At 39.3% G+C, this 72,089-nt stretch overlaps 2 protein-coding genes across 2 annotated transcripts in view; both read left to right on the forward strand.

The window, feature by feature from the left end:
• The first annotated feature begins 2,448 nt into the window (after positions 1-2,448).
• LOC121369284 (phospholipid-transporting ATPase ABCA3-like) lies at positions 2,449-55,787 on the forward strand. Its single transcript, XM_041494248.1, has 19 exons — positions 2,449-3,056; positions 12,027-12,266; positions 17,204-17,460; positions 18,592-18,829; positions 22,667-22,840; positions 23,393-23,574; positions 24,722-24,850; positions 25,043-25,172; positions 37,277-37,431; positions 38,844-38,999; positions 39,885-40,095; positions 42,295-42,544; positions 43,058-43,218; positions 44,018-45,031; positions 48,551-48,769; positions 50,183-50,739; positions 52,575-52,762; positions 53,813-53,983; positions 54,709-55,787. Exons 1-19 carry the CDS (start codon positions 2,744-2,746, stop codon positions 55,136-55,138), a joined length of 5,175 nt encoding a protein of 1,724 aa, XP_041350182.1. The 5' UTR covers positions 2,449-2,743; the 3' UTR covers positions 55,139-55,787.
• Positions 55,788-61,487: 5,700 nt separating this feature from the next.
• Positions 61,488-72,089, forward strand: part of LOC121369285 (phospholipid-transporting ATPase ABCA3-like) — a 50,968-nt gene continuing 40,366 nt past the window's right edge. Inside the window, exon 1 of the mRNA XM_041494249.1 lies at positions 61,488-61,877. Within this exon, the coding sequence (XP_041350183.1) occupies positions 61,568-61,877 (310 nt within the window). The 5' untranslated portion in view covers positions 61,488-61,567. The remainder of the gene's footprint in view (positions 61,878-72,089) is intronic.

Here is a 72,089-nt window from a genome sequence, read left to right on the forward strand (position 1 = left end):
GGTGGAGGATCTTTCTTCAAAATAAATCAATGGGTCAATAGAATGGGCCCACCGACGGGGATCGATCCTAGACCGACTGCGCATCAAGCGAGCGCTTCACCAATGGGCCCATTGGATTATTTCTCGTTCCAGTCAGTACACCACGACTGGTATATCAAAGGCCATGGTATCCAGTATGTGGGCTGGTGCATATAAAAGATCCATTGCTACTAATAGAAACATGTAGCGGGTTTCCTCTCTAAGACTATATGTCAAAATTACCAAATGTTTGACAACCAATAGCTGATGATTAATAAATCAATGTGCTCTAGTGGTGTCGTTAAACAAAACAAACTTTTATCCACACAAACAATTTACACGGACAGTTTGGAACAGACTACATGTATACTACACATGTATATGATTACACCTGACAGGTGTGACCACTATTGCCACGTGTAATAATGCAATCAATGGCAATCGATTTCATATAGTCTGTTTCAAAACGTCTGCGTGTTATGATGCACTTTGTAATTTTTCATGTATAAAGGAACCTTTAAATCATTATTATGCCTGTTATTTGTATATAGTACTAATTTATCATATTCATAATATCGTTTGGAAGTGAATATATTAGTACTTTTGAGAAGCACAGCAGTGTGATTCCATCTCCAGTTAACTATCATACACTTTCTTGTATAATACAGTTTTTGTACTTTCCCATAGAATACATTAAATATTGATGTAATGACAGTCGTACTTGCCATCAATCTGTTTCAAGATTTGTTGTATACAGAGAACAATAATTTCAGTGTTTGGTATTCATGAAATAGTCACAATAATTATTACGTGTCATGTATAAGTCACATGGTCAAAAGTTTGTGGTGCTTAATTAATTTCCAGGTATATATATATATTTGTATATATACCCTATATTATATATTATATTATATATTATATGTTTTAGTCAGTGGAATGAGGACTTGGATCGGGAAGAGTCGTAGAGATCTCCATTACAATTTAAAGCCGATACTCGATGTCCTTAACCGGCTACTCTATATAAGTGAATAACCTATCAGAAAGATCACGTCTTCAACACGTGGATCATTTTTATCATTATCAGCTCAACTTTGCACCGTTCCATGAAGCGATCCTAGCGTGTTCATGGGGACGAGCGGATCCAGAAAATCCATTTGAGTGGGGAGTGGGCAATGACATGAGGTGGAATGCCAAGGGAACTTTTGGGAAGGTTTGGAGGGGATCGTATAAAAATGAAAATTAATATATAATAAAATTATAACTATCGTAAAATTTATGCCCCCCCCCCCCCCCAAGATAGGCTCTGCAATTTACTGGTTTTACTGGTTTGTACCCTATCTTCTCCTATTCTATTATATTCTGTCATATCCTATCCTATCTTATCCTATCTTATCCTATCATATTCTGTTCTATCACATCCTAATGTATCCTATCTTATTTGATCCTATTCTATCTTGTCTTATCCTACCCTATTTTATATTATCCTATTCTACCCTCTTATCTTATTATGTCCTATCCCATCCTGTCCTGACTTATCCTATCCTATCCTATCCTGTCCTATCTAAGTATCTTGTTCCAGTTCAGCAATAAAACCGCTACTCAGAAGTAAAGCGAATGTGACGTGAACCGCGAATGCGGGTAATTAATGTGGTTCAGATACTAGCAGGTCGCCATGACAATATGTACATACTGTATTACCAAAGTCAGCCAGCAGAACAAGCAAGCCACGTGGGTCGTCCACAGGGAAATAATATCCAGCTACCGTCGCCGTGGATCGATGACTGGCTGGCGGCGGTAGTTTAGTACGACCAGCCAGCTCCGGTCAATACCTGTGAAAGACAACACAAGGGATTACAGGGGCGTGTTCGGAGGGGAGGCTTTCCGTGATCAAAACTCCTCCCTGCTCAAGAACATTTTCTTCTTTTTTAACAATATATTTTCCAGGAGAGCATGACTGAATCTCTATAAACATCGGTAGGGCGACCCACCCTTCCCCATCCATCCCCCGTTAAAATTCCTGCACACGCGCTTTGATAAGCATATGTTTTCAAATAATGGCTTATAACAGCTAATATGAAACAAAATATGACAATATATATACACCACCAACATCATAACAATTCTCTTCTCGAACTTCCCTTTCCCTACTGGAGAGGCAGTCCGGTCTTCTAGACTGCATTACACGGACAACGTGCTTGAACCGTTGGGCGTTAAAACATATCGGAATTTCATTTATGAAGATCGGGAGCGCTGTACGCTCTTAAATTCAGTCTGACGGACGCGCAATTTCGCGGCCATCTTTTGACTAAAAGTCCCTTGCCCCAATTATTTTGAGGAGTGTAGTTTTTCACGCTCAGATAGCGTTTTCCAAATACGAAACTAATGTTTACTAGTACTGTATCCATACAGGAATTGCGCAAAGTCATGACTCATTTGTGTGTGAGGGTCACGTTTATTCATCAAACACAAGTGATCACTGATAGTGGTGTACTGAACAGCAGACATTATAAAACGCGTACAGCAGTGTTTGCTGTTATATTTTGCTGAACGAGATCATTACATTTTTAAAGAATATATTTCACACAATAAAGCCGTAAATAGAAACAGCGTCACTGTCAGCCATATTTTTCCCCAATGATTTACTGACAACGAACGAGTCGACAGGTATAAGATTAAATCGTATCGAATATAAGGTAGACAGTTGTCACTCGTTATTCAACCAAACATGGCGTTCGGGAGGCAGGTGGGACTGCTTTTGTGGAAAAACTTCGTACTACAGAAACGGAAAATATGTGTGAGTGTGTTCGAGGTGGCCCTGCCGGTGTTTTTCGCTGTCGTTATGTTGTTAATCCGATTTCTCGTTAAGAAGGAAGAATTCACACAGCCGACGTTGTACCCCAGCATCGACGTCACCGATAAACATTACAACGAATTCGAAGACAACACCGGGCGCAGCATTCTGTTTTCACCTAACAACACGTTAGTGACGGGGATTATGAACGATGTCACAAATTTGGCTTTATCTAAAGGTGTAAATGGTAAGTGATAATCTGGGTAGAAAATAAAAGAGAGGTGCTTGTTTAAAGAAACCCCATCATATAGTTTGATCAGTGACAGACTGATATAGAGATACAGAGTATATATATATATATATATATATATATATATATATATATATATATATATATATATATATACATACACAGAGATAGAGATAGAGAGAGAGAGAGAGAGAGAGAGAGAGAGAGAGAGAGAGAGAGAGAGAGAGGGTGGGGGGGGGTAGAGGAGACTGGAAATAGGGAGATAGAGCAAGACACACCACACACATAAGTATACACGGGATGTCGTTAAACATCCATTAATTCGTTTAGACCGACCAACATACAGTTTAACGACACCACTAGAGCACATTGATTTATTGATCATCGGCTACTGGATGTCAAACATTTGGTAATTCCGACACATAGTCTTAGAGAGGAAACCCGCTACATTGTTCCATTAGTAAATGGGTTTTTTTATGAATGAATGAATGAATGTTTAACGAGACCCCAACACGAAAAACACATCGAGAGAGAGAGAGAGAGAGAGAGAGAGAGAGAGAGAGAGAGAGAGAGAGAGAGAGAGAGAGAGAGAGAGAGACCCGACAGGCAGAGAAAAATTGATGTAGTGAAAGAAAGAACCAATCCATTTAAAATGAGCAGCACTATAGTTGACATAATACCATCTCTGCATGCACGCACGTATACATACACACAAACAGACAGACATATTATTATCATTATGTTGTTTCCTCTCTGCTGATTAGGTGGAAAAAAACACACCCATGAAATAATGAAGAAATTATCTTGAACGTCACAATGATAACGTAGATAACAACCCATTATTTATCGCTGTGTAGTTTGATAAAATACTTTATGACTACTTCACTTGACTATTTGCTCAACAGGCTAGATCTTTAAGACTAAAGGGCGGTGGGCCACTCCACTCACCAGTCGTTAAAAGGGAAAGGAATGTTTGTTTAACCATGCGTCAGCATATTATAAAGGAAGGAAGGAATTTTTTTATTTAACGACGCACTCAACACATTTTTTTTACGGTTATATGGCGTCAGACATATGATTAAGGGCTACTCTTTTCGATTAGCAGCAAGGGATCTTTTATATGCACCATCCCATAGACAGGATAGTACATACCACGGCCTTTGTTACACCAGTTGTGGAGCACTGGCTGGAGTGAGAAATAGCCCAATGGGTCCACCGACGGGGATCGATCCTAGACCGACCGCGCATCAAGCGAACGCTTTACCACTGGGCCATGTCCCGCCTCCCCCCCCCCCCCCCCCCTCCCCATCATATTTTAAAGAGACTGTTTAGAGTTCGCTGCCATTGTAAGATGTTTCCGACTATTAGACTATTTGAATGGCTACAGTTACATCATCAATATATTTTCTTGTTTAGAATATCAATGTCTAAACATTCAACGTGTTTCTTGTCGTCCTAACGTTTGCCCAAATTAATTTCATTTTCCAATAATTTTGTATGTACGCAAAAAAAAATTAAATAAAAATTAGGAAATAAGTGAAGTTTGATCAAGTACAAACATTAGATTTCATAACAGGCACATTTAATTTTATGCAGAAAAAAGTATTTAAAATGCAATTGAAATCATTCAATGTATCTGTTAGTCGGGGAACGGGGCGTAGCCCTGTGGTAAAGCGCTCGCCTGACGCATGGTCGGTTTGGGATCCATCCCCGTCGGCGGACCCATTGGGCTCTTTCTCGTTCCAGCCAATGCACAACAACTGGTATATCAAAGGCCATGGTATGTGCTATTCTGTCAGTGGGGTGATGCATATAAAAGATCCCTTATTTCTAATGGAAAACTGTAGCGGGTTTCCTCTCTAAGACTATATGTCAAAATTACCAAATGTTTGACATCCAGTAGCCGATGATGAATAAGGAAATATGCTCTAGTGGTGTCGTTAAACAAAACAAACTTTAACTGTTAGTTGGCAACATATTTACAATGACAACACATCCAGGACACTGTCCCTTAAACCTACGGCTGTCCTGTGTCCATCAAGCACATGGTTACTTCAACACTTGGTCGAGAATGAGAACGGAAAGCCGCTGTGCCACATAGACACTTCCAGAAAAGCTAACAAACTAAGGGACTATTTGTGCACTGTCCCTTAGACAGGACAGTACATACCATCACCTTGTGGGACGCTGGATAGGATGGGGGAAACACAAGTCCAATAAAGCTGCTCGATCCTCCGATGTATTGCACCTGAAGTGAAACAATATATTCTGTTTTGCTTCTCTTTTTTTCAATAAATTTTGTCATAGTAACTCATATTTTTGTAAGTGGGATGTAATTTATTCTGAGAAAGAATTGGTTCAGTGAAAACCTTGGCCCAGTTATTTGAAACATAGTTAAATTAACCCTGGATTATTGTGATATTTTCCTTTCAATTATTTTAGCACAAATACAAACTAAACTTTAGATTAGATTATGTATGACTCCCTTTGGTTCTGCTAAATTAAGTTTCAACATTACAGCAGAGGCAAATTAATACAGTTCCAATGCCAATTTAAGAGGACATAGGTTTGAAGGTGTTTTTCATATCTCAGATCCTCATGGATAAAAGTGTGGGCGGACTCCGCCAGGTGGCGATATCTAACATGGCAGCTCAACTTATTAAAACACGCATATGAATCAGATGTTTTTACTAATCAAGTTAAAAGGACATTCCTGAGTTTGCTGCATTGTAAGATGTTTCCAACTAATAAATATTTCTACGATTAAACTTACATATTAAATATATTTTCTTGTTTAGAATATCAGTGTCTGTATATTCAATGTGTTTCTGTCGTCTTAATATTTGTACGATTAAACTTACATATTAAATATGTTTTCTTGTTTAGAATATCAGTGTCTGTATATTCAATGTGTTTCTGTCGTCTTAATATTTGTAAGAAGCCCATATTTTAGGAAATAAAATGAAATTTAACCTAGTACAAATATTAGAGCGATCAGAAACACTAATATTTTATGCAGAAAAATATATTTGATGTGTCCTTTTAAATGAAAACAAAATAAACTGACTAAAAGCTTTAATTCCACTATCCACTATAATAACAATTTTATGTTATTCAGTAGGATAAAAGATTAACTCCTGCTTAGTTACCTAAGGAGTTAGACGTAAGACATTAAACGAATGAAGCAACGATTCAAAGCAAAATTAAATCCAAACTAAGCTGAAAAATACTTTAACAAAAGAGATGTTTTCACCTTTCCAAAAGTCAATATTTTTATATCGATCAGCAATATTTTATAGCTGTAGATTTAGAGTAGGTCTATTTCAAATAATGCCATGTCATTCTGGCACAGATGATTCATTGAAATTATAGCTTTCAAGGATCCTGAACGCTTCATTTCAATCTTACGGTAGACATTTGGATATAATTTCTTTGTATAATGCATCACTGATGATAATGATATCTGATGTTATGGCCTAGTTTGAACTTGTACGTACTATTTATCACTTAGATGATAATGAAGAACTTACTAACTGTAGGCTGTGGTCATAACGAATACATTAATGAATTAATATTTAGCGACATCCCAGCAGTAAAAAAACCGCATCGGCAATTGGGTACCAAGCAAATATGATTGCAATTTGATTGAAGATTTATGAAATACACAGTGAAACTTATTAACATTAAATACCAAACAAGTTATAAATAAGTAAATAATAAAAGGAAACCCACGAGAATGTTGCCACCGGTGCACTACGATAAAGAACAGCACATGCAGTGGTGCTCACAACGAGTGCGCATGAGAGGCTGGATATACTCATCTTTCACAAACACCCGATATCATCAATATTCTGACTGTGGTTCATGAGTTGATGTCATCATTAGTCTAAATGTCCATCGAACTTTTGAGTCCCAAGTATTGTTTTGTTTTGTATAAGGACACCACTAGAGCACATTGATTAATTAATCATTGGCTGTTGGATGTCAAACATTTGGTAATTATGACTTGTGAATCCCAATGAAGAAACATTAAATTTATACATCTATTCCCAGGCTAGAATGTCCTGTGATGTTGTTATTAATAATGCTACAGACACATATGTTATTTCTACACATGTTACTCACATAGTAGATTACATTACTGTGATAAAGAGGAAACTGTAAAATAAACCCTTGTTCTAAGAATAGTTACAGACTGATATACCTCTTCATATATTCACTGGAGTGTAATAATTCCCAACGAAACCAGAAAACTCACATCATCAACGTTTGAACGAACAAGCAATCGAGTGCATCTTCTGTTAAAAATATTAATCTAAGCACATCCCTATTCGCATTCAGATGTATCTGTTTAAGGAGACCGTACAAAAGGTTTTGTAGCCTATATTGGCGTACAGATGAAGACGAAACCATGCATCATGGTCATGTTTAGTTCATCTCTACAGACAAAGCGCATGACAGCGAGTCATCGCTGCATACTCTATCATACCTTCTTTTGGAATGCATCTTGTGCAGAGATTCTGTATTGAATAGGCTAATAGCAAATTGATTGTCACATAAAACAATTTCAAAACATTATATTGTTTTGGTGTTTTGGTGAGTAGATTAATGCAGATTATATTTTAAAAAGAGACCTTCGGTTTTAAGAAGAAATACCTTTAAGAGGTAAAGGATGCAGAGTAAGAAAGCTAGTTAGATGCACCAATTGATTCAGAGTCTGAACTGAGCCGTGTAATCTTGCCGTAATTATTTGACTACTGATGTGTGAAATATTTATTAGATACGTTCCATTACCTTTGCCTTGTATTCCAATCAAGTCGAAAGCAAATACGACTAATACAGCAACTGTATATACAACTGTTTCAAACCTGTCGTCTAAAAAGTAAAATAAATTGTGAATTTCGGCAACTATTTAGGATTATTATCTGACTTAATTTCATTTAGTTTCTCACTCTGTTCTGGTGTGTAAAATCGAATTTTAAAATAACCTCCATATATTTAGACATCGAAAACATAATCATACCACAAACAGAAACTGGAAAAAAACACGTGTTTTAATAATTGTGGCAGCCATCTTGGATTTCATCACCTGGCGGATTTATCACACACTTTTGAGTGGGTCACTCCCTCTACTTTTATCCAGAAGGCTTTGAAGATTTGAAAAACACCTTCAAATTTTTGTCCCCGTAAATTGGCCACGGAACTGTTTTGATATATCTACCTCTACTATTGTGTTTTCAGTTATTATTAAAGATTGTCTGTTATTCTTTTACTTTAATCGTGGTATGAACAAAACAACAACAACAAAAATTAATCCGCAAACTGTGCGAATCTGCAGATGTTTTTTTGTTGTTCATACTCCGATGAACGTAAAAGAAATAACATACAATCCTTAAATTAATGTAACGGAAGATTAATTATTATGTATTGGCCCAGATCTTGGTTTTGACAATTTGTGTTAACCACTGGTTAAGCTAGCTTATGTTTGAACAACCTGCCCCTTGTTTCTGACTGTCACCTAGAGTACACACAGATGTAGATTTATGTTGTTGTTAATGATTTGTGCGAGCGTGATGGTGCTAGTGTGGTAGGGTTTGATGTTTGCTACACAACGGTGTCAGCATAATTACGACTTTCTCGTTAAGGAAGTGGTCGATAACGGTCTCTTTGTCATAGCATAATACGGTAGGTAGACCTAGATGTTGTTATCCAGTACCGATAACCATGGCAACAGTGTAGATTAAATAGTCTTTTGTGTGTCTGTTTGTGGCATTACACACACACACACACACACACACACACGCACACACAATACATACACAGTGGACTGTCCAAACCGGATTTCTGTGTAAACTGGCAGTTTTAAAGTCCCGTCCAGCTACCGTTAATTTATTATGAATAAAACTCTGCCTAAACTGGATGACGTCTATTCCGGTTTTCGGATGGAAATTGAAGAACAAAAGAACGCTTTATATATTAAATATCTCGGTCTACACCGGCACGCGATCTTACCTCTAGTGGCTATCTGTGGTCACCTTTTAAACAATGACGGCAGTTCCCCAGTAATTAGGACACTAAAGTGTTACGAAATAATCGTGCCTCTTTGAAGGGTTATGCTACAGTCACATATTCACCGATTCGGGATAAGGCGCCCGTATGGGCCCAAATTTGGGGAAATTTTTTCAAAATATCACGGCGGCTGCAATGGTGCCGTGGTTATCCTGCGGACGCCTTGGCGTTCTTGCCTCGCCGTAGGGCGCATTGGAAGCTTTTAGCGTGGAGTTAAAAGTTCCCGATTTGTCGTAGAAATTTATATTGGCCGTAAGCCCGTAGACATGTTGTGTACAGCATCGCACGGGCACCGCACGGGCCCAGTACGGATACTGTACGATTTTGGGACTGAATTTCGGGCCCCTCAAATTGTACGGCATCGGTACGATTTCCAAGTATCTTATGATATCCGTGCGAGTCCCTCACGAGCCCTGTACGATGGGTAAAAATCGTACGGGTATCTCACAGCTCCCGTCCACCTCCCGTCCGACTGCCGTGCGGCGTCCGTAGGATTATCCTGCGGTACCCTTGCAGCTTACCCACGGGCGCCTAGCGATTGGAGTCGAGAAAACTTCAAAGAGCACCGCGCGGGCCCCGCTGAATATGTGACTGCTACACAAGGATGTCGCAGACCCCTGCGGTACCCCCGATTTCACGAAATCATAGAAATCCGCCGTAGGTAGAAACATTCGTACGGGGCCCGGTGGATATGTGACTATAGCATAAACATTGTAAACTGACTGCGAGTGTGCTCTGTATTGCGATTGGTTAATTACATTCTTTTTTCCGGGATCAAATGAAAATAACACCCGGAAAGCTAATGACGTCGTTGGAAAGTGACGTCATTAGCAACTGGAACAGGCGAAGTTGACGATTCAAGTGGCTACAAATAGAATGTAGCCAGGTATTTTTTTTTCCTGAAATACCAAATATACAGTTAGTTCCGTAGAAAAAGGATTCAGTTTACAATGGACATAACCATATGGAGTTTTTAGATTTGAGGGTGTTATTATCTATTTGATGCCCGCAATGTTTTAATTTTTTACCTCAAAATGACATTTCCGGGATCACATAGACAATAATACCCGCAAATCTAAAAACTCCATATGGTTATCTCCTAAATGAATCACACCTGTTGTAATGGGATGAAACACCAGAAAATCACAGAGATCAGTGACAGACTATTTTTCTGCTGACACTCGGTAAACTTTATTGAAGCACTGTGATATTCATTAAAAAAAACCCTATAAATTCAGACCCCTATTTCATGTGAGTTTAATCAGTAAAATAATGTTACTGACTCTGCTTCTTGTTTTTAAATGCATTCTATTTTGAATACATATTTTTATTACGGTCAAATGTTGGTATCCATAGTGGATGTTAATTCCAGTCTGGTCCCTTTTATCACTGACGATCCGTTGTATTTGTTTATCTTGATTTTCATTGGTGTTGATTTAGAAACAAAAATATATTTCAAGTTTATACCAATCACTAAAAGCAAGCCTTGCTTAGGCTTGCTTTCACAGATGCCATACACAATCCAAACGTTTGGTGAATATGACGTTCTATTTACGTTGGTATTTTCTGATCACTATATGGCGAAAACCGTAACTCGGGACGAACTCTGTCAACACACCACTCTGTCTAGACCGGCATATTTCATCGGTCCCAAGTAAATCCGGTTTAGTCCACTGTGTGTGTGTGTGTGTGTGTGTGTGTGTGTGTGTGTGTAAAACCCCACCACCAACAATTCAGTAGTTTCGGCATTTTGCCTTTTTCAAATTAACAATAAGATGACGTCAGGTCGTCCTGGCGTCGTTGAGACAAACATATTAATTATACATTCTTATTTCTATTAATATAATTTTATCATTATGTTCAAGATCTGTACTACAGACAAAAGTAGTCCAACATTAGCAGGTTAATGCATAGAAAATTGCCATGAGAACAGACTTTAGACCACCAACTGAACATATTGAAATTTAAAATACAAAGTCACATTTATGTGTGTGTCTGTGTGTGTGCGCACGCATTTGTGTGGAGGACAATCACACACCCCCACCCCAAAAAAAAAAAAAAAAAAAAAAAAAAAAAAAAAAAATAATAATAATAAAAATAATAATAAAAATAAAAATATGGGGGAAATTTTCTCACCTACATATTCTTCACATTTCACATTGTTTGAAAGGTCAATTAAATACGTTTTGACAAGGAAGTGTCGGGTTCTACTTTTACAGAAAAAAATGTAATACACCCATCCCACGCCTTACTGATGAGAACTATTTTGAATATACATGCAACATTAAAAACGACAGCTGTTTAGAGATTATAGGTTGCACACCACAATTAATTACTCACATACACACACACACACACACACACACACACACACACACATATATATATATATATATATATACTTAATAAAGTTTATTTACCCCAGAAACAAATTTGGTAGTGCCTTACAATAATGTCATATAACAGATATATTTACATGCATATATATAACATATTACACTAGTAATAATGGAATAATATGAAAAAAAATAAAGTTTTATAGGGGTTAACAGCAAGGAAAGAAAGAAGATGATGGTGACCCCATGTTAAAACCCACTTGTGACTTAGTCTTGTGTAGAAATACGATTTTTGACTGCCGTAACGATGTTGTTCAAATTAAATCGTTAAATAATGAATGAATTAATTAATTTTAACAACACCCACGCCAAAGGAATACCTCGGCTATAACAATGGATGGGTGTCAAACAAAGATAAATACATTAATAGATAAATTAAAAATATTATTATATCTTAAAATTTAAATTTTGTGACCGTTTTTAATTTTTGTCTTAATTTATAAAAAAGTATTGTTTTAGTATATTGGAGACTGTAACTTTAATTACATATTGTTATTTTCAGTGACTTCTCAAGGTTTTGGCAACTCAAACGAACTGGAAAAGTACTACCAATCCCTTAGCAAAACCTCCTCTGTTGCCATCGGCGTGCAGTTTGACAACGTCGACTTCGGGGACAGCGTCTTACCGCTCCACGTCGACATCTCGTTCAGGCCAAGGATTATAAGTGAAACAGATTCATGGGAAACCAAACGGACGTTCCAATTCTTCCAACAAGGTCGACCAAGAGATACGTCCTCTCCGAGTAAGTCAGTTTACTGCAACATATTAAGAAGTTAATGTTTTGTTTAATGATACAACTGGAGCACATTGGTTTATTAATCATCGACTATTTGGATGTAAAGCGTTCGGTAATTCTGACATAGTCTTAGAGAGGAAACTTGCTACATTTCCCCATTAGTAGCAAGGGATCTCTTATATGCACCGTTCCAAATACAGGATAGCAAATTCCATGGCCTATGATATACCAATCCGGGGGATTGATCTAAGACCGAGCGCGCATCAGGTGAGCGCTTTACCACTGGGCGGCACACGTCCCCCACCCTCCCCTCCAACTCCTCCTTCCTACAACATATTATGTAGGGTGTTTACCACTAAAATACGCAGCCTAAATGTAAAACTGCTGCAAATGACGTTTCATTCACACATACACCATATAAATACTACAAAACGTGACCCTGATATAAATCACCAATATGGGGTCATGTTGCTCGTTTCGGACTACCCCTAGTTATTCACAAAGCGTGTAATCCTAGCAATATTTACTGGTACATTGATACTAGTTCGAATCAAATTACATTTAAAGTGACGGACCCTAGTTTTTAAACAATGCGGCATACTGTTCACTACTGGAGTCGTTTTTAATGTGTGAAATCAACGACTACTTAAGATTTTATTGTTTAGATTATCCATTTCGGTCATCTTGTTTTTTCTAACAGAAATGGAAACGAGTTTTAGTCTATTTTTAAAGATATTTCCTAGTTTCTACGTCACAGACTCTCATATCACTGTATTGTAATTTTATCCAGAAGTGTTGCAGGCGTGTATTTAAACCAAACTTAGTATCCATTCTAAAGGGTTGAAACTAGGTGTCTGTGACTTCAACAGCTAGTCGTGACACATATTTCTCCAATGGCTGGCATGTTTGTAATCAAGTTATATTTATAGTTAGACGCATTTCGAACTCGAACAAAATGTTGTGTGGTACAGTATTAATATAACTGTATCGAAAACAGTGAAACCTATTTCTATGGAACACCTAGCTCTAGTGTCCTCTAGGTAGTACTAAACCAAATGACATCCGTCTGGGTCAAAGATCGAGGTGCACCTAACTTTTGATAGAGCAGTTAATACCACAAGTCCAGCCAATGGTGATCAGTGTGATTGTTTGTTGTAAAAAAAGTAGTTTCATCTGGGCAAAACATCCATGAAATTTTATTTCATCTAGTACCACTGTGTCAAGTAGCCTTGTGCTTGAAATATGTATAGGGTACCTGTGAAAAAAGTACTAAAATTCAGGGTTGACGCCAGCAGGGCCAATTGATGAAAAATCGTACTGGCTCTTCACAAATTCAACTAGCCCTCCAATTATCATATTGCAATTTAACTGCACAGCCAAAATCAAAACTAGAATGTTCTTTGTTGAATAATGACCATGTGCTCATCGTATATAGTCCGTTGTCCTCAAAAGGAAACCGATGAATTGGCATGTAAGTTCATTATGAATAAAGTTAAAATTCTTATAAAACCATTATTAAGTTTTAAAGCCATACAAACTGAAATAACATTTTTAAAAAAGAAAGAAATCCAGTATAAATTAAAAAAATGTTTCTTTACAAATTACCATTAAATTATACAGATTAAACTTCATTTTTAATGAAGACAAATGCTAGAACAGCCAAGGTATACATCTTCACTTGCATTGGCTCTGACATAATCGATAATGCAGTACAAATAGACTGAACGTAAAACTAGTCTGGGAGTGGCAGTCCTCTTTGTAGCGAGGCAAGAGGGATGAAATACCCAGTAAAGGATTTTCTCGGGAGTGGCTGTCCTTCTATAGACGAAGCACTAGACAGATTCATGGAATTATCCACTATTTTGTCAACTAATCATCCAACTCTGCATTATGCAGAGCTACGGCCCTGATCATGTATTGTGGTTTTGTCGTTCAGATTACATTGGATGTTCCATCAATTGCCTTAAAATTGTATCAGAATAGATTTATCCTATGCAGTTTGATGGTAATTAGTAAAAAAAAATATTTTATTTACTTTGAACTTTTTTTCAACAATTTAATTTTTATTTGAGATGGTATGGGTTTAAAAGTTAATGCTTTTATATGAATTTTATCGTTATTCATTATGAAGTTGCATGCCAATTTATCGGTTCCCTTTTGGACACAAACGGACAAAAGCGTCAAAATTAATATTTTTGCCTCAGTAAAATGTAATAATGCGTGTGCGTGTGCGTGTGCGTGTGTGTGTGTGTGTGTGCACGCACGTTTGTACGTGTAATTTGGATTTGTAAATGATACGGTAGTAATAGAATAATTATCAAAAATAAAAATAAATGTGCAACCCCCCTACAAAAAACAACAACAAAAAGCCCCAAAATATTTTACCAAAATATACGATGTATTTTGTTCTCACATTGCACAGCATAAAAGCGTACTGATTGTTTATTAAAGTAAACTTGGGGCAGTTATGCCATCATGTAAGTTTTGGTGTCACAACTTTAGATTTGTTCTAATGTCATGCAAATCGCTTAAAGGGACATTCCTGAGTTTGATGCATTGTAAGATATTTTCGACTAAGATTAAACTTACATATTAAATATATATTTAGGTTTAGAATATAAGTGTCTGTATATTCAGTGTGTTTCTGGTCGTCTTAATATTTGTTAGAAGCCTAAACTGGATTTTGTCTTCAAATAATTTCGTATGTACGAAAAAACAAACATTGTTTATAAATAAAAAGAAATTTAACCTAGTACAAATATTAGAACGATCAGAAACACGTTTAATATACAGCCACTGATATTTTATGCAGAAAAATATATTTGATATGTAATTATAATCGTTAAAAAGTCTTTGTTAGTCGATAACATCTTAAAAAGTGCAGCAAACTCAGGAATGTCCCTTTAAAATTAAAACAATATCGACAACGACATTCAATTAAAGGCATACTGTTACGGATTTAAAGGACCATATTTCATTAAAATGGATAATAAATAAAAATTACATTAATTGTTGAAAACCAAATCTAGCTATATCATCACTTTAACTGAACCACGATGGGGTGAAATCCATGTCATCCCTCTCGGCAATTTTAGTTTTTGAATTATGGACCATTGCCATAACTGAATTGTTTTTACAAAATGTCATTAATAAATGGAGTATGGTGGTTATGAAGATGGTTGAATAAAGTACATTTAGGGAGAAATCGAATTATTTTTGTTCAGGTAATACTTTGTTAGACCATTAAATAGGTCAGTGGTCTGTGACAATATGCCTTTAACTGACCTTTGAAATAATTCCTGTAGTAATTGAAAATTGCATTGCCACTACAAGGTGGACTTTGATTTTGTCCCAGAATAATAAAGCTAATTAAATAGATTAATTTTTATTATAACATCGAATAAAGAAAGAAAGAAAGAAAGAAATGTTTTATTTAACGACGCACTCAACACATTTTTATTTACGGTTATATGGCGTCAGACACATATTTTTGAGAGGAAACCCGCTGTCGCCACTACATGGGCTACTCTTTCCGATTAGCAGCAAGGCATCTTTTATTTGCGCTTCCCACAGGCAGGATAGCACAAACCATTTATGGATCACTGGTCGGTGCAAGTGGTTTACACCTACCCATTTAGCCTTGCGGAGCACTCACTCAGGGTTTGGAGTCAACATCTGGATTAAAAATCCCATGCCTCGACTGGGATCCGAACCCAGTACCTATCAGCCTGTAGACCGATGGCCTAACTACTACGCCACCGAGGCCGGTATAACATCGAATAACGTCAAAAAGTTGATCCACTAGATAATGATAGCGTATCCAGTCTATTCCAATAAGCCGACGACATCAAGATTAAAACAAAAAAACAAATGCAGTGTCCGCAATACGTTTTGAGCTTTATTTTTAAAATCGCAAAAGTTGAGGCTGCGTCTGGTCAATATGGCGCTGTCAAAATATAGAACATTTTCTTTGTTGTTTGCTGCAAGATCTGTAGTTCGCGTCAGCACAGATGCAGTGTGTTTTGTCGCATTCGATTCAATTTCAGTGCGTTTCTATTTTAATTGGTACAATACTCGCCAGACCCTAAAGTCGATGATCGACAAATGGACTATCTTTGTCAAATTCTTAGTCGCCCTTCAGTGTCGGAGATTTAAAATTTTGGGCAGTATCCCAGTTGGATACTAACACTTCAAAATCTGGTATCCCACCTGATAATTTCGTATCCCACTTAAATGAAATTCATAAATAACATCGTAACAAACTTGGATGACACTGTTCTCGTTTCCAGTCTATTGCAATGCCGCAATCGAAATCGCGGAATTCATAAAATTCGCAATGAAACGGACTCGGCAAAAACATTTGCAGTCGCTACTGCTGCAATATAACATTAGACTGGGTATGAGATGGGGGAGGTATTGTTACGGCATAGCATTAGACTGGGTACGAGCTCCAAAATACTGTTACTTAACTTCACCGGTAAATAACGACTTTCATTGTTTCAGTGAAAAATAAAAATGCAGAATTAAAAAGACCAACAACATTATATGGTATCCCGGTGGGATACTGGGTTATTGAAGTCTGGTATCCAAAATTAAATTCTGGTATCCCCGGGATATCGGGATACCGTTAATCTCGAACACTGCCCTTAGCCAATAAATGTCGCCACGGGCGACCAGGCGACTGCTAAACTTGAAACCTGTCGTAAAAAAAACGTGCGTCGTTAGCAATTCCTTCCTTCGATCTCTCCGTCACTCTGTTACACACGCACATACACACATGCATAAATACACACTCACACACACACTGTGCACGCACAAACACAAACACACGCTGTATGCATGTTACTTATATCACCTAAAGATAAAATATATAGAAGATTGTAATGAAAGTAACAGTACAATCTACAGTGAAAATTATAAGCATTTGTTTTTGTTCTTCTCAGAATACCTCCAATCGGGCTTTCTCTTTATCCAATACATGGTCAACGAGGCCGTCATCAGGCAATGGAACTCGTCTGCTGGCGTCTACTTCGACAACCTGATGGTGTTTCTGCAGCGCATTCCGTATTCGCCGTACGTTCGTGACCCGATCCTCACGGTGACCCAGAACTGGTTCTCCTTGTTCATCATGCTTAGCTTCATCCTGAGCGCCATACAAACCACCAAGGGACTCGTCTACGAGAAGGAGAGGAAACTTAAAGTAAGACAACCAGTGTCTCTTAAATCAGGGCCGTAGTTAGCTTTAAATAACTGGAGGGTGTGTGTGTTACAAAGGATAACTTCCTTTTGCCCTCTCAGCTAGTAATTTTAATAGTAGTAGCAGCAGCAGTTGCGATGACTGTTGTTGTTATTGTGTATTGCAGGAAGGAAGGAAATGTTTTATTTAACGACGCACTCGACACATTTTAATTACGGTTATATGGCGTCGAACATATGGGTAAGAACCACACAGATATAGAGAGAGGAAACCTGCTGTCGCCACTTCATGGGACTATTTTATATGCACCATCCCACAGGCAGGATAACACATACCACGGCCTTTGATATACCAGTCGTGGTGCATTGGAAGGAGCGAGAAATAGCCCAATGGGCCCACAGACGGGGATCGATCCAAAACCGACCGTGCATCAAGCGGAAACTTTACCAGTGGGCTACGTCCCGCCCCTGTGTATTGCAGGAGTCTATAAAATGAATGGGCCTCAGTTCCGATGCTCTCTGGATGTCATGGTGGTTGTAGTAGTAGAAGTATATATTGATATGATTGTTGTTGTTTCTGTGTATTGCAGGAGTCTATAAAACGAATGGGCCTCAGTTCCGATGCTCTCTGGATGTCGTGGTGGTTGTAGTAGTAGAAGTATATATTGATATGATTGTTGTTGTTTCTGTGTATTGCAGGAGTCTATAAAACGAATGGGCCTCAGTTCCGATGCTCTCTGGATGTCGTGGTGGTTGTAGTAGTAGAAGTATATATTGATATGATTGTTGTTGTTTCTGTGTATTGCAGGAGTCTATAAAACGAATGGGCCTCAGTTCCGATGCTCTCTGGATGTCGTGGTGGTAGTAGTAGTAGAAGTATATATTGATATGATTGTTGTTGTTTCTGTGTATTGCAGGAGTCTATAAAACGAATGGGCCTCAGTTCCGATGCTCTCTGGATGTCGTGGTGGTTGTAGTAGTAGAAGTATATATTGATGTGATTGTTGTTGTTTCTGTGTATTGCAGGAGTCTATAAAACGAACGGGCCTCAGTTCCGATACTCTCTGGATGTCGTGGTGGTTGTAGTAGTAGAAGTATATATTGATATGATTGTTGTTGTTTCTGTGTATTTCAGGAGTCTATGAAACTGATGGGTCTCAGTTCCACCGCTCACTGGACGTCGTGGTTGATCACGTCGTTCATCTTGCTGGTGATCATCATCACGGTGTACGTTATCCTGTGCTGCGCCCCCATCGCCAAGAATGGACCAGTGCTGACAAATACGGATCCCTCTGTGTTCTTCGTGTTTCTCCTGTGTTACGGAATCTCCGTCATCGCATTCTGCTTCATGATCAGTGTCTTCATTCAGAGAGGTTTGTACTCTTTATCATATTGAGGGCATCCTGTGTTACGGAATCTGCTTCATGATCAGTGTCTTCATCCAGAGAGGTTTGTGCTCTTTATTATATTGAGGGCTTCCTGTGTTACGGAATCTGCTTCATGATCAGTGTCTTCATTCAGAGAGGTTTGTACTCTTTATCATATTGAGGGCATCCTGTGTTACGGAATCTGCTTCATGATCAGTGTCTTCATCCAGAGAGGTTTGTACTCTTTATTATATTGAGGGCTTCCTCTGTTATATATATATATGGAACAGAATAGAATAGACAATATAAAACAAGGCACAACAGAATAGAAATGAAACAAAAAAAGAGAAAGAAAAACAAAGAGAGAGAGAGAGAGAGAGAGAGAGAGAGAGAGAGAGAGTGTGTGTGTGTGTGTGTGTGTGTGTGTGTGTGTGTAACAATTACAAATAAATCAAACTAAATTAAATCAAACTAAATTACCAACCAAGCCACTATTAAAACGATGGATCTGGTTAGAGTAAACCGAACAAGTTTTTAATGTTGGTCTTGTAACAAGAGTCACACAAATATTCAATTTGTTTCCAGTCATAATTGCTGCTGCTTCCTTTTTAGGCTTCTAAATGAATAAAACAAAAAGAAACAAGCCACCCACTACTAAAATGGTTGGTTTCTTACAATAACCCCACGTGTATTACTGAAAACATACTGAACTCCATTCAAAACACATCCCGCAGTTTCCAATTGTTATTGTCACCACCTCTGTGAGGTTGCTATCAAACACAAAAACTCTAACCTGTGTATACATTTTTGGGGTTATTTATTGCCCACTACAGTACATCCAGTTATACCAAATCATTTAAATATATTATAGCCCACAACACAGAAAGTAGTGTGGACATCAAGCAAGACTGTGTTTATAAAGAAACGAGAGAGGTTAAAAATAACAACACAAAGTAGTGTGGACATCAAGCAAGACTGTGTTTATAAAGAAACGAGAGAGGTTAAATATAACAACACAAAGTAGTGTGGACATCAAACAAGACTGTGTCTATAAAGAAACGAGAGAGGTTAAAAATAACAACACAAAGTAGTGTGGACATCAAGCAAGACTGTGTCTATAAAGAAACGAGAGAGGTTAAAAATAACAACATAAAGTAGTGTGGACATCAAACAAGACTGTGGGTATAAAGAAACGAGAGAGTTTAAAAATAACAACACAAAGTAGTGTGGACATCAAACAAGACTGTGTCTATAAAGAAACGAGAGAGTTTAAAAATAACAACACAAAGTAGTGTGGACATCAAACAAGACTGTGTCTATTAAGAAACGAGAGAGGTTAAAAATAACAACAGGAAGGTGCTGACTACAGCAGACTGGTTTCACACCCTCAAAGACAAACAATTGAAGATCCGGGACAGGGGTAATTACACACCGCAATGCAACAAGGGACATTCCACCACCCCGGGTTAAGACACCCAGGACAGTAGTAATCACACACCACAACAAGGGACGTTCCACCGCCCCGGGTTAAGACACCAAGGGAAGTAGTAATCACACACTACAACATTGGACGTTCCACCCCCACCCCGAGTCAAGACACCCAGGGCAGTAGTAATCACACACCACAACAAGGGACGTTCCACCCCCACTCCGGGTCAAGACACCCAGGGCAGTAGTAATCACACACCACAACAAGGGACGTTCCACTCCCACCCCGGGTTAAGATACCCAGGGCAGTAGTAATCACACACCACAACAAGGGACGTTCCACCCACACTCCGGGTCAAGACACCCAGAGCAGTAGTAATCACACACCACAACAAGGGACGTTCCACCACCGCCCCGGGTCAAAACACCCAGAGCAGTAGTAATCACACACCACAACAAGGGACGTTCCACCACCGCCCCGGGTCAAAACACCCAGAGCAGTAGTCATCACACACCACAACAAGGGACGTTCCACCTCCACCCCGGGTTAAGACACCCAGGGCTGTAGTAATCACACACCACAACAAGGGACATTCCACCCACACTCCGGGTTAAGACACCCAGGGCAGTAGTAATCACACACAACAACAAGTGACGTTCCACCCACACTCCGGGTCAAGACACCCAGGGCAGTAGTAATCACACACCACAACAAGGGACATTCCACCCCCACCCTGGGTTAAGACACCCAGGGCAGTAGTCATCACACACCACAACAAGGGACGTTCCACCCACACTCCGGGTCAAGACACCCAGGGCAGTAGTAATCACACACCACAACAAGGGACGTTCCACCCACACTCCGGGTCAAGACACCCAGGGCAGTAGTAATCACACACCACAACAAGGGACGTTCCACCCCACTCCGGGTCAAGACACCCAGGGCAGTAGTAATCACACACCACAACAAGGGACGTTCCACCACCGCCCCGGGTCAAGACAGCCAGGGCAGTAGTAATCATACACCACAGCAAGGGACGTTCCACCCCCACTCCGGGTCAAGACACCTAGGGCAGTAGTAATTACACACCACAACAAGGGAAGGGCAGTAGTAATCACACACCACAACAAGGGACGTTCCACCCCACTCCGGTTCAAGACACCCAGGGCAGTAGTAATCACACACCACAACAAGGGATGTTCCACCCCCACTCCGGGTCAAGACAGCCAGGGCAGTAGTAATCACACACCACAACAAGGGACATTCCACCACCTCCCCGGGTCAGGCTCCAGAAAGCAGTTTACGTTATCGCATTCTGTTTCATGATCAGTGTCTTTATTCAGAGAGGTTTGTACTCTTTATCACATTGAGGGCTTCCTGTGTTACGGAATCTGTTTCATGATCAGTGTCTTCATTCAGAGAGGTTTGTACTCTTTATCACATTGAGGGCTTCCTCTGTTACGGAATCTGTTTCATGATCAGTGTCTTCATTCAAAGAGGTTTGTACTCTTTATCATATTGAGGGCTTACTGTGTTACGGAATCTGTTTCATGATCAGTGTCTTCATTCAGAGAGGTTTGTACTCTTTATCACATTGAGGGCTTCCTCTGTTACGGAATCTGTTTCATGATCAGTGTCTTCATTCAGAGAGGTTTGTACTCTTTATCACATTGAGGGCTTCCTCTGTTACGGAATCTGTTTCATGATCAGTGTCTTCATTCAAAGAGGTTTGTACTCTTTATCATATTGAGGGCTTACTGTGTTACGGAATCTGTTTCATGATCAGTGTCTTCATTCAGAGAGGTTTGTACTCTTTATCACATTGAGGGCTTCCTCTGTTACGGAATCTGTTTCATGATCAGTGTCTTCATTCAGAGAGGTTTGTACTCTTTATCACATTGAGGGCTTCCTCTGTTACGGAATCTGTTTCATGATCAGTGTCTTCATTCAGAGAGGTTTGTACTCTTTATCACATTGAGGGCTTACTGTGTTACGGAATCTGTTTCATGATCAGTGTCTTCATTCAAAGAGGTTTGTACTCTTTATCATATTGAGGGCTTCCTGTGTTATGGAATCTCCGTCATCGACTTCTGCTTCATGATCAATGTCTTCATTCAGAGAGGTTTGTACCAGCAATCTCATTATGCGATTTGTCGTGAGAAATAGGACATTTTCTAATTGGTACGATTCTGACACGACTTTGGATGTTCTCACAGTACAATTCGATCGCATGCAAAAATTCGGTGCGACTAATCACGTAATGAGAACGCCATTTTAAGTACATACCTATCTTTTTCTCATTTCTTCTTCTTCTTCTTCTTCTTCTTATTATTATTATTATTATTATTATTATTATTATTATTATTTATTATTATTATTCACCAAATATAATCATTTAGTCATTTTTATTGTAGCAAACGTAGCAGCTGCCGTGTCTGGGATTTTCTTCTTCTTGGCTTACCTCCCCTGGTTTTTCCTGAAGGCGCAGTACGAGGACATGACACAAACAGCAAAACTAGGCACCAGCGTGGTTTTCAACATGGCCATGACGTTTGGGTTAGTCTCCATCGGTCTGTATGAAGGAACAGGTACCAGTTAAAATTTGGTTTGTTTAACCACACCACTAGAACACATTGATTTATTAATAATCTGCTATTGACATGAAAGATTTGTTAATTTTTAATTCGTGGTCTTACAGGAATCCCGTTCAATTTTTCATTAGTAGTAATGAATCTTTTTTACTACCTCACAGGCAGGGGGAAAATCCGGCCCCAACACAACATCAAATGATGACCTACACAAATATCCACATAGCATGCTACTCCTGTCGAACAGCAGCAGGAAATCCTTTATGTGCACTTTCCCATAAATAGGCACTAACATACCACTTATTGCGGTTACGATATACCAGTCAGGGGTGGGGGTGGGGGTTGGTTGGTCACTGTTGCAACTGTATAAATATACAGGAGTTAATGGTTAATACACTCATGTATTCTATAGTTAGAGACGTGTTGATGTAGTGTTCGTAGACCTTGCCATAGAGCTATACACTGTCGAATTAGTGCATGTCTATGTTTTAATCTGGTCACATGGCGACGGTTCGCGGCGGTCGATTGGTAAATCTGTGTGTCTTTATGTAGGTGCCGGGGCACAGTGGAGCAACATCGCAGAACCGGCGTCTGTTGATGACAACTACTCATTGCTGGACTCCATGTTGATGTTGTTGGGGGACAGCGCCATTTACTTCCTGATCACGTGGTACGTTGACAACGTCAAACCAGGAGAATTCGGAGTTCCGCGCCCTTGGTACTTTCCATTTACGGTAAGAGTAGAAAATAACATTTATTTAATAAACCAGACTTAAAATACATTTTGGTATAGCCCAGCAACAAAATCATTAACACTTTCAAAATCGTATCTCTGCATAAGGCAGAGTGAAAAGAATGTTCTGGCAATGGCACGGCTCTCATGCTAGGTGATTCATCAATAGGAGGACTGCTACTCCCAAACTGGTTACACAAATCTAAACTACGCAAGACGGAGCTGGTCAGTCATTTTAGACAGTTGTGATGACATGCAGTAATGAATCACTGTCCAAACAGTGATAATAGGAGGTGTTCTAAAAATATAAGCATATTGTCACTGCGACACGTTAAATTGTTTAAATATGAACAGCAATGTCAGTTAATTATCAACTTACGGTGCTAAATAGAGAAGATTTCTGTAGACAGATGCCAATTAGGAGATAATCACACTCTGACTTCATGTTTGAGATTGTATATCGTGGAGTTAACACGCTAAATGACGTTTAAAACTGAACGTGTTAGCATGAGGTTTTAAACGTAACCTTTTGCCTTGTTCAGTCGACGAATGCTTACCTTAGTAATGCAATCAGAGTGTTACTATCTTCGTTCCACCGTGACTAAAACGTGTGGATAGTTGGAACTATCTTCAATACGCGGGAAACAATGAGTGAACAAGCCACACACTTCCATCATTGATTTATTTCTTTTTGTAGGACAAACATTTTATTCTACACACTACATTTATATTTATCTTCTTAAAATGCAATTTGTGTATTAACTTTGATTCTTTTTTTCTCTTTCAATTATATCTCTTCTTCAAATGTAGGGTATTTTTCATCAGTTATTGGTAAGCTCCCATTTGTATTCCTACGCGAGTAAAACGACCTAATAAAATCAGACGTGAATATTGTAAATTTAACACCTCTAATTTAACATAGGTAGCCAATCAGAATTGAGTATTTTCCAAAGTAATGTTAGAATTCAATATAATTTCTTTACTTAACATTTAACGTTAAATGCCCTTTTCATGCCCACATCAGAACTACTTTGCTAAGTTTGATAAAAATGTTTTTCGTCTAAACCTGTGTCTTACTTCATTAATCTTTGCTGGTTAAACGTTGTGTTCAAGGTATTTTAAAACAAATATTCCTTTACTTTTCTCAGTCTTCTTATTGGTGCAGTACACAAGTGACAAAGAGCCATCATGATGCCAAGAACACAAATGACCCGAAACACTTCGAGACCGAGCCCACGGGGTTGACGGCAGGAATCAGTATTAAAAATCTTACCAAAGTAAGTCACTTTATTTGCTCTTGGCCGATTCTATGATATCAAAACGCATTTTCTTTAAAACGTGGAAGTACATACAGCATAATACGCGATGAATGCTTTAAACATATTTCTACACATGAAAAGTTTATGAAACAGTAGGAACAGTAGCGAACATTTTCATAAAATTACTTACAACAATCTGTATATTGACAGGAATTTAAGATGGGCCCGAGGAAAATCAAGGCGGTAAATAACCTGAATGTGAACTTCTTCAGAGATCAAATTTCGGTCTTGCTAGGACACAATGGCGCCGGAAAAACAACGACAATGTCAATGCTTACAGGTAACTAGAACTCTGCTCCAGAGATGGGTAGTGGGAATGAATAGCGATGGAAAGGGTTCTGAACTGACATGAGTACAGACATGAATATAAATGAGTAGGGGGACTGCATACACATTGATCGAGGACTGATATAGATGGATACGTTGATTGAAGAGAGATGGATAGGAAGGGTAGGGGACTGAATAATGATGGGTATAGAAATGAAAATATACCAGTAGGAGGTGAAGGGGGACTGACTAGTGATGGGTATAGGAATGAAGATATACCAATAGGAGGTGAAGAGGGACTGACTAGTGATGGGTATAGGAATGAAGATATACCAGTATGAGATGAAGGGGGACTGACTAGTGATGGGCATAGGAATGAAGATATACCAGTATGAGATGAAGGGGGACTGACTAGTGATGGGTATAGGAATGAAGATATACCAGTATGAAGTGAAGGGGGACTGACTAGTGATGGGTATAGGAATGAAGATATACCAGTATGAAGTGAAGGGGGACTGACTAGTGATGGGTATAGGAATGAAGATATACCAGTATGAAGTGAAGGGGGACTGACTAGTGATGGGTATAGGAATGAAGATATACCAGTAGGAGGTGAAGGGGGACTGACTAGTGATGGGTATAGGAATGAAGATATACCAGTATGAAGTGAAGGGGGACTGACTAGTGATGGGTATAGGAATGAAGATATACCAGTATGAGATGAAGGGGGACTGACTAGTGATGGGTATAGGAATGAAGATATACCAGTATGAAGTGAAGGGGGACTGACTAGTGATGGGTATAGGAATGAAGATATACCAGTATGAAGTGAAGGGGGACTGACTAGTGATGGGTATAGGAATGAAGATATACCAGTATGAAGTGAAGGGGGACTGACTAGTGATGGGTATAGGAATGAAGATATACCAGTATGAAGTGAAGGGGGACTGACTAGTGATGGGTATAGGAATGAAGATATACCAAGGAATGAAGATATACCAGTAGGAGGTGAAGGGGGACTGACTAGTGATGGGTATAGGAATGAAGATATACCAGTATGAAGTGAAGGGGGACTGACTAGTGATGGGCATAGGAATGAAGATATACCAGTATGAAGTGAAGGGGGACTGACTAGTAATGGGTATAGGAATGAAGATATACCAGTAGGAGGTGAAGGGGGACTGACTAGTGATGGGTATAGGAATGAAGATATACCAGTAGGAGATGAAGGGGGACTGACTAGTAATGGGTATAGGAATGAAGATATACCAGTAGGAGGTGAAGGGGGACTGACTAGTGATGGGTATAGGAATGAAGATATACCAGTAGGAGGTGAAGGGGGACTGACTAGTGATGGGTATAGGAATGAAGATATACCAGTAGGAAGGGTGGGGGACTGACTAGTGATGGGTATAGGAATGAAGATACACCAGTAGGAGGTGAAGGGGGACTGACTAGTGATGGGTATAGGAATGAAGATATACCAGTAGGAGGTGAAGGGGGACTGACTAGTGATGGGTATAGGAATGAAGATATACCAGTAGGAGATGAAGGGGGACTGACTAGTAATGGGTATAGGAATGAAGATATACCAGTAGGAGGTGAAGGGGGACTGACTAGTGATGGGTATAGGAATGAAGATATACCAGTAGGAGGTGAAGGGGGACTGACTAGTGATGGGTATAGGAATGAAGATATACCAGTAGGAAGGGTGGGGGACTGACTAGTGATGGGTATAGGAATGAAGATACACCAGTAGGAGGTGAAGGGAGACTGACTAGTGATGGGTATAGGAATGAAGATATACCAAGGAATGAAGATATACCAGTATGAAGTGAAGGGGGACTGACTAGTGATGGGTATAGGAATGAAGATATACCAGTATGAAGTGAAGGGGGACTGACTAGTGATGGGCATAGGAATGAAGATATACCAGTATGAAGTGAAGGGGGACTGACTAGTGATGGGTATAGGAATGAAGATATACCAGTAGGAGATGAAGGGGGACTGACTAGTAATGGGTATAGGAATGAAGATATACCAGTAGGAGGTGAAGGGGGACTGACTAGTGATGGGTATAGGAATGAAGATATACCAGTAGGAGATGAAGGGGGACTGACTAGTAATGGGTATAGGAATGAAGATATACCAGTAGGAGGTGAAGGGGGACTGACTAGTGATGGGTATAGGAATGAAGATATACCAGTATGAAGTGAAGGGGGACTGACTAGTGATGGGTATAGGAATGAAGATATACCAGTAGGAGATGAAGGGGGACTGACTAGTAATGGGTATAGGAATGAAGATATACCAGTAGGAGGTGAAGGGGGACTGACTAGTGATGGGTATAGGAATGAAGATATACCAGTAGGAGGTGAAGGGGGACTGACTAGTGATGGGTATAGGAATGAAGATATACCAGTAGGAGGTGAAGGGGGACTGACTAGTGATGGGTATAGGAATGAAGATATACCAGTATGAAGTGAAGGGGGACTGACTAGTGATGGGCATAGGAATGAAGATATACCAGTAGGAGGTGAAGGGGGACTGACTAGTGATGGGTATAGGAATGAAGATATACCAATAGGAGGTGAAGAGGGACTGACTAGTGATGGGCATAGGAATGAAGATATACCAGTATGAAGTGAAGGGGGACTGACTAGTGATGGGTATAGGAATGAAGATACACCAGTAGGAGGTGAAGGGGGACTGACTAGTGATGGGTATAGGAATGAAGATATACCAATAGGAGGTGAAGAGGGACTGACTAGTGATGGGCATAGGAATGAAGATATACCAGTATGAAGTGAAGGGGGACTGACTAGTGATGGGTATAGGAATGAAGATACACCAGTAGGAGGTGAAGGGGGACTGACTAGTGATGGGTATAGGAATGAAGATATACCAGTAGGAGGTGAAGGGGGACTGACTAGTGATGGGTATAGGAATGAAGATATACCAGTAGGAGATGAAGGGGGACTGACTAGTAATGGGTATAGGAATGAAGATATACCAGTAGGAGGTGAAGGGGGACTGACTAGTGATGGGTATAGGAATGAAGATATACCAGTAGGAGGTGAAGGGGGACTGACTAGTGATGGGTATAGGAATGAAGATATACCAGTAGGAGGTGAAGGGGGACTGACTAGTGATGGGTATAGGAATGAAGATATACCAGTATGAAGTGAAGGGGGACTGACTAGTGATGGGCATAGGAATGAAGATATACCAGTAGGAGGTGAAGGGGGACTGACTAGTGATGGGTATAGGAATGAAGATATACCAGTAGGAGGTGAAGGGGGACTGACTAGTGATGGGCATAGGAATGAAGATATACCAGTATGAAGTGAAGGGGGACTGACTAGTGATGGGTATAGGAATGAAGATATACCAGTATGAGATGAAGGGGGACTGACTAGTGATGGGTATAGGAATGAAGATATACCAGTAGGAGGTGAAGGGGGACTGACTAGTGATGGGTATAGGAATGAAGATATACCAGTAGGAGGTGAAGGGGGACTGACTAGTGATGGGCATAGGAATGAAGATACACCAGTAGGAGGTGAAGGGGGACTGACTAGTGATGGGTATAGGAATGAAGATATACCAGTATGAAGTGAAGGGGGACTGACTAGTGATGGGTATAGGAATGAAGATACACCAGTAGGAGGTGAAGGGGGACTGAATAATGATGGGTATAGGAATGAAGATATACCAGTAGGAAGGGTGGGGGACTGACTAGTGATGGGTATAGGAATGAAGATACACCAGTAGGAGGTGAAGGGAGACTGACTAGTGATGGGTATAGGAATGAAGATATACCAATAGGAGGTGAAGAGGGACTGACTAGTGATGGGTATAGGAATGAAGATATACCAGTATGAAGTGAAGGGGGACTGACTAGTGATGGGTATAGGAATGAAGATATACCAGTAGGAGGTGAAGGGGGACTGACTAGTGATGGGTATAGGAATGAAGATATACCAGTAGGAGGTGAAGGGGGACTGACTAGTGATGGGTATAGGAATGAAGATATACCAGTAGGAGGTGAAGGGGGACTGACTAGTGATGGGTATAGGAATGAAGATACACCAGTAGGAGGTGAAGGGGGACTGACTAGTGATGGGTATAGGAATGAAGATATACCAGTAGGAGATGAAGGGGGACTGACTAGTAATGGGTATAGGAATGAAGATATACCAGTAGGAGGTGAAGGGGGACTGACTAGTGATGGGTATAGGAATGAAGATATACCAGTAGGAGGTGAAGGGGGACTGACTAGTGATGGGCATAGGAATGAAGATACACCAGTAGGAGGTGAAGGGGGACTGACTAGTGATGGGTATAGGAATGAAGATATACCAGTATGAAGTGAAGGGGGACTGAATAATGATGGGTATAGGAATGAAGATATACCAGTAGGAAGGGTGGGGGACTGACTAGTGATGGGTATAGGAATGAAGATACACCAGTAGGAGGTGAAGGGAGACTGACTAGTGATGGGTATAGGAATGAAGATACACCAGTAGGAGGTGAAGGGAGACTGACTAGTGATGGGTATAGGAATGAAGATATACCAAGGAATGAAGATATACCAGTAGGAGGTGAAGGGGGACTGACTAGTGATGGGTATAGGAATGAAGATATACCAGTAGGAGGTGAAGAGGGACTGACTAGTGATGGGTATAGGAATGAAGATATACCAGTAGGAGGTGAAGAGGGACTGACTAGTGATGGGTATAGGAATGAAGATATACCAGTAGGAGGTGAAGGGGGACTGGCTAGTGATGGGTATAGGAATGAAGATATACCAGTAGGAGGTGAAGGGGGACTGACTAGTCATGGGTATAGGAATGAAGATATACCAGTAGGAAGGGTGGGGGACTGACTAGTGATGGGTATAGGAATGAAGATACACCAGTAGGAGGTGAAGGGAGACTGACTAGTGATGGGTATAGGAATGAAGATATACCAAGGAATGAAGATATACCAGTAGGAGGTGAAGGGGGACTGACTAGTGATGGGTATAGGAATGAAGATATACCAGTAGGAGGTGAAGAGGGACTGACTAGTGATGGGTATAGGAATGAAGATATACCAGTAGGAGGTGAAGAGGGACTGACTAGTGATGGGTATAGGAATGAAGATATACCAGTAGGAGGTGAAGGGGGACTGACTAGTGATGGGTATAGGAATGAAGATATACCAGTATGAAGTGAAGGGGGACTGACTAGTGATGGGTATAGGAATGAAGATATACCAGTAGGAGGTGAAGGGGGACTGACTAGTGATGGGTATAGGAATGAAGATATACCAGTAGGAGGTGAAGGGGGACTGACTAGTCATGGGTATAGGAATGAAGATATACCAGTAGGAAGGGTGGGGGACTGACTAGTGATGGGTATAGGAATGAAGATACACCAGTAGGAGGTGAAGGGGGACTGACTAGTGATGGGTATAGGAATGAAGATATACCAGTAGGAGGGGTGGGGGACTGACTAGTGATGGGTATAGGAATGAACATATACCAGTAGGAGGTGAAGGGGGACTGACTAGTGATGGGTATAGGAATGAAGATACACCAGTAGGAGGTGAAGGTGGACTGACTAGTGATGGGTATAGGAATGAAGATACACCAGTAGGAGGTGAAGGGGGACTGACTAGTGATGGGTATAGGAATGAACATATACCAGTAGGAGGTGAAGGGGGACTGACTAGTGATGGGTATAGGAATGAAGATACACCAGTAGGAGGTGAAGGGGGACTGACTAGTGATGGGTATAGGAATGAAGATACACCAGTAGGAGGTGAAGGGGGACTGACTAGTGATGGGTATAGGAATGAAGATACACCAGTATGAAGTGAAGGGGGACTGACTAGTGATGGGCATAGGAATGAAGATATACCAGTAGGAGGTGAAGGGGGACTGACTAGTGATGGGTATAGGAATGAAGATATACCAGTAGGAGGTGAAGGGGGACTGACTAGTGATGGGCATAGGAATGAAGATATACCAGTATGAAGTGAAGGGGGACTGACTAGTGATGGGTATAGGAATGAAGATATACCAGTATGAGATGAAGGGGGACTGACTAGTGATGGGTATAGGAATGAAGATATACCAGTAGGAGGTGAAGGGGGACTGACTAGTGATGGGTATAGGAATGAAGATATACCAGTAGGAGGTGAAGGGGGACTGACTAGTGATGGGCATAGGAATGAAGATACACCAGTAGGAGGTGAAGGGGGACTGAATAATGATGGGTATAGGAATGAAGATATACCAGTAGGAAGGGTGGGGGACTGACTAGTGATGGGTATAGGAATGAAGATACACCAGTAGGAGGTGAAGGGAGACTGACTAGTGATGGGTATAGGAATGAAGATATACCAATAGGAGGTGAAGAGGGACTGACTAGTGATGGGTATAGGAATGAAGATATACCAGTATGAAGTGAAGGGGGACTGACTAGTGATGGGTATAGGAATGAAGATATACCAGTAGGAGGTGAAGAGGGACTGACTAGTGATGGGCATAGGAATGAAGATATACCAGTATGAAGTGAAGGGGGACTGACTAGTGATGGGTATAGGAATGAAGATATACCAGTAGGAGATGAAGGGGGACTGACTAGTAATGGGTATAGGAATGAAGATATACCAGTAGGAGATGAAGGGGGACTGACTAGTGATGGGTATAGGAATGAAGATATACCAGTAGGAGATGAAGGGGGACTGACTAGTAATGGGTATAGGAATGAAGATATACCAGTAGGAGGTGAAGGGGGACTGACTAGTGATGGGTATAGGAATGAAGATATACCAGTAGGAGGTGAAGGGGGACTGACTAGTGATGGGCATAGGAATGAAGATACACCAGTAGGAGGTGAAGGGGGACTGACTAGTGATGGGTATAGGAATGAAGATATACCAGTATGAAGTGAAGGGGGACTGAATAATGATGGGTATAGGAATGAAGATATACCAGTAGGAAGGGTGGGGGACTGACTAGTGATGGGTATAGGAATGAAGATACACCAGTAGGAGGTGAAGGGAGACTGACTAGTGATGGGTATAGGAATGAAGATATACCAAGGAATGAAGATATACCAGTAGGAGGTGAAGGGGGACTGACTAGTGATGGGTATAGGAATGAAGATATACCAGTAGGAGATGAAGGGGGACTGACTAGTAATGGGTATAGGAATGAAGATATACCAGTAGGAGGTGAAGGGGGACTGACTAGTGATGGGTATAGGAATGAAGATATACCAGTAGGAGGTGAAGGGGGACTGACTAGTGATGGGCATAGGAATGAAGATACACCAGTAGGAGGTGAAGGGGGACTGACTAGTGATGGGTATAGGAATGAAGATATACCAGTATGAAGTGAAGGGGGACTGAATAATGATGGGTATAGGAATGAAGATATACCAGTAGGAAGGGTGGGGGACTGACTAGTGATGGGTATAGGAATGAAGATACACCAGTAGGAGGTGAAGGGAGACTGACTAGTGATGGGTATAGGAATGAAGATATACCAAGGAATGAAGATATACCAGTAGGAGGTGAAGGGGGACTGACTAGTGATGGGTATAGGAATGAAGATATACCAAGGAATGAAGATATACCAGTAGGAGGTGAAGGGGGACTGACTAGTGATGGGTATAGGAATGAAGATACACCAGTAGGAGGTGAAGAGGGACTGACTAGTAATGGGTATAGGAATGAAGATATACCAGTAGGAGGTGAAGGGGGACTGACTAGTGATGGGTATAGGAATGAAGATATACCAGTATGAAGTGAAGGGGGACTGACTAGTGATGGGTATAGGAATGAAGATATACCAGTAGGAGGTGAAGGGGGACTGACTAGTGATGGGTATAGGAATGAAGATATACCAGTAGGAGGTGAAGGGGGACTGACTAGTCATGGGTATAGGAATGAAGATATACCAGTAGGAAGGGTGGGGGACTGACTAGTGATGGGTATAGGAATGAAGATACACCAGTAGGAGGTGAAGGGGGACTGACTAGTGATGGGTATAGGAATGAAGATATACCAGTAGGAAGGGTGGGGGACTGACTAGTGATGGGTATAGGAATGAACATATACCAGTAGGAGGTGAAGGGGGACTGACTAGTGATGGGTATAGGAATGAAGATACACCAGTAGGAGGTGAAGGTGGACTGACTAGTGATGGGTATAGGAATGAAGATACACCAGTAGGAGGTGAAGGGGGACTGACTAGTGATGGGTATAGGAATGAACATATACCAGTAGGAGGTGAAGGGGGACTGACTAGTGATGGGTATAGGAATGAAGATACACCAGTAGGAGGTGAAGGGGGACTGACTAGTGATGGGTATAGGAATGAAGATACACCAGTAGGAGGTGAAGGGGGACTGACTAGTGATGGGTATAGGAATGAAGATACACCAGTAGGAGGTGAAGGGGGACTGAATAATGATGGGTATAGGAATGAAGATATACCAGTAGGAAGGGTGGGGGACTGACTAGTGATGGGTATAGGAATGAAGATATACCAGTAGGAGGTGAAGGGAGACTGACTAGTGATGGGTATAGGAATGAAGATATACCAAGGAATGAAGATATACCAGTAGGGGGTGAAGGGGGACTGACTAGTGATGGGTATAGGAATGAAGATATACCAGTAGGAAGGGTGGGGGACTGACTAGTGATGGGTATAGGAATGAACATATACCAGTAGGAGGTGAAGGGGGACTGACTAGTGATGGGTATAGGAATGAAGATACACCAGTAGGAGGTGAAGGGGGACTGACTAATGATGGGTATAGGAATGAAGATATACCAGTAGGAGGTGAAGGGGAACTGACTAGTGATGGGTATAGGAATGAACATATACCAGTAGGAGGTGAAGGGGGACTGACTAGTGATGGGTATAGGAATGAAGATACACCAGTAGGAGGTGAAGGGGGACTGACTAGTGATGGGTATAGGAATGAAGATATACCAGTAGGAGGTGAAGGGGGACTGACTAGTGATGGGTATAGGAATGAAGATATACCAGTAGGAAGGGTGGGGGACTGACTAGTGATGGGCATAGGAATGAAGATACACCAGTAGGAGGTGAAGGGGGACTGAATAATGATGGGTATAGGAATGAAGATATACCAGTAGGAGGTGAATGGGGACTGACTAGTGATGGGTATAGGAATGAAGATACACCAGTAGGAGGTGAAGGGGGACTGAATAATGATGGGTATAGGAATGAAGATATACCAGTAGGAGGTGAACGGGGACTGACTAGTGATGGGTATAGGAATAAAGATATACCAGTAGGAAGGGTGGGGGACTGACTAGTGATGGGTAGGATGGGACATTAAGAAAACATTTCAAGAGTTATGGTTTGGTTATATTTGGGACAATGAGGACCAAGCATTGCAGAATCTTTACCATCAGCTAAATGCATCTGTGAAATGAGGCATATTGTATAAATACTTGGTCGAAGACTTACATATTCAACAATACTTGGTCAAATCTATACCTAATATTTATAAAGCATGTATTACGAAATTGAGGCTGTCTTCACATATTTTAGCAATAGAAACTGGTAGATATATGAAAATAAGTCGTTCCAATATTCACTGTAATAGCGGAGATGTCGAAGATGAGTATCATTTTGTTTTAATCTGTATATTGTACAGATTTAAGAGAAAATTATATAAAGAAATACTACTGGAATAGGCCATCTATTCAAAAATGTATACAGTTGCTGACAAGTAAAAACTAAAAATATATATTGTTTAACTTGGGAAAATATATATTTAAAGCATTTAAAATTCGAACTTCCTTAATCTAAAACTACTGTAATTATCAAGATATATAATATGTAGCATTTAAATATCAATTTGTATATAATACCGTACCTATATAACTATCATTTACATTCTGCTTATTGATATGGATGTACATGTATATCGTAATATATCATCTTATTATAACATATATACTACTCAAAAGAATTTAAGGGTCAGACGATATTTTCGATATTATTTTCTGAATGTCAATTATATTAGCTAGACCATAATGTCACGCATGGTATTGTTCCATTTTGACGAAAGTGGGTCTAAGCAACCCATAAATGAATTAAAATCCACTGTCACTGACACTGTCGACTAGTTCTAATGGCGAAAACATGCTTACATTTGCACATAAATTAGGGCGAAAGCGAAAGGTCTGCTAAGTGCCCATAACTTGCTTTTTCACAAAGCGCTTCATTTGCACGCTTTGCATGTGTATTCCATGTTCCCAATGCTGAATTTCCGTATAATTGGAGCTTGCGTTCGTGTATGGTGCACACTCCAAATTCGACAATGGTACGACATCAACTGACTATCGAAGATCGAGGAAGGGCTATTGCTTGGCTTCAGGATGGCAATACGCAAAGAAATGTTGCTCTGAGACTTGGTGTCAGTCAGAGTGTCGTTGGTCGACTGTGGCAACGGTACCAAGCAACGAATTCTGTTCGAAATCGTCCACGTTCGGGAAGACCCCGAAGCACTACAAATAGAGAGGACCGCTACATCACCAATATGGCTCTACGTCAACGCACAAACACTGCACGCCGATTACGTGACAATATGCGGACTGCGACTGGAACTAGAGTGTCTGATCAAACCATACGCAATCGTCTGAGAGCCAATAATCTACGCTGCCGTCGCCAGGCTGTTCGACCACCACTCCTACCACGTCACATAACGGCCAGACGTCACTGGTGCACACTTCATCTGCGGTGGCAACGTGTTAGGTGGGGTCGAGTGATGTTCACTGATGAGTCCAGGTTTAGTCTCCAGTTTAACGACGGTCGGGTTCGTGTCTACAGACGTCCTGGGGAGCGCTTCGCTGACGTTAACGTTAGACAACGTCACCGGTTCGGTGGTGGCAGCGTCATGGTGTGGGGCGGCATCTCTATCCACCACAGGACCCCCCTCTATGTGGTGGATGGCAATCTGAATGGAATCCGCTATCTGAATGAGATTATCCGGCCGTTGGTTCTCCCAGGCCTTCAGCAGATTGGCGGCGGGGCAGTTCTGCAGGATGACAATGCCAGACCCCACCGCGCCAGGGTGGTAACGGACTTTCTCAGACAACAAGGTATCGCCAGGATGGATTGGCCAGCATATTCGCCTGACTTGCCCCAATAGAGTACGCCTGGGACGAATTAGGCAGGAGAGTTCGGGATAACCATGCCCCTCCGGCCAACCTTCATGATCTGGGTCAACTTCTTATGGCAGAGTGGCAGGCCATTCCCCAAGAGTTCTTCAGACGTCTGATCAACAGCATGAGGCAACGATGTGTCGAGTGTATTCGCGCCAGGGGTGGATTCACACACTATTAAACGAATGTTCTAATGTGTAAAATCCATGTTTGACAACATTCAACTTTGACAGCATGTCATGTGACTTTCTTGTATACAGTGACGTTTATTTGTGGTTTTTTGTAAATATGGAACAATAAATTAAATTTTTGGTGTAGTTTACATCATCAATCTAATACACTCTGAAACTTATTTGGTTATAAATTTTTGACCCTTAAATTCTTTTGAGTAGTATATATTATTTATTATTCTAATTGTATGTACATGTTATTTTGTATGTTTATTACAATTGTTGTTTGTTTATACCAATAAGCCGCTGTGCTTAAGGTTAATAAAGAATTGAATTGAATATATTGTAACATTTAATCAGAAACATAAAATCAAGAAAAACACCTATGTTCTTGGAAGTGATATCCATTGTCATTCAATCATTTATTAAATGTGCATTAATTGTAGGTTTTTTGTGTGTGTTTGTTAGAAGTCATAAATGGTAATTTTACATTACCTGTGGGGAAAAGACGAGATGATTAATATTAATGCAGGGACAATTAAATATAATTCAATTCAGTTCGGTTTATTGTATCAATATACCCCATGGGACAGCATACACTATAATGAACATACAAACCTGTAATGTACAGTATCGAATACATCATTATATTGACTACACATAATAAATACCGCTTTGCTTCCTCCATTGTAATGACATACAACACTCGATCTCATATTACCATCACTCTCTCTCTCTACACCAGGGTTCATCCCACCGTCCTGCGGCACGGCAGTTGTCAACGACTACGACATCAACACCGACATCAACCACGTGCGCCGTAGTCTGGGGCTGTGTCCTCAACACAACATCCTCTTTGACACCATGACGGTGTTGGAGCACCTCGAGTTTTTTGCTTCTGTATGTCGTATTGTGTTTTTATTTATTATTTATTTATTTAAATATTCATTCGTTCGTTTATTGTTTTCTTCAGGTTTTTGTTCATCATTCCATTAATTCGTTCGTTTATTCATTCCTTCACTGATTAATTAATTTTGTCAGTCATCTATCGATTTCTTCTTCTTGTTGAATATTACCATCATATAAGTTCCAAAGTTAAATAAAATCTATTTTTTTGCAATAATACTGATAGATAATGTGTAGCTCATCGTAGACAGCTGGTTATTATCTTTTTACCAATTTTCACTTTTAACTGTTTTAATTATTTAAAAAATCCTCTGCTATCAAAATCAGTTCAACCAGTAATTTTTACGTCACATTTTATATAATATGCTATATTATATGCTATATAGCATAACGAGATTCTTTTTGCAGCCAAATGTTTACAATACAAAATAATACAACTCTTTTTATCTACACAGTTCAAATTGCTGCTTGTGCAAATATAATATATGTCTAAATGTTCAAGTATATAGATCGTGTATTCTTGCCCACTGGACAGGGCAAATCTGTCTGACCTTGGGGATAGATAAATCTGTCTGACCCTCACAAAAAAAAAAAAATTGTCCCTCGGGCTGGAATTGCCTTATTTATACCTCACAACGGTGATAGATTCTATTATTCTCGTTCAACCAGTAGAAAGGTGCCTGGACAACCGTTAAGCACACGTCCCTAGACGGTAAGGCGCTCTTTTCATTGATTAATTGGGCTCGTCGTTTAGGAAGTAGACGGCCGTTGCTACCTGTTCATTACGTCATTCCATAATCAAAGTTAGTACGTGACTTCACGTAACATGCAACTGCATTTTATTCCTTCTAGTGACGTAATATATAGCAGCTGTGAGCAGGGTCTTGACATCACGGTACAAAAATAAAATGCATTTTATAATGATTATACTAAAATTATAAGTATTATTGACCTAGAAACTAGTTCTAGCACTCGTCCTTTTGTAGATTGTTTTTCTGACACTCGTCTCAAGAAAATCAATCCTTGGAGCTCACTCCAACGATTGATTTTCTTGAAATTCGTGTCAGAAAAACCGTTTACAAAAGGACTGTGCCAGAAACTATTAATCTAACTAACGCATGGGTACATGACTGAAAGTGAAGTTTTGAACATAGCCAATCAGTGGCTGTGCAGTAGAAGCAATCAGCATACTGTGCAATTATCGAACATAAGTATTACCCCAGTAATTTTAACCCATATGGGTAACAAAGTGATAGACGATACAGTAAAAACTAATTTTATGTAATGCTGTATGGCATACTTATTGAACTATGCTGATGTATATTTATTCTGAATATCACAAAATTTAATATAATAGAGTATGGGGAAGGGTGATTGTTGAATAACATTAATCTATTGTTGTTTAGTTAAAGAACGTCCCACGTAGAAAGGTGAGAGAAGAAGCGATAATCATGGCTCGAGAGGTTGGGCTGGAACACAAGGCAGACACGCTGTCCATGCATCTGTCGGGCGGTCAGAAGAGGAAGCTGTCAGTTGGAATTGCCTTGATCGGAGGATCGGAGGTATGGCGTGGGGTACTCGTGTGAAAACAATGCAGTCATTAGTATATCCAAAGTCATACTAGTCTGTCTTGAAAAGAGTACAAGCTCTGATAGTCCTCGGATCTAGCTGCCTGTTTTCGCATGTAGTGAGACGGATAACGACATAAAAAAGACACGATGTGCATTTTGTGATAGAATTGTGACACTTTGCATGTACACTCTCCTTTGGTAACTTAAGGTTTTCTGACATAGTGCCAATTCAACGGCGCCGCATAGTGGCCTACAGCACACACACCCCTCCATTGTTGACAAAATACATTACCATACATATTTAAAGAGGTTTTAAACATTTATTCAATAGTATTTGTTCTAAATTAGGTTTCCAGTCTGGACTACGTCACAGTATATACAAGCAAAATGGCACAATTCTATCACAAAGTGCACAATCTTCGTTCTTATCTGTTTCACTACTACGCTTGTCGGTTTTAGTGTGTGAGCCCTTTCGTTTGCCTCCCAAGCCCTCCTATCTTGGACGAACGAACTGGCCCACGCAAGGTCTTGTGTCTCTAAGACGAGAGCACTACAACAACTTTCTCCGACCCAGCAGGTTAAATTGTGTCCATGTCCAAGAGTACAGACAGGGCTGTGTCTAGCGGGAAGTGAGTGAGCCAAGCGGGAGGCTCGCATTGAGGTACACGCAGTTCTGTGCCTTGTTTGCAGCGCAAAAAGTATTACTGTGCCAACAGGTACGTGTGCAAGCCATTTTGAAAGCTAACGAGTGTTCATAGATGAAAGCTTTAGGTCACGTTGGACGTAGAAATAACGTAGGATAAAATCAGATCTTGCTAACACGTAGAAACTGAAATCAAGTTAAGTTCATCCAGACTGTATTTGTCTGTAATGCAGATTGTAATCCTTGACGAACCCACCTCTGGGATGGACCCCGCCGCCAGACGTCAGACGTGGGACATCCTGCAGAGGAACAAACATGGCCGCACACTGGTGCTCACCACTCACTTCATGGATGAGGCCGATCTGCTGGGGGACAGGATCTCCATCATGGCGGAGGGCGTGGTCAAGTGTTGTGGGTCGTCCATGTTTCTCAAGAAGCTCTATGGTGAGTCTAGTTGTCGTTAGAGTCATCTGTTGGTTTAACCATAACAGTGAAACCTCTGTACACCAGACCATGTAAATGTTCCTTGAGAAATTCTTTGCGAGTTTAGTCATCAACAGGGTCATCTGTCGTTGTATACAAAACAGTGATAATCCTCTAAACTGCACACGCACGGGGCCATGTAAATGTTTCTTAAGAAGCTCTATGATCTGTTTAGGTTACCGGCCTCGGTTGCGTCGTGGTTAAGCCATAGGACATAAGGCTGGTAGGTACAGGGCTCGCAACCCTATTCCGGATCCCACCCAGAGCAAGTTTTAACGACTCATTGGGTAGGTGTAAGCCAGTAAACCCTCTTCTCTCTCACTAACTGCTATCAATTAACAACTAACCCACTCTCCGGGACAGACAGCCCAGATAACTGAGGTATATGCCCAGGACAGCGTGTTTGTACCTTAATTGGATATAAGCACGAAAATGGGTTGAAATGAAATGGGTTCATGGTCATCAGTCGTTGTATATTCAATTCAATTCAATTCTTTATTCCGTTTTTAGGCCATAGCCCATTTACAGACAACAAAAGGTGACATTTGAAGGACCCGTTGTTCAACAATTAATATAGCAAACTAAATATTATTTAACTGCAATTAGTTTGTATCTAGATTTTAGGAAGAATAACAATATTTGTATTTTCTAACAATTATTTTTGGTGTACATTATCTCATATAGGTCTACAAATTAACTTATATCCCACTATTATAGTTTTGATTCATATAATTTATTCTCATATTTATTATTTTCCTTTATTACCATACCCCACCCTCACCCACATACAAACTCTTTATCAACGTGTAGTCCGCTTATGATTGTTGAACATCTGGACCGTTGTGCAGGTGACATTATTCCAAAGTACCACTACCACTATATGAACATCATAGTTATAATCTTCTATACATTTACATTACACACCATATCTGTAACTTACACCATTTCTTTCCTTTCTTAACTGTAATGCTTTAGCTAAATAAATACCTAAATATTTTAGTGTATTTTCATTTCTTGTAGACATCAATTCATTAAAAGTATACAAGGATCTATTTGTCAAAAACTTTCTAGGTATATACATTTCTCTTAAAGTTTCATATAGTGGACAATTTATAATAAAATGGAATTCGTTTTCTACTTCTCTTTTATTAAATAATTTACAAATTCTATCCCTTTTATTTAAACCTATATTTCTACCTTCGTCCACCGCTAGACCCACTCCTCCCATTCTAATCGGTGCTATATCCTTTTTATACATGTCAAGTGCAGAAGATGTAAGATATAATTCAGGTTCTAGATTTAATTTATATTTACAATATAATTATATCATGCCTACTACTAGAATTAATTTTCGTAATCCAATGTTGTGTTTGAATATCTTTTACTCTTTGTTTGAATGTGGCTAAAAATAATGACTTATCCCCAACATCTTGAGATATCCACACATATCCAAAACCTAAAGAAAACATAATTTTCTTGATAGCAGTAGCCCACGTATATCTTCCTGCATTATCTAAAGAATATAACATGTTGTAAGCTTTATTAGGATATCTGAAAATTGGCATTTGCAACAATTTCATCCAATACTGTATACACCTAATGAGACTGTTATGGTATATCAAATATATTCCACATTCCCCTAGTGCCATGACATTTGGTACATATTTACTTACATTTAAAAATCGTTTACAAGCCATATATTGTACTCTTTCTATACTTTCGAACTGTTGAAAACGCCATAGTTCAGACCCATAAAATAAAATAGATAATACCTGTGTATCAAATATTTTAAAATATATGAAATGGAAATATTTTGTAGTTTGACATTGTTCTCAAAACCTCTATTAATGCCCTTTTACTGTTGACTGCTAAATGACTAGTTATTTGTGCTAAACTTGTTTGACTATTGAAACATATCCCAAGATAGATATATTGTGGAACCACATTTAGTATTTCCTTTCCATAATACCATTTTTCATTATCCTACTACTTTTGGTTTGTGTAAATTTACAATCAGCTTGTATATACAACAGTGAAACCTCTCTAAGAGTAAATCTGACATAAATAAAATATCAATACGCACTCTTATATTCACCCATCAAAGTAACTAATGACAATGAAAAACTACAAAAGTAATCTTATTCTCACCATCATTGCCAGGCACCGGTTACCACTTGGTGATTGTGAAAGGAAGTGCATGCGTGGTGAGCCAAGTGACCGCTGTGATCCAGGACATTGTTCCCAGCGCCGAGCTGGAGAGCGAGATCAACTCAGAGTTGTCGTACCTGCTCCCTGATGACCAATCCCACCTGTTCCCCAATCTGTTCGATCAGATCGACGCCAACAAAGACAGTCTGGGAATCATCAGCTTTGGGACGACTGCCACCACCATGGAGGAGGTCTTTCTCAAGTATGTCACATACAAGGGTGGATCCAGGGTTTTGTAGGGGACGGAGTGTCGCAAAATTCTGAAAAGTGTAAATGAGCTGAGCTTTCGAAGGAGGGAATACTATGGTTCGGGGGGGAGGGGGGGGGGGGGGGGGCTGATTCCCAGAACGTTTTGAAATAAAGATGCTGTGAGACGCGTTTTCATTGCAATTTAATGTTGTATATTGTGGATGATGAATGTGGGTTTTTTTAAAGCCATTAAAATGGCACTTCAAACGAATGCGTGGAGGCGAGGTGGTCACGAGACCCTTGTGATTTAAAACATTACAATTTTAAGCAAGAAACTAAATTTAAGATGGACGTATCATAACTTCATAGTGCTGTAATAGGGCTGAGTGTCTTTAAACATTCCTTTCCTGTTAAAGTAGGTATGGCGTTCTCTATTATAACGTGCTGGGGTGTCGTTAAACATCTATTCTATCTATCTAGTCTCTGTTATATCTACAGTATTTAGATGTATATGTTCCGTTTTCAGAGTAGGGGAAAATGCCGAACACACTGACAAAGAGGATGAACCCAACAGGCCAAGACCAGGCTCATCAAAGATGGGCTTCGTAAACCCCGCCTGGGAATCAGATGAAGTCACTATCAACAAAACCTCTAATGGTACCGCAAATGGAAACGATTCATTTCTAGGTATTTACTTTGTTAATGCCACTTCAAACCAAGCCTCTATCCATACTGACCTCCTAAACCAAGCCTCTATCCATACTGACCTCCTAAACCAAGCCTCTATCCATACTGACCTCCTAAACCAAGCCTCTATCCATACTGACCTCCTAAACCTAACCTCTATCCATACTGACCTCCTAAACCAAGCCTCTATCCATACTGGCCTCCTAAACCAAGCCTCTATCCATACTGGCCTCCTAAACCAAGCCTCTATCCATACTGACCTCCTTAGCCAAGCCTCTGTCCACACTGACCTCCTAAACCAAGCCTCTATCCATACTGGCCTCCTAAATGTGTATGTATTTAATATAAGCCCTTGATGCTAGACGTTTTAATTGTCTGGATCCCACATCATTCAATTGTCTTACTCCTTTCCTTCTCATTACTGGGTTTATGGAACAGTTATGGAATTAGAAAATGTCATCATCATCCATCCATCATCTATCCATCATCTATCGCCATCTATCCATCATATTATATCATCTTCATGCAAGCAAACAAATAAACAAACTAGCAATTACATCCATTCATTCATTCATTCTTGCATTTGTATGTATTTGCATATGTTTCTAATTAAAGGCAAATATTGTGTTTAAATAGTTCTGTTTAATAATCCTTAAGTTGAAATTAAGATATATTTAAATATAAACTCAAGACAGTGATTTAGAACATCTTTACCACCACAGATGTGTCATGGTGTTCTTTTTTGTTTTGTTCTTTTCGTTCGTTTTATTCATTGTAAATTAAGCTTGTTTTCTTGCAGCATTTAACACATTCCATAGACTGCGTGGCGTCAGTGTTCAACTACAGCGATTCAAGGCACTGTTTATCAAGAAAGCTCTTCACACGCGGAGGAACCTGATCATAGGTCTTGTCCAGGTTCTCCTGCCAGTCATCGCAACAATCTTTGCCTTGGTGGTCGACAAGATAGCGCCTACAGACTTCAGCGAGGTTTCACTCAAGCTGGACCTGGAACCTTTTGAAAGTACCATTGTACCATACACCGATGGGCTTTCTCCGTCAGCAACAACCACGTCCTTGGCTCAACATTACAGCGGTCTGTTCTCCAACAACAACGTTCCTGACAAAATAGACAGAGCAAAGTATCCGAATATGACGAAATATTTCATGGACAAGGTGGCTGCCATGGGCATTGCAACATTCAACAAACATGTTGTGATTGGTGGGGAGTTCGAACCAGTGAATACGTCAACGACTTCCGGCACTGCTCTGTTTAACGGACAACCATTCCACGGTCAGCCCATTGCCCTGTCCTACCTGATGAACTCAATAGCGTCCTTGCTCACATCAGGTGTCGACCATTCTATAACAGCGTACAACAATCCGCTTCCCAAAAACCTGACAGATTTCGCGGCAGTGTCTAACCAGAACGCAATAACGTTTGGCTTCACCATTTCTTTCAACATCATGTTCGGGATGGCGTTTCTTACTGCCAGCTTCGTGTTCTTCTTGATCAAAGAGAGACTCATTGGATCCAAGCATCTTCAGTTCGTCAGCGGCGTGGGTCCGCTCGTCTTCTGGATGTCGAACCTGGCCTGGGATTTCATCAACTATGTGATACCATGTTTCATTTTATTGCCGGTCTTTGCGGCCTTCCAAACGGACGCTTACGTGTTGGACGGACGCCTGGGACTCGTCTTCCTCAGCCTGGTCCTGTACGGCTGGGCGGTCCTCCCGTTCATGTACCTGCTGCAGTACCTGTTCAAGTCGCCTGCAACAGGGATGGTTGTGGCTATCATCTTTAACATTTTAACAGGTTTGTTGGGTTTGGGTTGTTGTTGATTTTTTTTTTTTTTTTTTTTTTTTTGGGGGGGGGGGGGGGGCTGTGGGGGGGGGGGGGTGTGGTTGGGCGGTTCTATTTTTGATTTTGGTTTCGTTTGGTTTTGGTTTTTGTCGACTTTTGTATGTGCTGGCCGATTTTACAAGATTTTTACAGAATAGTTTAAGGATGTTTTAAAGAACATTTTTTTATTATTCAAAACGACAGTTTTTTCACGACTTTGTCAAAAAGCCTTTTGACTCTGCCCTATGCAGAAGCAGCCTACCATTTGGAAGGCAATAACTGTTGTGTTGTTCAGAACATACTTGTTTCCTATACATCAACTGAGGTATGGGATGTAGCTCACAGGTTAACAGTTCAATAAATTGCAGGATCAATCGAATAGTTATTTCCATTTACCATTGCTTCACAGCTAGGATATCGAAGATCTTTAATGTGAGCTATCCTTGGTAGGAAGGCATATAAAAGTATTTCTTATATATATATATATATATATATATATATATATATATATATATATATATATATATATATATATATATATTTCTTGCCTACTAGACAGGTTTATACAGCTAGAAACATCTGTCTGACCCAGAGCTAGATAAATCTGTCTGATCCGAGGGATAGACGATTTCTACATACGCCGTGACGTCATAACGCATGTTTTACAACGATTGAGGTCATAACTCATGTTTTTCAGAATTTTATTTGCCATTTACCGTTTTATTGTTGTTTTCAGAAATATTTAAACAAATTAATATTTTCAACTTTATATTGTAAGTTGTTACATGTATATGTCGTAGCATAATGTGGACTATATTTTTTCACGTATGATTAAAGGAGTTTGTAGGTGAAATGATTATGAATCGTTCTACAATAAACAAACCGTAGCTTACAAAATTAATGTTTTGTTACTGTAATTAAATGGGCAAGAAAAAGAAACTATTCCCACACTACCTTGTTTATGTCATCATTGCCTGTTGCTTTCTTTTGCCGTTTTCTTTCGGCTGAAACATTATTGTCAAAATCAGCTTTCCTTTTTATAATAGAATTAATCTGAGAACGTCCTACACCTAAATATCGGCGATCATTCGTGCACTTAAATTGCCTTTCTCAGAGTTTGATAATAACGTCGATTCTCTGTTCTAACGTTAAAGCAGTAACTGCGTGTCACGGAAATTATTGAGTGCCCGTTTGTTTTTCAATTACGATCAGAGAATTACAATGGAACTTTACTTTGACGGAAAATAAACCCAAAGCTACAGACATGGCCATATAAACACATTTAATTTATAATTTTTGAGATGATTGAAAAAGTAAAGACATAACCAGGGACAAAAAATAAACCAAAAAACCGTCTTCACGACGATCATCTTGAAACCATTATAGCAGGTTCAACCTGTGATTTTGGGTTAAAAATAGTGACCGCTGGCCGTTATGGACAGGTGACCGTTATGTGCAGGTCAAATAAGGAAGGAAATGCATTGGGAGGTATTTATAGTGACCGTTATAGGCAGGTGACCGTTATGTACAGGTGACCGTTAGACCAGGTTCGACTGTATATATATATATATATAAATACTGTACACAGCCGATTAGGTGATCACGAAGTACGACCATGACCGTACATAAATACGTTGTTCTGTTACATCGTCACCGACGGCGCACCAAGCATTGTGTACAGACAGTTCTTCATGTTCAGATGACAGGAGATGATCACTGTACTTTTAATAGATAAATAGGTCATCTATGTAAATTAATTTTAAAAATATAAGTCTTACTGAAATGTTAATGATGCTCAGGAACTTTTTTCAGTGAGTATATATATATATATATATATATATATATATATATATATATATAAATATATATATATATATATATATATATATATATATATATATATATATACTGAACAGTATTGAAAACGCACAACCAGTTGATGATAGCAAATGTGAATGGAGCGTATGTCAGCATTAAAAATATTAATGGATAAGAAAAACGTAAATTGAATGTGCGAATCATGCTGATTGGGGCTGAAAAGCCACTTTCATTTATGAAGTAGTCTTTGAGGGAACGTCAAACAAGTGATGGCAAGGTTGACAGCTGAGGAACGTGAACGTGCCTTAGGCATGCTTCAAGTCGGTATTTCGAGTAGAGTCATCGCACAGCGGTTTGGATGCCACCATTCAAAATCACTAGACTCCACAGGAGATACCAGCAGACAGGAACCACCAGGGACTGTCCACGTCCAGGCCAACGACTTGTTACGACACCACGACAAGATCGCCATGTTGTTCGCCTCCATATTCGTGATCGGACGCTGCCAGCTGCCAGGACTGCACCAACTGTTCAAGGTCGACGAGGGGTTATCAGCGCAGACACTGTGCATCGCTGCCTTCGCTCTGCTGGGCTGCATGCTCAACAACCATATGTTGTACCTATTCTGACCGATCGACATCGAAATGAGCGCCGACGTTTGGCGGGAAGGTATCAGCATTGGAGATTGCAACGTTGGCATGGTGTGTTACTCTCTGACGAATCCCGTTTCTATTTAAGGAATGCTGATGGTTGGTTGCGGGTGTGGCGTACGCGTGGAGAACGTTACTACAATGACTGCCTTGTCCAGACGGATCGATGGGGTTGAGGGAGTGTCATGATGTGGGGCGGGATCAGTTATTATCACCGAACAGCACTCCATGTTTGTCGTGGCAGAATGAATTCCATTTACTACCGGGATAACGTTTTGCAAAATCACGCCATTCCCTTCTTTCATCAGCATCGGGATATGCACACATTTCAGCAAGACAACACCCGAGCGCACACAGCATGTGTTACAACACATTATCTAGTGAACAATAATGTCCCTTTGTTTGAATGGCCAGCACTGCCCCCTAATTTATCGCCAATAGAGCATATTTGGGATAACCGTGGTCAACACATATCACTTCGTCCACAAATGAATAACCTTAGAGAACTGGAAAACGCACTACAGCAAGAGTGGAATGCTATCCACCAGAACACTATTCGCAGACTTATAGGGTCGATGTGAAGACGTTGCATGGCTTGTGTTGCTGCAGTTGATGGTCATACGCGCTATTGACTTTTCATTGTGATCTCACGTGTCTTTCATGCGTAGATGAATTAAAACTAATCAATGATTGTGCATCCTTTTGTGTTTGTTGTCGTTATCAATCATCCATCTGTTGCTGTTCACAACAAAAACATTTATTGCTCAGGTATTGTTTTCAGAATCCAAACATTTCTTGGTGGTGCGTTTTCAATACTGTTCAGTGTGTGTGTGTGTGTGTGTGTGTGTGTGTGTGTGTGTGTGTATATATATATATATATATATATATATATATATATATATATATATTGGAGGTAGGGCCTCTTTCTCACCTATGCCTGCTTGAAATAATGATTAGTAAAAGATATATGAACAGTCATACATAATCAGTATATATATATATATTATATTTTAATTTCTCGTAGGTTTGACAACACTCTTGGTGGTGATGATTCTACAAATACCCAGTCTAGGTGCTGTGGACGTCAGCGACGCCCTCGACTGGGTGTTTCTCGTCATATTTCCACACTACTGCCTCGGAAAGTCTTTCATGGACATCTACACCAATTACGTCAATACGAAGACATGTAACAAACTGGATTACAAAGTCGTGTGTCAGAGAGTGGCCATGCCGTGCTGTAAGGGTAAGCGAATGATACACTGTATGGAACATTCCTAACAAAGACGGCCATATATTTAAAGTAAGGGTAAGCTCTATGAAAACTCTATTTTGCAACTGGTGTTACAGTATCTGGTCAGACTATTTGTGACGATACCGAAAAACACTCTGGCCAGACTATGTAATATGTTCCTTTTATGCCGTTGCAGACTGGCATGAGTGCAATAAAGTTCAGTTCTGTTCTGATAATTTTCAAACGGTCCGTAATAAATTTTTACACTCATGTTCTATATCCACAGCCGTATGAATAGACACTATGTCAAGCCTTGAAATAAGCGGCCGGTCACGGTCATTGTCCGGTACAAATTTGTAACTTGTCGGTAACAATGTCGATTGCGCCGGTCACCATGTCCGAAGCTCTCGTTGTAGTAAAAGCCGGCTGTTTGGAGACGAATACACTTAATTCATCGATTAAAAAAAATAATGATTACGAATGAAAAAATACAAATGTGTACCAGTGGGATTCGAACCGGTTCGCGGGGCACTTGACAGTCCAACACGAAGTTCATCTACAGTCCGCGTACCTGTTTAGTAGGATTTTTTATAGTCTCGATTTTGCGGGAACTTACATTGTGAAAAGTGATGTCACGCATATTAGTAATTGACCTTTCGTACTTAGCGTATACTTCCTGTGGCGTTTTCGTTTAAAGTTTCAATTCAAATTGCCTCGTGGTTAACAATTAAAGGATGTTGAACAAAATAACTTCAGTCTTTCCTGTAAAATAACGGACAGGTACCGATAATGACAAATCAACTGTCGCTGTTCCCAGTATCCGCGGCGGGCAGCCGCCGATTAAATCGTCCCCCAAAAATTCCCAAACGAATATCTCGCAGAGTAGTATCTTAAAATCTAGCATTTAACTAAAATGGTAAAAGGAGTATTTAGTTAAAACAAATGCCTCTTTGTGGCTACAGTTTGAAGAACACACCAAAGGCGAGGTTACACTTATGACGTGCTCGCTCTGCAAAACATTTAAAAAAGAAATGCAGTAAAATCACGATTTTTCGGACGCATGGATCAAATAGTCCACAAATCTGCGTGTGTCAAATGCTAAAGATCACTCAGCAACCAAAAATATAGAATATTATCACAAACAAGACACTGATGACATTGAACAAAATGGATGAGTCTGAGTCAGATCATCATGAATCTGAAAGTTCAACACAAAGTGATAGTGACAACAGTTTCATGGGTTTCTTAAGCCCTATCCTAACCGGCCGATTATTTTAGAAATCATTGACTTCCATTGCCACATCCTAACTATACGCGCGCGACGGGACAGATTTATATGATTAATACAGGTAGCCGCTAGAACAGATTGTAAACCCATTTGCATCAATGTGCAAACTATAACTTGAACTAAATTTTTTTCCCAAGGAAACTGCGGATCTGATTTCTGTATCCTGTTTTCTGAGAACTATTTTGACTGGGAGGCGCCTGGCGTGGGGAGAGAGCTCGTGTTCATGATTCTACAGGGGTTCCTCTACCTCGGGTTGGTTCTACTCATAGAGTACCACGTACCCCAGAGAGTGTGGTACGCAATCCGTTCTAACCATGATGACATCATCTGTCCACCCAACGCAGTTTACAATGTGTCTGGCCAGAATGAAAATTGCGCAATCTGGAATCGAGGTAGCCCTGTTCAAGAGGAAGATGGTGACGTCCTGGAAGAGAATAACAGGATCAATAACACCAGTCTGGACAAACTGTCCGAAACCGACTCGCTCATCTTGACACGCCTTTATAAGAGATTTGGATCTCTTGTGGCTGTTAACCATATCAGTGTGGGAATACCGCAGAAAGAATGTTTTGGTTTACTTGGCCAGAATGGCGCTGGTAAAACCACAACGTTTAAAATGCTCACGGGAGAGATGATGGTGACTGGCGGGAACGCTTACTTGAAGCAGTACGATATAAAGAATACCCTGGACAAGGTTTGTTATTTCTTACACACTACTTGCACAGCACACTGCGTGAGATTTGTTGTATGACGCTGCGGTGTTTAATATATGGGGAATTCAATATATAGACATCTGACTGGCAGCTCTACAAGTCACCACTGAAACCAAATGCAATTAACACTAGTGATAACGTATACGTTAATCGTATAAGCACACAAGCCCGTAAATACTTTAAAAAATAATGATCAAGAAAGACGTACTAAGTACTCTGAACAACTAAAGAAACAAATATCAGGGTCATGGTTTGTTTGTGATTAAAATAAGTTTTTTTCATTACAAACGTTTAATTCTGCGTATCAACCTTTATTTCTTCCGAATGTCAAGATGTGTGATGCCTTCTTGTAAAACCAACTTTAATGTTACAGCTGAAATGACATTTCCCTAATTGTATACAAGAGATATGGGGTATGTAATATAAATTACATTTCCCTAATTGTATACAAGAGATATGGGGTATGTAATATAAATTACATTTCTCTAATTGTATACAAGAGATACGGGGTATGTAATATAAATTAAAATGGTATTCTTCTATGATGTCAACAGACAGGGATCGAAATAGCGGCCTGCGAAAAGCAAAAAGCAGTTCATTCTTAGACCAGTTAATTGTTAGGTGAAATAGAAATTCACCTGCTAAAAGTACCGCATACCGCAAGTCATTTTTCAAAAGACAGGTGTATGTACGATTACGTTATCTGTTAAATAGCTTGCGAATCTGTTATATTTAGGGGCGAGACGTAGCCCAGTGGTAAGCCGCTCGCTTGATGCGCAGTTGGTTTGGGATCGATCCCCGTCAGTGGGCCCATTGGGCTATTTCTAGCTCCAGCCAGTGCACCACGACTGGTACATCAAAGGCCGTCGTATGTGTTATCATGTCTATGGGATGGTGCATATAAAAGATCCCTTTCTGCGAATCGTAAAGAGCAGCCCATGAAGTGGCGACAGCGGGTTTCCTCCCTCGATATCTGTGTGGTCCTTAAGCATATGTCCGACGCCATATAACCGTAAATAAAATGTGTTGAGTACGTCGTTAAATAAACCATTTTCTGTTATATTTCATTTCCATAATGGTCTAAAATATACCGTTAGAGGACCTCATTTTCCAGCACTATTCCCAACCCTCCCCTCATGCTGTCTTATTCCCAACCCTCCCCTTATGCTGTCTTATTCCCAACCCTTCCCTCATGCTGTCTTATTCCCAACCCTCCCCTCATGCTGTCTTATTCCCAACCCTCCCCTCATGCTGTCTTATTTCCAGCACTATTCCCAACCCTCCTCTCATGCTGTCTTATTTCCAGCACTATTCCCAACCCTCCCCTCATGCTGTCTTATTTCCGGCACCATTCCCAACCCTCCCCTCGTGCTGTCTTATTTCCAGCACTATTCCCAACCCTCCCCTCATGCTGTCTTATTACCAACCCTCCCCTCATGCTGTCTTATTCCCAACCCTCCCCTCATGCTGTCTTATTTCCAGCACTATTCCCAACCCTCCCCTCATGCTGTCTTATTTCCGGCACCATTCCCAACCCTCCCCTCATGCTGTCTTATTTCCGGCACCATTCCCAACCCTCCCCTCATGCTGTCTTATTTCCGGCACCATTCCCAACCCTCCCCTCATGCTGTCTTATTTCTTTTGGCCTGCTCTTTTAAAAAATATATAATAATAATAAGAGCAGGCCATAGCTTACGTCCAATTTCGATCCCTGATAGGTACTATAAATTATACTACATTGTTACCTTTATTATGAGCTCTTTTGTTTTTAAATACACGTGGTGTAAACTAAGATGTTATTCTCCTGTGACGCCAGGTGCACGAGAACATGGGTTACTGCCCTCAGTTTGACGCACTCATTGACCAGATGACGGGGAGGGAGACACTGTACATGTACTCCCGTCTCAAGGGCGTGCCGGAGAATCAGGTTGCAGATACGGTGAACGCCTTGATTGACATGATGCTGTTAGTGCCACACGCGGACAAACAAACATCACAGTATAGGTGGGTGCACGTTAACACTGCACAATTAGAACGGTTTGATCGTTACAAAACAAAACGACAACAACAACAAGAAACACACATCAACTAAAAATCACAAATAATATCTAGTGAATATGAATTTAAAATAAATGTAGGCCTATACTGACCTTAGTCGTAGAACAGTGTAAAATATTTTCGGTTATTAGGCCACATTACACATGACAATTACTTAAACCTTTTCCTTTATAAACAGTTTTACTTTAACACGCATCAGCATAGAAATATCTATAGTTATGTTATAGAACACCGGGTACATAATATATCATAGCTGAGAGAGAGAGAGAGAGAGAGAGAGAGAGAGAGAGAGAGAGAGAGAGAGAGAGAGAGAGAGAGAGAGAGAGAGAGAGAGAGAGAGAGAGAGAGAGAGGGTGCGGGGGAGAGGGGAGGATAAACATCAACTGACAAGACTAGATCCTTTTAAAATAAATATAGGAAGATTTTTCAATAATGGTGCATTACACAAAGACATCATACGTTTCATTCTGAAAACGCTAGGATTGGTATTTGTATAAATATTTTCTTCTAATGTTTCAATATTATGATTTTTACAATTGGTCGTCCTGATATTTGCAATAGATTTAGTTTACTTTTACTAGTGAGTGAGTTTAACGTGTTGCAACTGTTGTTTTTAATTCATTATCTTTATCTTCCCATCTCCCCCCCCCCCCCTCTCTCTCTCTCTCTCTCTCTCTCTCTCTCTCTCTCTCTCTCTCTCTCTCTCTCTCTCTCTCATATCTGTCTTTATACTTCTTTCTTTTCCTCCCTCGCTCCCTTCCTCTCTCTCTCTCTTTCTCTCTCCCTCTCCCCTCCCCCCTCTCCCCTCCTCTCATAAAAATCGTATTCGAAAGGAAAAACCTCATGAAATACTCACTCTCTCTCTCTCTCTCTCTCTCTCTCTCTCTCTCTCTCTCTCTCTCTCTCTCTCTCTCTCTCTCTCTCTCTCTTCTATTAATTGTAAGTACATATAATTTAATATCTTCACTTATTTTATTGAATTTGTTTCTGTCACAGTGGTGGTAACAAACGCAAGCTGAGTACCGCGATATCCCTGGTGGGTGACCCATCCTTCATCCTGCTAGACGAGCCGTCCACGGGGATGGATCCTAAAGCCAGACGACAACTCTGGAACGTGCTGTCGCGAGTCAGAGCGTTTGGCAAAACTCTGATCCTTACATCACACAGGTTAGGTCTTGTTCAAACGAAATAACTGAAACCACAATTTTATTTTCTTACTTTATATCAAATGAACATTAAAAATCTCTTTGCGGTTCCATACGAAAAGCCAAGGCTTGTGGGTTTCTTCTCTATTCATGTATACATTAGCGTGAAACAGAAACAAAAAGTGATAGCTTAAAATGTTAAGTTAGTATTCCTTTTTCCCCTTTACAGTTAAGAGTAAGTCTAAAAGAAAACATGCCAACATACAACGAACTGGAATTAGAAAGGACGGAAACACACAGATACATCAGTGTTCTAAACGATACCCACAAATATTATGACAAATTAGAGCTTATTATTATAATAAATTATTTATTTAGTAGGCAAAAGCAGGTGGGGTTTTTTTGTTTTAATTAAATCGTGAACTGAGATTCCCAAGGACCTTTTAGGCCAATAAAAGTAACGGTTGGAGCGTAGGCCGGGTAGAATGGTGGAAATTGTATTCTAGAAAACCAACAAGCCGGGTACGGTGGGATATGAAAGTATGAAGTTCAACATTGTCATGATACATGCAAAGTGTTTGTAAGGTAGTTTCTAAATTGTTTCTTTTCAATTAGCAACAATATTGATCAAATTAATTAAATTGTATGTATGTAAAGTTTCTGTTGGTGACCCATCCTTCATCCTGCTAGACGAGCCGTCCACGGCAGTCATAATAGAAGTATATTGAAATAAATATCTAATTACAGCATGGAGGAATGTGAGGCCCTCTGCACAAGAGTGGCCATCATGGTGAACGGACGATTCAGATGTCTGGGCAGCCCACAGCATCTGAAGAGTAAGTTTGGAGAAGGCTACACACTGATTGCACGGATGACGACCCTCCCAGATGGCACAATCGCGCCCACCGAGCCTCTGGTTGCTTTCATTCGCTCCCAGTTCCCGTCGGCCATCGTATTCGACGATCACCAAGGTTACGTTCATTTCCAGGTGCCAGACGCAGACGTGAGAATTGCGCATGTCTTCACGGTGATGGAAAGGTCCAAGACGGAGTTCAGTGTGGAGGATTACTCGGTTCACCAGACGACACTGGAACAAGTGTTTCTGACCTTCACACGAGAGCAGACGGTATCCACACATGACAACACGAGTTTGAGAAAAAGACTGTGTTGTTGTTGATCAAACACAGTGAGACCATTTTCGTATGAGATATTATTGTTGATAATCAGATATACTGGCATCCATCTTCATTTTAAGTAATTCTTATTTATGATGGCTTAGCCTTTTAGGATCATATTTTGGATTTTGGATATAACTTATAAGAAGGAAACGTACTGTAATTTCAAGGTACACTAACATGCATAATACATACCCAGTCATCCCAAAGAAACACTCAGCCAATCAAGATATTAATATCCCCTGCTAAACAAAATCATTAGCCGATATTAATTTACCCGTTACACTCCGAATTATTGGAGTTCCTCAAATTTTGGGTCCGAGCCTGGCTGTGGAGAAGTACTCAACTAACTATACTAGTACCATTGCGTTGTTAAATTTCTCGTATCTGTTAATGGGCGTTTTACTATTAATGTCCAAGAGTCTTGTGAGTATTGCGTTTGTGTGTGTTGTGTGTTTTAGGTGTCTCTCATTAATATGTTTGTCTGTGTATTTAGTGCCAAAGAATTACAATGCTAGAACTTTGACGAATAGTTCAACAAAAGTGGAATTTGACGATTTTAGGGATGGTATACCAGATACACACAGACCCACCTCTTTAATATTAGGAGACAGTTCAAGAGCGGATAAAAGAGTTTTCTAAAGAACATCAGAAAAAAGCATCTATAGCATTCCAAAGTAAACTTGGACGCATTTTATGTATGTGGTGATACATGTGTTATATATTGTTATATATTACGTAATGGTATATATCTGTATTCTTATAGGTAAATAGTGATATTGCCCTCAGTCCCATCGGTCCCATCAAAAGTGCTATTGCCCTCGGAGATTTAACCAATAAAAAAAAGAAGAGAACAAATTATATCTAATTAATGAGGAGGTATCGTAATGCAACAATTTTAATGTAAACAAACCACAAACTTGTAACAAAACGCTTTGCTGTCTTTCGACAAAAAGATAATAACTTTATTCATGCCGAGTTTAATTCCGTAAATTCCACAAAAACAAGGTCAGTACTGGTCACATTTTGTAAGGAAATTGAATATTTCGCAGATTTAGAAACGTACATGATACATCAAAATGCATTTGGATTCGGGATTTTATGTTACAAATAAAGAATGCATTTGAAAGTAATCAGTAACTGTTCAGTTTAAATGTATGTTCAGATTTATCACATTTTATTGTTATGTGATTAATATGATTTTGACACTCTTGCTGGTCATAGTGTCTCTAATTTAAGTTTTGTTTTGTTATGTTTCAAGTTACTGTCTATTTCTATGTATTTGCTTGTTGTATAACGTCATAGGCTTACATGACGTCACTAACTCTCATCAATCAGAACCCCATTTGAGGGAAATTATAAGCATTGGAGTATTTCCATTCTGATAAACAAAGCAGGAATGTACGATTCTTAAGGATGTTGTTATGTGATACATCAATTATTGACCGCTTGTCCTCGGCCGATATCAATTTCTCCGGTCCATAATATTATGTTATTAAATGGGTGTTTTCATATTGGCCTTTTTTATAGGTCCAAGGACAGTTGTATTGGCCCGAGGCAATGCCGAGGGCCAATACAGCCGGTCGAGGGCCAATACAACTGTCCAAGGACCTATAACAAAGAGAGTGTGAAAACACCCATTCAATAACATAATAATAAATAATCTTGCCCTCATTGACGGTCAATAATTGATATATCTATATATATCTATATCTATATATATATATATATATATATATATATATATATATATATATATATATATATATATATATATATATATTACAGTTGTTAAAGTATTTGCTGTCGCTGTTGAGTGTTGATATTAAATTCTGCTAGTTTTCATTGGTGTTTTATTTTTATTTTTGTGAAATGTTACAGAACCTGACCAGGTATCTTATTCCACTGAATATGGCTACTCTACTCCAAAAACTAAATATACACGTCATATGCGGTAGGCGGCAATGCAAGACCTTCAGAATTCTGAATTGGTACACACTATAGTGACCCAGAAAACAAATCCACATATGTGTAGCTTGGAGAATGTTTTTCACAGCACTTTAAAATTAGGGCTTCAAAACCTCCCTAAGATTCATCGAGATACCTGGTAGGGATAATACATTTAAGGTTTTAGTCACTTGTAGTCGTTTTATGTTAATGAAAATTGGCAAAAAAAACAAAAACGTAATAACTATTTACTGTTGTCTATGGAAGGACTTGATGTGATGATGTTATCGTGTCATTTCGGCGGGATAAACGAAAATACTGTTTGGTGGTCAGCTCAAGTCATTATAACTCATCAAAAACAATTGAAATTGCTTCTAATGAACTTTTATTTATCTCTATTACAGATTTGACTTTGTTGGGTAATTAGATCTGTAGTGACATGGGTTTGTGTGGTCTTTCTTTGACATTGAAAACTGGTAAACAGTTAAAGAAGTGGTAGCTCTTTATTGATATCTATGGGTACATTTGTTATAAGACCCTCATAATCATATCCAAGATGGCAGCCCTTTCTAGCGGTAAAAAAGTAATGAACATAGTTTTTGTAATTATCTCACGCCATTCTAATTTATCAAATCATATTAAATAGCTTGAAATGAACTTTCATTTGGCCCCATTACATATCTTAATAATTTGGCATGTGTTTCAGGGGTAATTATATAGGAATCAGAAGATGACAGCAACTTGGGGGCGGTGTAGGAGGCAGTTGTATAAAAATTTGATTTTAAATTGCATTAGCTTCATAGGAATTGGGGAGAGGCAGTATGCCCTATCCACAGTTTTGACGCGTATTAAATAATGTTCGACTTTTTCACGTAACAATTATTCTTGGAGATACATGTAACTACAACAGTGAAATGACCATATTGCCAAGGTGGATCAAATACACAGTGTTCGGTTTAATCCACTAAATAGTTTGTATTAATACTCTGAGCCTGCGTATATACTCGGAAACTTGAAATGCTTGGTGTGTACCAGGGAAGGCATTCGCTATGGTTCCAAGATATTTTAACATTGCAATCAATGTCTGGCACTTGTAAACTCGAATGTCACTAGAGTCAGTACATTGACATTTTTGCAGCAGATGCGGTCAGTGTATTAGCATCTGAGTTTGCTTGTTGTAATTCAATGCAATTCACGTCCAATTGATCAGTGAGCATACCAACGAAACAAAATATATCAAGTACTGCTGTGGAAGTCCTCATATAAAATGTTCAGTGTTTTGTTTCATCCTACTATGATATTGGGTTGATGATCTTCCACATTTTTAAAAAACATTTCTTCAGATCCCTTACTGTTGTAGCTCTTATATCACTAATAGCAGATCTTTACTACATAAGGTAGGGATGCAATACTTAATGGAACATCTGCGAGCAGTAGTCCAGGACCGTAGCTAATAGAAACCAATCCAGAAAAAAATTTAAAACCCGTTTGAGGACTTTTAGACTATTAACTACTCAGTTGCCCTCCCCCCCCCCCCCCCCGACAAAACATCATAGCTACGGCCCTGTAGTCATTAAACTTCAAACAGTAATTTAGCCAGTCGATTGTTATATTTTATGGAAATCTTGAGCTTTCAACTAAGGATAACAAACATGAGTGAAGCAATCAGATTACTTTCCAGCCATCTACAAACAATTGACCCCTCCGTACGGCGTGATTGACAACCGCGCTGGACCAATCATGTTTCGCGGTTCAAAAACCGGGGACCCAAATTTGCTTGGACGCCATTAGGTTAGACAACATAATTTTTTTTCGATGTGTAACGTTTTTGTATAGTTAGCATTAAAATTAGTTAAAATAATTGTCTCCTCCAACTGAATTATAATCATAGTAAACATATACTTCTGCTGACAAGTGTTAATAGCGATGACAACTATGCGGAGCCTACGATTGACGTAAAATCAGTGTTTTCCTGCAAAACCGTCACATGGTATTGAAAGTGAAGTTTTGCCGAAATCTATCAAACTTCAACTGATATATAAATTCTACGAAGGTAAGAGTTTAAGAATCACTTTCCCTCCAATGTAATGGAATTTACTGACTCATTTAATCAGTCTTCGATGTATATATTGTCGTTAAGAATCCGTCGTTAAACAATACACAGTCAGACGAATGACCAAAATAAAAGTTTTGGCAAGACTTCGATCGTTCCAGCATTCAGTTAATTTAGGCGTGAGTTAGGTTTAGGGTTAGTGATAGTATTAACAAGCATGCTGGAACGTTTGGAAGTCTTAGCATTTTTTCTTTTTCTTTTCATATGTGTAGGCGTGAGTCTGTGTATGTACTTTTGTGTGTGTGGGGGGGGGGGGGGTGAGTGGAGTGAGGGAGTAACCTATATGGTTGTGAGCTTTAGGAGGATAAGGAAGTATTGTCTGGAAAGTTATAAATTAGGCAAATTTTACGTAGGGACCCTGAAATGTTTTGAAGCCAAAAAACATTTTAAAAAAAATTGTGATTTTTTGCAGTCGGAACAGATCTGCCGGTTACAGTTTCTCGATTTGATTCGATTTAAGCCAGTGCACCACGACTAGTATATCAAAGGCTGTGGTATGTGCTATTCTGTCTGTTGTGTGGTGTATATATATAAAAGATACCTGGCTACTAATGTAGCAGGTTTGCACTCTAAACTATACATGTCAAAAGTACAAAATGTTTGACATCCAATAGCTGATGATTAATAATTCAATGTGCTCTAGTGGTGTCTTTAAACAAAACAAACTTTAACTTATCCATTAGTCCCCCTCCACCCCACCCCTCAATTAAAACAACCCAACAGCAGATCAATTACCAATCTTGGGTAATTTATAATAAATACTGGTAAGACATTTATTATTCCTTTATTGTTATACTTAGAATTTTCAACTCAATGGTTTCTGCCTGAGGCTACTGAGGTTAAACTTATGTACCCTAAAATCTTGGAAATTAATAGATATATTTTTTAATGTTTAGATAAATGATAGTAAAAGAACTGCTGTATATAAATGGTCATGTGCTTGAAATGTAATGACCTAACCCTAATTTCAAAACATTTCAAACCCATAACCACCTAGATGAGGCACTTACATCTGTTTTGTTTTTATTACCTACCCTAAATATGATTTTCTTTTGGAGACAGTAGTTTTGTTTTTCATCATTATTTTATACCCCAAATTTTAATAAAGCATAGGCATTTTTCTTCGTCCACATGTCATCTTATATGTAACTATGTGCAACTTTCTAATAGAAATCAAATAACATCATCAAAGTTAAATACATTGTTTACTACTTTTCTTAATTTACTGCTATACTTTTTAATTTTATACTTTGTTTAGTCACACTGATTTTGTTTTCAGTTAAAAAAAAAACTTCACGGGCGTTGCTAAGTAGGACGGAGCCAGTCTAACTAGATAAGGGCCGGATCATGGTCACGTGACAAGGCCGTGACGTCATCAAGGTCAAGGTCACGGAAAGTAGGACATGGCCCCAAACAGGCCTCCTTACTACTACTGTGTACTCAAGTTATATATTATCCTCCATGTTTTCGTGTTATGGATTTGTTAACAATTCATTCATTCATTATTAATTAATTATTAATTCGTTCATAGTTTGGTATTGTAGTTGTGGTAACTTGTGAGTGCTAATAGCTCTATAATGACAACAATGCTTACTCAATGAGCAATGAAGTGATCAATGGTATAGCATATATACCTCATCTTCATTTATCATTTTAGACGAACAGGTTAAATTGTGTTTTAGTATTCTTCACAACATGTGAACTAAACTTATCAACCATTAAAATTTAATATTTAACAGAAAAAGTGTCTTTCCAGCACACATTATTAGATTTTCATGCCAAAAACACCTCCATTTTCGTCAGCCATTTTAACTGTTTGACAACCAATTATCTGACAGTATAACAAACCGTTTTGATGAACTTATTGACTCCATAAACATCAGTTTTGACACCAAGATCACCTTCATAAGTGTTCTAGTTCTAAAGATATACGACTTTATTGATGGACTGGCGGCCATTTTGGAAAATGGCCGCCATCTTGTTCGCACCAACTTTAGAATATGTCATCTTATATATTGTCATGGCATTTGCACTCCAGAGATTAATTTCCACCATGGTGGCAAATGTTATACTTACGACCCCGGTACACCTCACTTTTGGGGACCTGCTGCAGGGCTACTTGCCCTAATTATTTTGAGGAGTGTGGTGTTTCACGCTCTTGCGTTTTTCAAATACGAAACTGTAATGTATACTAGTACTGCAGCCATAACGACATTACACTTGTTAAATTTATACAATAAAGCCATAAATCGAAACAGTATCTCTGTCAACCATATTTTTACGCAATAATTACTCACAACGAGTCGACCGCTATGAGGCTAAATCGATTCGAATTGAATGTGAACAGTTGTCACTCGTTATTCAACCAAACATGGCGTTCGGAAGGCAGGTGAGACTGCTTTTGTGGAAAAACTTCGTATTACAGAAACGGAAAATATGTGTGAGTGTGTTTGAGGTGGCCCTGCCGGTGTTTTTCGCTGTCGTTATGTTGTTAATCCGAATGGTCGCGAAGAAGGAAGAATTCACGCAGCCGACCTTGTACCCCAGCATCGACGTCACCGACAAGACGAATACCACCTTAAACTACTACAGGCTCAACATTCTGTTTTCACCTAACAACACTTTAGTGACGGGAATTATGAACGATGTCACTAATTTGTCTCTGGCTAAAGGTGCATATGGTAAGTGACAATCTGGGTAGAATACAGAAAAAGGTGTATGCTTAAAGAAACCCCATCATATAATCATATAGTGTGATTAGTGACGTATAGGTGGGGAGAGGGAGAGAGGGGGGAGATGGGAGGGGATTGTTTAGACAGATAGAGAAAGGTGGAGATAAAGACAAATCAAGAGATAGGGAGAGAGATAGGGAGGAGACAGAGAAAGAGAGATGGAGGGAGAGAGCGAAAAATAAAGAGAGAAGGGGAGATAGGAGGGGATTGTTTAGACAGATAGAGAAAGGGGAAGACAAAGACAAACCAAGAGAGAGAGGGGGAAGGAGGCAGAGAAAGAAAGAGATGGGGAGGGGGGAGGGAGAGGCAGAGACAGGGGAGAGAAAGATAGAAGGAGGTTGTTTAGAGATAAAGAAAGGGGGAGCTAAAGACAAACCAACAGAGAGAGAGAGAGAGAGAGAGAGAGAGAGAGAGAGAGAGAGAGAGAGAGAGAGGCAGAAACAGGAGAAGCAAATTATGAAAAGAACCGTTTTATTTCACAATTTTACCGTTTTTTTCAGAGTATTAGGTCCACACGATTGGAATGCCTTGTTGCCTACAATATTTATACACCAAAACAAAATAGTTCTTAAATAATAACAATTTATTTCTTATTTTCAAAACAAAAATTGTTTTCAAAAATGTTTCTAAAAATAAAAACCATCAACTGGAAATAAAGAACAAGTCACTTTGAACAATACAACATTCCTCTGCTGATCATAACTAATGTAAAAATAATTAACTCCCAAAAAGCTATATTTTCTGTTACTGGCCGAAACAAAATGTATTCATCATATCTTGCCAATATATCGGGTTCCCCTAAACTAAAATGATAACCCTACTGAATATAGAATTATTAAAAAAAAAATATCGGGACTGTATCTTTGATATTCCAAGTTCATTGCTATATGGACACAATGAGATGCCAAAAGCTAAGTGCACCGGGAAAAAACAACAAAAATCACCCCCACAAAAAACCCAAAAAAAAACCCCACCAAACACAAAAAAAACATATCCTTAATGAACATGGAATTGTCTAAAAAGTGTGGGGACCGGAAATTATGGTTATTTCAACATCTGATTGAGAATCGCTGCGCTACAAAAACAGCTCCTACTGAAAACGTAAGAACGAAGGGACAGTACATACCACGGTCTTTGATATAATACATGTTGTAGGGCATTGATCAGGAGAAAACAACAACAACAAAGGGTGATCGATCCTACAACGGTGAAACTATATGTTGCCTTTACCCTTTTTTCATTTGTCGTCTGTCGTTACGATAATAATATTTTTGCCTTTTTTCATTTGTCATTTGTCGTTACGATAATAATATTTTTGTAATTCATTCCTTGAGAGAATCGATTAACTGCAAACCTTGGCCCAGTTATTCGAAGCATAGTTAAATTAACCTTGGATTATTGTAATATTTTCCTTTCAATTATTTTTGCACAAATACAAACTAAACTTTAGATTACATTATGTATGACTCCCTTTGGTTCTGCTAAATTAAGTTTCAACATTACAGCAGAGGCAAATTAATACAGTTCCGTTGCCAATTTAAGGGAACATAGGTTTGAAGGTGTTTTTCATATCTCAGATCCTCATGGATAAAAGTAGTACGAGTGGCCCTGTCAAAAGTGTGGGCTAAATTCCGCCAGGTAGCAAAATCCAAGATGGCCGCTAACATTATTAAAAGACGTGTTTTTTAGCTTCTGTTTGTCGTATAAAGGTAATTTCGATGTCCAAATATATGTTTTGGGGTCAAATAATTCAATTTTACACACTGGAACAGTGTATGCTCTTACATATGGGATTAATTCAGACGATAATCTAAAACAGGTATCATTTTAACTGAACTCATCTGTAAGTACAGAATTGAACAGTAGGTGCAACTGAGTCCTGATCTGGCTTCGACTTCCTCTTCGTCATTGTCCAGTGGAAACTCTACCTTTAACTAGCGCACCATATGTGTTTCATTACTCACTGGTTTGTTTCTCAATGCATATGAATAAGATATTCTTACTAACCAGGTTAAAACAAAACAAAACAAACTGACTACAAGGTTTAATTCCATTATCCACTATAATGACAATTTTATTTATTCGGCATGATAAAATATTAACCCCTGCTAGCTTTTATATTAGCTATTTATAGGTTTTTAATTTAGTGTGTCATTGTGACCTGGACATTCACGAATTATAATAATGACTATCTGTTTGGACATCATAGGTCATTGCCGTGAACGCTTCCGATGTTATTTCTACACATGTTGACACAATGTAGATGACATTACTGTGATAAAGAGAGAACAGTAAAACAAACTCTGCATATAATTCACTGTATCTTTGAGAGTGTAATAACCCCTGAGGATATCCCCCATCCAAACCAAGACACTCTTAACAACAAGGTTGGGTGGACAAGCCTTCAAGTGTACCTTCTTCTCAGATTAGCAGTCAGTGCATATCACTACTCTTTACGGGACCGGCCTCGGTAGCGTCGTGGTTAGGCCATCGGTCTACAGGCTGGTACGTAATGGGTTCGGATCCCAGTCGAGGCATGGGATTTTTAATCCAGATACCGACTCCAAACCCTGAGTGAGTGCTCCGCAAGGCTCAGTGGGTAGGTGTAAACTACTTGCACCGACCAGTGATCCATAACTGGTTCAACAAAGGCCATGGTTTGTGCTATCCTGCCTGTGGGAAGCGCAAATAAAAGATCACTTGCTGCTAATCAGAAAGAGTAGCCCATGTAGTGACGACAGCGGGTTTCCTCTCAAAATCTATGTGGTCCTTAACCATATGTCTGACGCCATACAACCGTAAATAAAATGTGTTGAGTGCGTCGTTAAATAAAACATTTCTTTCTCTTTACGGAAGCTGTAGAAATGTTTCTGATACTTGTACTGGCGTACAGATGACGTTGGAACCAAGCATCATGGTCATGATCAGTTCTCTGTTGACAAAGCGCATGACAACGAGTCATGGCTGAATACCTATCATACCTTCTTTTGGAATCGATCTTGTGTAGAGATTCTGCATTGAATAAGCTAATGGCAGATTCATTATCTCTCTACATAACACACATTTTAAAGTTTTATATTGTTTTGGTGCATTACTGCTGAGTAGATTAATGCAGATTATCGGGTTTTTTAAAGAGCCCCGGTTTTAGGAGAAAGAGCCTTTAAGAGGTAGAGGATTCGGAGTAAGAAAGCTGGTCTGATTCAGAGCTTGAGCAGGACAGTGCCATCCTGACGTATTTGACTTTAGGTATTTATTACATAAGTGTCATTACCTTTCTCTTGTATTCCAATCAAGTCGAAAGCAAATACGAATAATACAGCAACTTTATGTACGTTTTCAGATTAGTCGTTTAAAAATGAAAACAAACTATGAATTTCGGCACCTATTTAGGATTATCATCTGATCTAATTTCATTAATTATCTCACATTGTTCTGGTGTTTCAAATCGAATTATTTTTAAACCATCACTACGCCCCCCGCCCCCGCCCCCCGCCCCCATATATTTGGACATCAAAAGCATCTTCATACGACAGGCAGAAGCAGTAAAAACACGTGTTTTGACAAATTTGGCGGCCATCTTGGGTTTGATCACCAGGCGGAGTTAGCCCATACTTTTGAGAGGGAAGGAAATGTTTTTATTTAACGACGCACTCAACACATTTTATTAACATTTTATACGGTTATATGGCGTCGGACATATGGTCAAGGACCACACATATATTGAGAGAGAGGAAATCCGCTGTCGCCACTTCATGGGCTACTCTTTTCGATTAGCAGCAAGGGATATTTTATATGCACCATTCCACAGACAGGAAAATACATACCACTATCCCCCTATATTTTTATCATATGTGCTGAAATTCTAGCAAATATTAATAAGAAATTCAAAGGATATTAAAGGAATACATATTAATGGGAAAGAATACCTATCTCAGTATGCAGATGGTACCACCTTTATTTTAGACGGATCACCCTAGTCTCTGGATAGTACTTTAAGTGTATTAGACATGTATGCAGATGTTTCTGGTTTAAAAAATAAATTACTCAAAATCGAAAATTATATGGATAGGAAGTAAGAAATTCTCAAAAGAGGTCTTTCATCCATCAAAATGGAAGCTAGAATGAGTAGCTGAATCTTTTAGTCCATTAGGAGTAAACGTTTCTCTAAATATGCAACAAATGATTGATGAAAATTATGAATATAAAATATTGGAAATGAAGAATTCTATGAAACAGTGGTCAACAAGAAAATTAACCATTATGGGTAGAATTATTGTGGTGAAATCGCTTGTAATACCCACAATAACGCATTTATTTATTTCTTTACCAAACCCACCGGGAAAATAAATTTAAAACAAATAAATAAATTACTTACAGGTTTTATATACAAATCATCATATAAAATGCACGAAGTTGACTTAATTCCACTTTTTAAAAATCTCTGTGTCTTTTGAATGCACGTTATTTCTCCTATAAATAACTAAGGTCATTTGCATATCAAAAGCATCATTCTATAGTGCGTTTCAAACTAATGTTCGGTTCTATCGTCCTATCCGCACAAATCGTAGTATGACCTATATTTAAGAAAATATCTGTAAACATGAAGCAGGCGCGGATTCAGGTGGGGAGTTCAAGTGACAAAACCTCAGTTTGAAAGAAAAATATGTGTCAAATATTATAATTATATTGTGGAATACACAAGCGCGCGCGTTGAAGGGAAAGACAGACAGAGAGACAGACAGACACACACAGAGAGAGAGAGAGAGAGGGAGAGGGAGAGAGAGAGAGAGAGAGAGAGAGAGAGAGAGAGAGAGAGAGAGAGAGAGAGAGAGAGAGAGAGAGAGAGAGACGTCATTTATGTAACGACGCACTCAACATATTTTAATCTATAGTTATATGGTTATAGGGAGAGAGAGAGAAGAATATGGTATGCATGCGATTGGTGGAGGTGTGACCCTCTGCACAACCCCAACCCCACTTAAGGCTTCTTTTGTATATGGAGCGGGACGTAGCTCAGAGGTAAAGCGTTCGCTCATGGTAGGTCGACTGATCGATCCCACATGGTGGACCCATTGGGTTGTGTCTAGTTCCAGCCTGTGCACCACAACTGATGTATAAAGGCTGTGGTATGTGCTATCCTGTCTATGGGATGGTGCATATAAAACGTCCCTTATTGCTTATCAAAATTGCTTATCGGAAACAGTGGCCCATGTGGCGGTAGCGAGTTTCTTTCTCACTGTCATAATGCTCCTTAACCGTTTTGTCTGACGCCACATAAACGTATATCAAATGCGTTGAGTGTGTCATTAAATAAACATTTCTCTCGTATGTATGTGTAGTCTATATGCATTTCTAGTCGATTAGTTTATAGGTTGTTAGATTGTTTGATAGTGAATGATATGGAAATAAATTGTTTTTGGTGTTAAAGAGTTCATGCATACATTAAAGTAATACTCCTGATGGGTATGGAGAAATAACTTAATCAGTCGACGAACTCATTTCTTCATCACTACCTTCGTTAAGGGGTACTATCACAGGGGGTATTTTATTTCTTATAAAACTATTTTGTTTTCTAAAATCTTCTTCGATCTTTATTACATGTTTAACTGCGTCAGAGAAGTGTGTAGGTGTGACAGAGTTCAATGCATGTGCAAGTTCTCTCCGCACCGTGGTCATTTTACCATCATTATGACGAGCTGTGTGCCCTTTCACTTGACTCCAGATCAGTTCTATCGGATTGAATTCAGAACGTCTTGGCGGCAGTCTTAGACACAAGTGCCCATGGCGTTCAGCAATATCATCAGTAACAAATTGCTTTGCACATTTGTTACTTTTCACAAGTTCATAAAGAACTGGCTTTGTCATGTTACTCTCAAAAGGTATATTTTTGTTTCGTAGCCACGACTGAATTTCTTCCTTTTTAGCGTTTAGTGCAGGACATCGTGTAATCTCAGTTAATTTGTTGTGATAGCTTGCGTTATCCATGACGATAACAGAAGGTTCTGGTAGAGAAGGCATAAGTTGTTCTTCAAACCATTTGATGAAATTTTCATGATTCATCTCACCATGATAGTCTCCGTCTGTCTTTTCAGCCTCAAAGATCAATTCACAGCCATCTATCAATCCATATTTATCACAGCCAGCATGACAAATAATAAGTCTTTTTCCCTTCCGAGTCACCGAACAGAGTTTAGGAACTCGATCAGCAGCGTCTGATTTCGGCAGGTGATTGGCGGTACTTGTGCCCGGGTGGATATCTGTCCAGTGGTGGGATGTTGTGTGGTTGACATTCACCCAGGTCTCATCTTGATACACTATTAAATACCCCTGTTCTCGTAAACTGGATATTTCATGGAGATAGGACAGTCTCCTGTCTGATATATTGGCGTCCTCAAAAATAACTTTTCCGGTTGTAGACATATGTTGGTATTTAAAATCGAGGTCATGGAGTGTTCTTCGTAAAGCTGATATGGATATGTTGATTCCACATTCCTCCCTTAAAGCCACGTTAATCTTATGTAATGTAGGTAATTCGCCCTCTCTATAAAATCTGTATACTCGTCGTTTAATAACATCTTTATCAAATAAATCGATGAGTTTTCGGTCGCGTTTTTTAACAGTGATTTCTGTGCTTGGATTCGTAGAGCTTAGATTTTTCACAGTTCTTTTTACTGTTGAAACCGAAACTTTAAGTGCAGCGGCAACTCGATCGACAATTCGATAAGAAGCAAACCTAGGTCTACCGCGCTGATATTCATCTTCAAAATAATCGAAAACGTTCTTAATACACGATTTTACATCAACTGAAGTGTTTTTCGATTTACCCATATTTTTCCTCAAATAACAATAACAAGAATGTCGACTAATACATTTTCAATGAATTTATATACCCTACCTAACTTGTATTTTACGTGGTTTACACATTGCTACAATAGCACGTGCAGTCATACATCGAAATAATGATGTTATTGACCAAGCAATGCTATCGTATTTTGAACATTCAGGGCTGTGTCTGCGGTATGAAAAAGTGGTTGAACCCATACGAGTCCGAACAATAGCTCTTTGGTTTTTCGCATTACAAATGTAACACCCAACCCCAAACCCCAGCCCCTAGCACCACCCTAAATACTATATATATATATATATATATATATATATATATATATATATATATATATATATATATATATATATATATACGTATGAGTTCCCAATTTAGAGGCAAATTAAATAACATTTTTATTATTATTTGATGTTGGTGGCCTTTGACATTTTATCCCCCCCCCCCAACCCCTGGTCTTCTGGGTCCGGCCCTGCATTAAATTTATTTATAAATTTGGAAAGCACATTCCTGCGGTGTGTGAGGTGATTTGTGTTTATTACTGTGCTACACTTCAGTTGTGTTAGGATAGGTATGGTATGCTAATATATAATTGATATAATAAAATAAAAATACATAATACATTAGCTAAATTTATTAAATATAATGCACCTACAAGAAAGGGTTACATGTTCTGTTTGTTTACATCTATGTTTAACGGAAAGATTAGACAATGCTGTTACACACTGCAAAAACAATAATAACCTTGATTTAGTGAAACAAGCTATAATGGCCTTCACGTAGCCTCAGATACCAATGTTTTGATATGCAAATGACCTTAGTTATTTATAGGAGAAATAACGTGCATTCAAAAGACACAGAGATTTTTAAAAAGTGGAATTAAGTTAACTTCGTGCATTTTATATGATGATTTGTATATAAAACCTGTCGGGGTTTGGGTTTGTTTTCATGTAAATGCAAAGAAAACAAATATCGAATTGGAAATAAACGTAACATTTGCAAAAAACTTTGGGTCTAAATAATTGAACAGGATAATAGTTATTTTATTGAATGCACTTTGTATTCATGTATCTATTGTAAGATAATGAGTTCAGGGCCCCAACCCTGACATTATCAATATATATCTGGGGCAATAAATATCATACCACGGCTTTGATATACCAGTCGTGGTGCACTGGCTGAACTTTTGAGAGGGCTACCCCGCTACTTTTATTCAGAAGGCTTTGAATATATGAAAAGGACTTCCAAACGTTTGTCCCCCTAAATTGGTCACAGAAATATATTGATCTGACTCTACTACAATCATTTCAATCATTATTTCTATTAATTGAGATCTTGGTTTTGACAATTTGTGGTAACGACTGGATAAGCTAAGTAACATTTGAACAACCTGTCCCTTGTTTCTAGCGGTCACCTACGGTGTGTATTGATGTAGATGTTGTTGGTGATGTCTTGTGCCAGCGAACAACCTGTCCCTTGTTTCTAGCTGTCACCTACAGTGTGTATTGATGTAGATGTTGTTGGTGATGTTTTGTGCCAGCGTGATGGTGCTGGTATGGTAGTGTTTGATGTTTGCAACACAATGGTGTCAGTATGACATACTCGTTCAGAGGGTGGTCGATAGCGGTCTCTTCGACATAGCATAATGCCGTAGGCCTACATCTTGTTTAATACCGATAACCACGGCAACAGTGTAGAATAAATAGTCTTTTGTGTGTCTGTGTCTGTGGCAATGTGACACACAAAATCTGAACATAAAACCCCCGAATAATCTATTGTTGGTCTGTTGTTAATTCTAAATGAACAAAGCCGTTTACTGCAGGCTATTTAAAATAATTATGTTGGCTGCATGTATCTAAATATTGTGACTATGCATATGGTATGTGAATGAAGACAATTTAGAAACAGTATAACTTAATTTATTGGTCAAATCATTCAATCATGTATAAATAACGGACATGAATAAAACAATGCCGCTGATGGCATTCCAACAATAGTCTTCAGTGGTCTAAAATCCCCCTGCCCCCAACCCCCCCCCCAAAAAAAAAACACACACTACGCCGCGTATGAAATAGTGGGAGAGGGATGGGAGCATTTTGTTATGCTGCCCCCCACCCCCCCAACCTCAAGCTGAATGTGTATGTGTATGTGTATATGTGTGATGTGTGTTTGTATGTGTGTATTTGTGTGTATGTGTACAGGGTAGGACAATTTTTTAAAGTCATTAGCCAAATGGCTAGTGGGTTTGTAAATTCCAATAGCCCACCAAAATAAAGCACTAGCCCAAATTTCTGATCATTTACAACAAACTTTATATAAGGCAGAAAAACGATGTTTCAAGGTACCCAACCGCATTAGTACCTAAAAATCCCAGGTGACCTGGTTTCATCTCTTCTTTTCTTATGTGCATGAGTATAATTATTTGTTTTCAATTTGTTTTTAGTATTATTAGAATAGGTATTATTTACTGAAACTTTATCTCCACCTGTAGAGGTGAATGAAGTTTCACAAATAAATTAGTGATTTTGTTTTAAACTTCATGACCTACCCTATTTTGTCACGTTTGATCCTAAACCATTGTCCAGTTTTCGCTTTGGCCTCCTCCCCACCATCCCCGCCCCCTTATCCGAATTGGATAAGTAATTTAACAAACTTCTCTCTCTAACCACCCCAAACTAAATAATTAAATGCACAATACAATGTAACACGATAATGCATGGTCTTTTGTTCAATGTATTCGGTAGTGAATTGTCACCAGGAATGGTGATGTCAGTTGCTCAAATAGCCTACAGGCAATATATCCCATGTCAGACAGATGTTAATAAATGTATTGGCAAGATTTAACTTGTAGGTCAGATCATGCTGGGGTGGTATTAAGTTTAAAGCTCAATCAAATTTAAGAAGGAAGTGGACTATGGAAATTTAATAATTCTATGTTAGCAAATAAAGAATATGTTAAAACAGTAAAAGAAATAATTGACAAAATAAAATATCAGTATGCAGTCCCAATATATAATAAAGAAAATTTACAACTAATTCCAACAGATGAAATGCAGTTTATAACAAATGATCAACTCTTTATTGATACATTACTTATGGAAATAAGAGGTAAAACGATATCATTTTCCGCTTTTCAAAAGAAAGCTAAGAATGAATTAGAAAGAAAGCTTTGCACAGAAATTAAAAATCTAGAGGAAAATGAAAACAGCAAAATGGATGAAATTGAGGCAAAAAAGAATGAATTAGTAGAATTACGAAAAGAAAAAATGAAAGGTAATTATATTAGATCAAAGGCAAAATGGATAGAAGAAGGTGAAAAA

Source organism: Gigantopelta aegis, chromosome 3 (assembly GCF_016097555.1).
Source record: "Gigantopelta aegis isolate Gae_Host chromosome 3, Gae_host_genome, whole genome shotgun sequence".
In the NCBI taxonomy this organism is placed as follows: Eukaryota; Metazoa; Mollusca; class Gastropoda; order Neomphalida; family Peltospiridae; genus Gigantopelta; species Gigantopelta aegis.

Coding starts and splice junctions, on each gene's coding strand:
- LOC121369284 (XM_041494248.1), top strand. CDS start 2,744: ATGGCGTTCGGGAGGCAGGTGGGACTGCTTTTGTGGAAAAACTTCGTA. Junction 3,057..12,026: donor TTTATCTAAAGGTGTAAATG/GTAAGTGATAAT, acceptor TGTTATTTTCAG/TGACTTCTCAAGGTTTTGGC. Junction 42,545..43,057: donor ATGGAGGAGGTCTTTCTCAA/GTATGTCACATA, acceptor TTCCGTTTTCAG/AGTAGGGGAAAATGCCGAAC.